Consider the following 72,089-nt stretch of genomic DNA (forward strand, 5'->3'; position numbering starts at 1 on the left):
AGGGTACCACTGTCACGTGTCACGGGTACGTAACACTACCCTCTGGATAAACATCTCTGTCCTCAAGGGCTGTCCTATTCTGAGGCTGTGCCCTTTCATCCTCGACTCCTCTCTGTCGACTCTACCTAGGCATTTCAATATTCGGTAAGTTTCAATGTGATAGATCTCATTCTTCAAAACGCCAGAGAACACAGGCCCAGACTCAACAAATGCTCCTCAAACTTTAACCCTTTCATTCCTGGGATCATTCTTGTAAACCTCCTTTGGAGCCTCTGCAGTTCCAGTACATCCTTTCGAGATAAAAGGGAAAAAAACTGCTCACAATACTTCTGTTGTGATCTGACCAATGTCTTATAAAGCCTCAGCATTACATCCTTATCATTGGTCTATATGAACTGTGTGCAAGACAACTTTATCATTATATCTTAGTAGATGTGATAATAGTAAACCAATTCCAATTCCAATAAATAATGCCCTGGCCATTGAAGGCTGCTGTGCTAAATGATATGTTCTTGTGATGCCACTTTCAATGAACTATACACTTGTACTTCGAAGTCCTTCTGTTCCATTACACTCCCCAGTGTCCCTAGTGCTCTGTGATTCATAGTTTGTGTACCATGTTTGTTTGACTTTCCAAAATGCATTGATGATTGATTGTTTGTCCGTCATATCCGACAATCACACAAGCTACAACCCCATGGTATTACAGGAAAGATTCTGGCATGGAAAGAGCAGAGCAGTAGCTGATTGGCAGAAGGCAAAGAGTGGGAATGAAGGGAGCCTTTTCTGGCTGGCTGCCAGTGACTAGTGGTGTTACAGAGGGGTCTGTGTTGGGACATGGCTAACACAAGAAGGCATAGTTTTAAAGTGCTTGGAAGCAGGTACAGAGGGGTAAGTTTTTTTTTACGCAGAGAGTGGTAAGTGTGTGGAATGGGTTGCTGATGATGGTGGTGGAGGTGGAAACAATAGGATCTTTTAAGAGACTCCTGGATAGGTACATGGAGCTTAGAAAAATAGAGGGCTATGGGTAACCCTTTGTAATTTCTGAAGTAAGTACATGTTCGGCACAGCATTGTGGGCCGAAGGGCCTGTATTGTGCTGTAGGTTTTCTATGTTTCTGCATTTCTATACACCTGACCTGCCGCCTGGTTTATGTTTTTGCCTCAGTTTTCAACTTCTGCAGTACTATGCTTGCCTGGCTTCAGAAAATGAATCACCTCTCACTTTTTGGTATTGAAACCCATTTGCCACTCTTTAACCCATTTCCTAGTGAAAAGTGCAGCACGGTAGGATTGCAGTTAGTGTGATGCTATTGCAGCTTGGGCATTGGATTTCAGAGTTCAATCCTGATGCCATCTGTATGGAGTTTGTACATTAGTCCCTGTGAACCTGTGGGCTTCCTCCAGGTGCCCCAAAGATATACCGATTAGACCATAAGGCCATAAGATATAGGAGCAGGATTAGGCCATGTGGCCCATCGAGCCTTCTCCACCATTTCATCTTGGATTTCATCACTTCCCTCTCAACTCCAATCTTCTGCCTTCTCCACTCACTCTTCATGCCCTGACGAATCAAGAAACTGTCAACTTCTGCCTTAAATATACCAGTGACTTGACCTCCACAGCTGCCTGAGACAATGAATTTCACAGATCCACCATTCTCTGGTTAAAGAATTTCTGCCCAACCTTTGATCTAAATTAATGCCCATTTATTTTGATGCTGTGCCCTCTGGTCTTAGACTTCCCCACCATAGGAAACATTAGTTGGTTAATTGGTCATTCGAGATTAATCTAGGGTTACATATGTGGGTTGCCGGGCAGTGTGGCTGATTGGGCCAGAGGGGCTTTTTCCACACTGTAGCTCTAAATACAATTTTTTTTAAATATTGAAGATCCACTGTAATCTTGGATAACCTTCTTAAACGATCATAAACTACTCCATATTTGTGTTACCAATGCATTTACCAACCAAGTTTTGTACATTTATATCTAAATCATTTATATAAATAGAGAATAAGAATAGCAACCCCTGAAGCATGGTTAGATGAGAAGAGAAAGTCGGAGGAGGGAGAGTAGCACAAAGGGAATATTTTGATTAGGTGAGTCCAAGTGGGTTAATGAGTGCAATTAAAATCAAATTATGCTTCATGGTCTGCGTAATCTGTTGTTAACGCTATGATAGAAGTATGACTGGGACAGAAATGTCAGTTGCCAATAGAAATAAAATAAGGGAAACTGAGTTAAATTTACTGTCCGTGCTTAATATGTTTGGCTCCAGTTTGCACATGTCATCTCCTCGAATACCTCACTAAATTTACAATTAATTTATTGTACTTTGTTGGAGTTTGATTAAGATAAATCTATGTTTTTATGCAGCATCTATGGAGGGGGATAAACTGTTGACTTTTCTGGCTGACACCCTTCATTCATGAATCCTGATGAAGTATCTCAGCCAAAACATCAGCATATCCTTAACTGTAATAGATGCTGCCTGACCTGATGAGTTCTTCCAACGTTTTGTTTGTGTTACTCTGGATTTTCAGCATCTGCAGAATCCCAAAAACCAGGATATCCTGGTGTCTGCCCATTTCAATTCTACTTCCCATTTCCATTCTGACATGCCTGGTTCTGCCACGATGAAGCCACACTCGGGTTGGAGGAGCAACACCTTGTAGTCCGTCGGGGTAGCCTCCAACCTGATGGCATGAGAAACGATTTCTCAAGCGTCCAGTCGTTGCTCACTTCTCTCCTTCATCAAGAAGGAGGATGTGCTGGGACTTCTGAAAAGCATTAAGTTAGATAAGTCGCTGGGTCTGGATGAGATATACCCTAGGCTACTATGGGAAGTGAGGCAGGAGAATGATGAGGCTCTGGCGATGATCTTTGCACCATCAATAGGGACAGGTGAAGTACCAGTGGGTTTGAGGGTTGCAATAGAGGGCTATGTGGCAGGGAAATTGTAGGCAATTTCTAGAGAAGGTTACACAGTCGGCAAAACATTGTGGGCTAAAGGGCCAGAATGTGCTTTAGATTTTCTATTTTCTATGTTCAAATATTGTTGCCTTATTCAAGAAATGGAGTTGAGATAACCCAGGAAATTATAGACCAGTGAGTCTTACTTCAATAGTGGGCAAGTTGTTGGAGAAGTTCCTGAGAGACAGGGTTTATGAACATTTGGAAAGACATGATCTGATTAGGGATAGTCAGCATAGCTTTTTCAAAGACAGGTTGTGCTTTATGAGCCTAATTGAATCCAAAACACATTGATGAAGGTAGAGCAGAGGATGTAGTGTGCTGTATATGGATTTCAGTAAGGCATCTGATAAGGTTCCCAATGAAAGGCTCATTCAGAAAGTAAGAAAGCATGGGATTGAAGGAGACCTTGCTTCATGGATCCAGAATTGGCTTCCCCACAAAAGGCAAAGGATGGTAGCAGCTGGTTCATATCTTACATGGAGGTTGGTGACCCGTGGTGTTCTGCAGGGATCTGTTCTGGCATCCCTCCACTCTCTGATTTTTATAAAATAACCTAGATGAGGAAGTAGAAGGGTGGGTTAGTAAGTTTGCTGATGACATAAAACTTGGGAGTGTTGTGGATAGTCTGGAAGGACGTCAAGTCTACACTGGGACACTGATAGGATGCAGAACTGGGCTGAGAAGTGGCAGATGGAGATCAACCCAGATAAGTGTGAAGTGGTTTATTTTGGTGGGTCAAATTTGAAGACAGAATATAATATTGATGGTAAGATTCTTGGCAGTGCCGAAGATCAGAGAGATATTCAAAGCTGCGGCGTAGGTGACACTGTTGTTAAGATGTGTTGGCCTACATCAACCGTTGGATTGAGTTCAAGAGCCCTGAGGTAATGTTACAGCCATATAAGAGCTTGGTCAGACCCACTTGGTGTACTGTGCTCAGTTCTGGTCACCTCACTACAGGAAGGATGTGGAAGCCATAGAAAGGGTGCAGAGGAGATTTACAAGGATGTTGCCTGGATTGGGGAGCATGCCTTATGAGAATAAGTTGAGTGAACTCAGCCTTTTCTCCTTGGAGCCACGGAGGATGAGAGGTGACCTGGTAGAGGTGTATAAGATGATGAGAGGCATTGATCGTGTGGATAGTCAGAGACTTCTTCCCAGGGTGAAATGGTTGCCACAAGAGGACACAGGTTTAAGGTGCTGGGGAGTAGGTACAGAGGAGATGTCAGGGGTAAGTTTTTTACTCAGAGAATGGTGAGTGCGTGGAATGGGCTGCCGGCAATGGTGGTGGAGGCGGATATGCTGATATTTTCCTGCAGGAAGTGAAGGAATTCTGAGTAAGATTAGCAGCTTCAAGTTCCTGGATGTCAACATTTCTTAAGATCCATTCTGTGCCCAACATATTGATGCAATGATGAGGAAAGAATGCCAGTGGCTATATTTCATCAGGAGTACGTGTAGATTTGGTATGTGTGTCATCAAAGGCCCTGGACAATTTCTACAGATGTACCATAGAAAACATTCTACTTTGTTGCATCGCTGTCTGATATGGAGTCGTCAATACACAAATTCGGGAAAAGCTGCAGGAAGTTGCTATCTCAGTGAGTTTCATCATGGGCAATAGCCTCCCTAGCATTAAGGGCATCTTCAAAAGTTGATCCCTCAAGTAGGTGACACCCATCATTAACGACTCCCACTATCTGGTACATGCCTCTGCTCATTGCTACCATCAGGCAGAAGGTTTAGGAGCCTCAAGAATCACACTCAAGGTTTCAGGAAGAGCTTCTTCCCAATTGCCATCAGATTTCAGAACCCATGAAAACTACCTATCTTCCGGTGAGAAGGCGGAGTGTTTTGTCGCAGCGGCCTCTATAGAGTCAACCAAAGGTGTTATTATCTTTTTTAAACATATTTCTTTACAATCACAAGAGCCTGCCGGACGTTAAGATCTTGAAGCAGTGTAGGTCTACTGCATCAGTGGGTTGTTTGTTGGAGGAGAAACTGAAGGAGCTGGACTTGGTGCAAATTGTGATGCTGCCTGCAACAGAGAGACACAGAGACTGGGTGCAGTCTAACAGTGAGTGATCATCTCAGTCTCTTTTCTTACCATCACAAGACCCTGTTGGACTTTGGTGGTGTGGAATGCTGCAAGTCGAATTCATTGACTTATTTGCAAACAGCAGGAACTGACTGCAGGGGAACTGCGTGAGCTTGGTGTAGTGAGGACAAGGCCTCAGGCTGCTGTGTCTCCTGTTTTCAGCCACCCAGGGAGCAGTGTCTGAGTCGGGCACTCCACTGGAGTTGCAAAGGCAGAGTGCCACAACTTCCATGCAGGAGTCAGTGCTGCCCCCTAGTGTTTGTTGGACAGAAGACAAGCTGTATTGTATTCGACTGTAGACCGCTGCAAGATTCGTGGACTCAGGGACTTGGACTATGCTTTTTTTCATGTGACTGTATTGCTATCTTATATCTCTTTGCTCTCTTATATGTGCTATTGCTGTTTCGTTTGGCTGTACTCATGGACGGTTGTACTTGCTATCATATATGCGCTATATGTGCCTTGCACAGTGTATGATTGCTTTGTTCGACTGTATTCACAGGTATTCATGTATGGTTGAATGATAATCAAGCTTGAACTTAATTACCTCACTAATTTGCTCTTCTTGCACTCGGTTTTTTACATTTTTTATTGTAACATAGTACTTCTTATGCATTACACTTCAGTGCTGTTGCAAAACAACAAATTTCATGACATATGACAGTAATAATAAACCTGATTCTGATTCATAATAAAACACAAGTACAGGGACCGCCTCATGGTTGTACAGATCCTAGAGGACTATGAATCGGTTTTGTAATATTGGAATATGGCTCTGTATTTTAAATTTCCATTTTCTGAAATAAATTATAACTTAATTCCAGTAACAAAAAAATAGCTAGAGTCTACTCCAGGCCTAGACCTCATTAACATCCTCAAGTTACTGTAATTGCAAATCTGAGAGTACTAGGTGGAATGATTTATTGCTTAATTAAAGGAGACTAATTAACAGACTAAATAAAAGAAAGCCGAAGGAATTTATACTTATCTCAGAGCTGCAGAGAGCAAACAAGAAGTGGGCCATGGAATCTAGGCCAAGGTAGAGAGTGATGTGCATTATGTATTTTTCATTAACTGCAAACATTTATCAGTCACCATGCCTCTTAAACATTTAAAAATTGACAGTAAGTGGCATATTTTGGATGAGATCGTAAATCAAACTCCTCAGGTAGTCTCTCGGAAGAACTCCAATGGTTCCATGGCACCAAAATTCTCTCTGGTGTTGCCGCCAATATTGTTAAAACAAGATAACTTGACTATCTTGTGAGTTGAAAAATGGCTGCTGTGTTTCCTGGGTTGGCTATAGCAGTGGAACAGTACTAATTTACCCAGCAGGTAAGGAAGGTAAATGCAATAGTAGCATTCGTTTTGGGAGGATGAGAATATGAAACCCAAGATGTAATACTGAGACTTCATAAGGTACTGGTCAGACCGCACTTGGAGTGTTGTGAGTTGTTTTGGGCAGAATATCTAAGAAAGGATGTGTTGGCATGGGAGAGGGTCCAGAAGAAGTTTACAAGAATGGTCACAGGAATGAAAGGCTAAGCACTTGGGGCATGTTTGATGGCTCTGGGCCTGTAGTCACTGGTGTTTAGAGGAATGAGGGGGATCTCATTTAAACCACACCTAATGTTGAAAGACATAGATACAGTGTAAGTAGAGAAGGTGTTTCCATTAATAGGAGAATCTCGGACTAGAGAGTACAGCATCGGAATAGAATGACGTCCCTTTAGAATGGAGATGAGGAGGAATTTCTTTAGCCATGCTGGGTGGGGGGAAGGGTGGAATTTGTGGAATACTTTGCCACGGACAGCTGTGGAGACCAAGTCCTTGGGTATATCTAAAATAGACGTTGATAGGTTCTTGATTAGTCAGGGCATCAAAGGTTACAGGAGAGAAGGCAGTTAAATGGGGCTGAGGGGGAAAATAAATCAGCCATGATCAAACGCCAGAGAAGACTCAATGAGCTGAATGGTCTAATTCTGCTCCTGTGTCAATGGTCTTATGGTTTTATTGGTAATCCAGAGAGCATTTACCAGATATCTACATTATTGTACTGAGGGTTACTGACCAAATATCAAAGAGCTGAGCATTGACTTCAGACAGCTGAGTGAAATACTTCAAGAGGTGTGAGTGCTTCAAGTTCCTAGGTGAAAATATCATCATCAATTTGTCTTGGTCAAGAAAGCACACCAGCACATTTAATTCCTCAGAAGGCTAAGGAAATTCGACAACTCCCTGTTTTTTACAGATTCCCTATAGAAAGCATTGTATTCACACCTATAACTTGGTATAGCAACTACTCTGCCCAACTCATCAAGAAATTGCAGGGGGTTGTGGACACAGTCTAGTCAATCACTCCACCAGTTTACCCACCCTCCACTCTGACTGCCCTTATAAATACAACAACTTCTGCAGATGCTGGAAATCCAAAGCAATGCACACAAAATGCTGGAGGAACTCAGCAGGTCAGGCAGAATCTAGGGAAATGAATAAACAGCCGATGTTTCGGACTGACTGAGACCCTTCTTCAGGACTGGAAAACACAAGGGGAAGATGCCTGAATAAAGAAGGTGGGAGGAGGAAAAAGAGGATAGCCAGAAGGTGACAGGTGAAGCCATCTGGGTAGGAAACCAGCCCGTACCTCTCTCACCTAAATCATCCTCCGCTCTTTCAATAGGCAGAAGACACAAAAGTTTGAAAAGCTTGAGGAAACACACTATCAGACTCAAGGGAAGCCTGTAAGACTCGAATGAACCTCATGTATTCTAAAGATGAACTCATACCTTTCCACTCTACCCCGTCGTGGCCCATGCTCTTAATTTGTTTGTTTATTTGGGCAGCACGGTAGCGTAGTATTAGTGTGATGCTATTGCAGCACCAGTAATCGGATGATTGGGGTTCAATTCCCGCCACTGCCTATTAGGAGCCTGTGCATACTCCCTGTAACTGCGCGGGTTTCCTCTGAGTGCTCTGGTTTCCTTCCACATTCCAAAAATGTGTACTGTTACAGTTAATAAGTTGTGGGAATGCCATGTTGGCACCGGAAGGATAGCGACCTTTACGGGTCGCCCCAGTGCATCACAAGCAACGGCACGGAGGACACATTCCACTATATTTCTCTAGTCCATCACGGCTGAAGCCCTCCCCGTCATTTAGCATATCTACGTGAAATGCTGTCGCAGGAAAGCAGCATCTATCACCAGGGAACCCACTCACTGCTGCCATCAGGTAGGAGACACAGGAGCCTCAGGACTCGCACCAAAGATTCAAAGTATATTTATTATCAAAGTGTGTGTACAATATACATCCCCGGGATTCATCTTCACACAGACAGCCACAACACAAAGAAACAACATGGAACCCGTTCAAGGAAAACATCAAAGACCCAACACACACGAAAAAGGAAGAAATTGCACAAAAGGCAAAAAAATCAGGGTGAAAAGCACAGAATATAAAACATCAGACCACCATGTCATTGAAACCATCAGGTCCTTGAACAGTTACTACCCCTCAACAATCAGACTCTTGAACTAAAGGGTAAAACTTCATTCAACTTCACTTGCTCCATCATTGAAATGTTCCCTCAGTCAATGGATTCATTTTCAAGGACTCTTCATTTCATGTTCTTGATATTTATTGCTTATTAATTTATTATTATTTTCTCTTTGTATTCACACATTTTGTTTCATTGTTTCTGTTATGGTTATTATTCTATAGATTTATTAAGCATATTAAGTACGCCCACAAGAAAATGAATCTGAGGGTTCATGTATATAGTGACATATTTGTACTTTGATAATAAATTTATTTCAAACTTTAAACTTTGAAGACAGGAACTCTAGGCCTCCATCTCTGTACTTGCTGATGACAGAATGCTGAGCACTAGGCCTCGAACTGCAGTCTCTCTGTTTCATGTACCTAGGGGGTCAATGGCTGTTGTGCCACCTACCCATACAGAACTCCAATCCTGGAGTTTGAACAGGGGAACATCTGCAGATGCTGAAATTCGAAGCAACATACACAAAATGCTGGAGGAACTCAGCAGGTCAGGCAGCATCCGTGCAAAAAAAGTAAACAGTCAATGTTTTGAGCTGAGACGCTTTTTCAGGATTGTAAAGGAAGGGGGAAGATGCCAGAATAAAAAGGTTGGGAGGGGAAGGCTGACTGGAAGGTGATAGACGAAGTCAGGTGAGTGGGAAAGGTTAAGGGCTGAAGAGGAAGGAGTCTGATAGTAGAGGTGAGTGGACCATAGGAGAAAGGGAAGGTGAGGGGGACCCAGGGGAAGTAATTGGCAGGTGAAAATTTGTAAAGGCTGGAGTGGGGAATAGAGGAAAAAGTAAGTGTGAATGAATTTTTTTTAAATAAAGCTAACCTTTATGTTTATCTTGATCTGCTCTGCGTTTTCTTTCCAGTTGCATCATTTAATTCTGCATTCCCTTTATTCTTTTTACTACTTTGATTTACTTATATATGGCATGATCTGTCAAGAAAGCACACAAACTAAAGCCTTTCACAGTATTTTGGTATGTAACATGATAAACCAATACCAATATGAATTACAAACACAAGAAAATCTGCAGATACTGGAAATGCAAAGCAACACACACAAAATACTGGAGGAACTCAGCAGGCCAGGCAGCATCTATGGAAAAAAGTAACAGTCAACATTTTGGCAGAGACCCTTCACCAGGACTGGGAAGAGTCTCGGCCCGAAATATCAACTGTTCACTCTTTTCCATAGATGCTGCCTGGCCTGCTGAGTTTCTTCAGCATTTTGTGTGTGTTACCAGTATGAATTCATCAACTCCTTCTACCTTTTAGGATTGTAATGGAATAGTTTCCACTTATGTGGATAATTGAAATGCCAAAAATTCACAAGGCACATGACACTGTTGAGGACTAAACAACCTCCTTGTTAATGCAAATATCCAATCAGGCAATTATGTGGCAGCAACTCGATGCATAAAACCATGCTGATGTGGTCAAGTGGTTCAGTTGTTGTTCAGACCAAACGTCACGAATGGGAAGGAAATGTGATCTAAAAGACTTTGGTGTCAGACAGGTGGTTTGAGTATCTCAGAAACTGCTGATCTCCTGGGATTTTCACCCACCACAGTGACTAGAGTTTACATAAAATGGTGTGAACAACAAAAAGCATCCAGTGAGCAGCAGTTCTGTGAGTAAAAACATCTTGTTACTGAGAGAGGTCAGAAGAGAATAGTCAGACTGGTTCAAGCTGAGAGGAAGGTGACAGTAACTCAAGTAACTATGCTTTACAACAGTGGTGTGCAGGAGAGCATCTCTGAATGTACAACACAGTGAAACTTGAAGAGGATGGGCTAGAGCAGCAGAAGACCATGAACATGGACTCCCAACCACATTATTAGGTACAGGAGGAAGTTAATAAAATGGCCACTGAGTGTATATTGCTGGTCCTGGTCATCTCACTATAGGAAGGATGTAGAGGCATTAGAGAGTGTGCAGAGGAAATTTACCAGGATGCTGCCTGGATTAGTGAGTACGTATTATCAGGAAAGGTTGAGCAAACTAGGGCTTTTCTCTTTGGAGCAGAGGAGGGTGAGAGGTGACTTGATAAAATGCATTAGATTAAAGGAGACATGGATAGCTTGGGCGTTCAGAGACTTTTTCCTGAGACAAGAATGGCTAATACAGGAGCCATAATTTTAGGGTAATTGGAAGAAATTATAGGGGGGGGGGATGTCAGAGGTTAGAGCTTTGCATACAGATGATTGGTGTGTGGAACTCCCTATCAGTGGTGGTGGTGGAGGCAGATACATTAGGGGCACTTAAGAGTCTCATAGCTAGGCACATGGATGATAGAAAAATGAAGGGCTGTGAAAGAAGAGACTGGTATTGTGCTTTATTTCTAATTAAATTAAACAGTGAGTCTTACGAGGAAAGATTGAGCAAGCTCGGGCTTTTCTCTTTGGAGCAAAGGAAGGTGAGAGGTGACTTGCCAGAGGTGTATAAGATCGTAAGAGACTTCAATGCAGTGGACAGCCAGCATCTCTTTTCCAGGCTTTAAATGGTAGTGTAGCAGTTAGCAAGAGGCTATTACAGCTCATAGCGTTCCTGAGTTCAGAGTTCAATTCTGGCTCTGTCTGTTAGGAGTTTGTAAGTTCTCCCCGTGACCGCGTGGGTTTCCTTCCGCTGCTTCAGGCTTCTCCCACAGTCCAAGGACATATCGGTTAGTAGTTCAATTGGACATTGTAAATTGTCCCGTGATCAGGCTAGGGTTAAATAGGTGAGTTGCTAGAAGAGCCCTCTTCCGCACTGCATCGCTAAATAAAATAAAAAAATAATTTTTTACCTTGCCAGTAATGCGTAGACTTCAAAAAATAACTAGAAGAATCTTTCCATTACTGGGGGGGGGGGGGAATCATTCCGTTAAGCACGACTGCAAAAAGAAAATAAACTGCTTTGTGTTTTGGAATCAGGTTGAGAGCGCACGAGGATATGTTCCAAATGGAGCTGTAGTGAAGACTGACACACAAAGCGAATGGAACAATTCCCTTTCAGCAACACCAACCCAACAAACAGACCAAAATAGATGAGAAGGCGCAGAGGGTAATGAGAGTAAGAGATTGCACAAATTGAGCCATGCATTTTGAAAAGCAAAAAAAAATCAGCCGCCAGGCTGAAGATGTCACTTAGAATCAGCCTCCAGCCTGGAGCTTGCTGAGAGGGGGTCAGCAGCAGCAAATGAGAGGGTCACAAGCTCTGCTGCAGAATGCCACACCAACCTTGAAAGAAATAAACCTCAGGAATGAGCGCAGGGGGGAAAGTGTGTCCAGGGCATGTTTCATTAGCGTAAATGAATAGGGTAAAATTGAATCGCGATAGCTTGGGTTCACAATGATCTTGTGTGGGATTGGAAATGCCAGTAATCACATTGATAGTGCACACCTGACCTGTCTGGGATTTTAAGGAACTTACTTGTTGTCTGTTAGGCTGCTGGTGCTTATGGCAGCAATGAAGATCCTCCATCTCTGGCGGTCCTTGGCCATCTTCTCTATCGTGCCCCAGGTTTGGTTCAGGGTCCTCATTTCTGCCTCTGTGGTATGGTGCCTTTGGTCTTGGCCTCGGTGGTGGTCAGACAGTCCTTTATTTTGCCAATAGCTTCTTCTCTGTATTCATTACTGTCTGCCATGCTAGTCTCAGGTGGAGACTCAAGATTACTGTCGCAGACAGGTATGGAAAGATTCTTCACTGCTGTTTCTATAACAATTTTATTTGGACCAGTCAAGGCTGTGTTGGCTAGAAGAAAGTTCAGTCTGATCAAGGACAGGGGAATCAGACAAGTCAGTTGTCTTTGTCTTTGTCTCCCCCCATTTCGTGGACTCTGAACAGTCTCTTGCTCTTGGATAATCTATTCAGAGCAACTGAATGTGGACACAGGAAGCTTCAGGTAATGATCTGATAAACCTGAGACCATTCTCAGACAAGTAGTCATTAGTTATGTAAAGGGCATGGACTCTGAGATCCTTGCTCTGGGACAATCTCATCAGAGCAATAAACCTGAGACCATTCTCAGAGGAGTACCGTAGATGTCGGATTATAAGCCGCTACTTTTTTCCCACGCTTTGAACAGCTTTGAACACTGCGGCCTTTACTACGATGCGGCTAATGCATGGTTTTTTTTCATGCCGCCAAAAACATTTTGCCTCGTAACAGTAGACCAATAAAATTGATGAGTAGTTCACAGAGGTCCAATGAAATTGTACGATAAATCAAGCGCACTTTCACAATTAAATTATTGTAAATCAGTCATTTGTACTCACCCTCATCAACATGGAAAACACTCGAAGAAAAGCATTGTGCTACCTTTATGGCAGTTATTTAGTTTATAATATTTTCACTTAGTAATTCATTTGTTAGTATTTTCTAGTTGAATAAAGTATCTATCTATCTATTTGTTTTCTGTACATCCCGGGATACTATGACATCACATCCGGTTTCGCTGCGTCTTGTGGGAAATACCGGTTTGCGATAATCGGGAAGGTGGGGGGGAGCACATTACCTGAGCGAAAACGCAGCTTTTAAGTTAAAGGCGATCAATAACCTTTCCTGGTAGGCTGCAGTATATATTTTTTTACGTCATTAGGAGATATTGGAATGTTGTTCGTGCACTGTTCAGTAAAAAAGTATACGCAACGTAATTTGTGTGTTACCGATACGTATTTAAAAGTATATTTAAAAGTAGCCGTGTTAGAGGCACGGTTTGAAAAAAAGCATTTGCAATATGTATTTGTTTATGTTACCATACGGATTTAATTAAAAGTTAAAAAATCCTCACGTGTAATATCTTTCTGTGTAAATATCTCATATTACAACGTGGGACACCTGCGGCCTAAAATCCGGTGCGGCTTGTACAAGTACAAAATTGATTTTCTTTCTAAAATTAGAGCCAGCGGCTTTTAATCAGGTGCGCTCTGTAGTGCGAAATCTACGGTAGCTACTTGCTATGTAAGATGCCCGACCTGTAATCGGTGATCTCGTTAGACTCTGTCTGGGTTGCCTCATTAACTGGTTTGCATCAGTCAGAGTGTAAAGACACAAACACACTCTGTGCATTTGTGGGTGGGCAGAGCCATGAAACGATGTTAGCTGTAGCCCCTGTACAGTGACCAGTAAGAAAGTGACCAGGTAGGTCAGGTGACCTTGAGCCAAAGGGATTAGGATCCAATGGTTCAATTGATGATGAACAACATAAGACTAGGGACAATAGCTCTCCAGTAACCAGAGATCAACCATCGTGGGTAAGGAGGACCCCAGAGAAACGTGGATATCGGAACCACAAGGAACGCCTGGCCAGCGTAGACTCCTTTCCCAGGTCATACCTTTCCTTTTCATTGACTGTTCATGGACTGTCAGGGAATTCTAGTAGGGTGCACACGGAGACATTTTGTGAACCCCTGTGCTTTTAGTTGAAACGATAAGAGTTACTTGTCGGTAAATACAGATTCTCTGTGCCTCACTGACCATTATTACAGGGAATGACTCTTGTAACTGCTGTTAGTCCTGAATTATAAATCAGAAGATGCAAGAGACTACAGAATCTGTGGGTCAGGAGGAACTCACAAAGCGCTTGAAGAACTCAGCGGGTTGTGGAGCATCCGTGGAAGCAAAAGGACCGTCAGTAGTTACACGTTGAGACCCCTACTCCAGACCAGGGGTTCCCAACCTTTTCCATGCCATGGAACCCTACCATTAACCAAGGGGTCTGTAGACCCCAAGCTGGGAGACACTGGTCTAGACCGGAAACATCAATAGGAGTTTAAATGAAGGGTCTCAGTATCTGAATCAGTTTTAATATCATGGCAATGTGTCATGAAATTTGTTAACCTTTGCAGCAGCAGTACAATGCAATACATAATTATAAAAGAGGAAAAAACTGTGAATTACAGTAATTATTTATATTAAATAGCCAAATTAAATAAGTAATGCAAAAAGAGAAATATAAAAAAAGTAATGAGGTAGTATTCATTGGTTCAATGTCCATTCAGAAATCAGACGGTGGAGAAGAAGCTGTTCCTGAATCGTTGGAGTGTGCGCCTTCAGGCTTCTGTACCATCTTCCTGATGGCAGCAATGAGAGGAAGGCATGTTCTGGTTGATGGGAGTCCTTAATGATGGATGCTGCCTTTCTGAGGCATGATGGGAGTCCGTAATGATGGATGCTGCCTTTCTGAGGCATCACTCCTTGAAGACGTTCTGGTTACTACGGAGGCCATGACTAATTTTACAGTTCTCTGCAGCCTACTTCAACCCTGTGCAGTAGCTCTCCCCCCCCACCCCCCCCCCCCCCACCGCACCACCACACCAGATGGTAATGTGGCCAGTTAGAATTCTCTCCATGGTACATCTGTAGACATTTATGAGTGTTTCAGATGACAAACCAAATCTCCTCAAACTTCTAATGAAATATAGCCACCACCATGCCTTCTTTGTAGGTGCGTCAGTATGTTGAGTGCAGGTTAGATCCTTGGAGATAATGACACCCAGGAACTTGAAACTGCTCACTCTTTCCACTTCTGATCTCTCTATTAGGACTGGTGTGTGCTCCCAGAACATTGACTATCCACCTCCCTCCATAGGATCTATCTGTTTCCTAGAGCAACTAGCATAAACATAGAACACAGAACAGTACAGCACAGGAACTGGCCCTTCAGCCCACAATGTTGTGCCAAACCAATTCAATTAGTAATCAGGTGGCTAACTAATATCTTCTGTCTACACAATGTCAATACCGTCCCATCTTCTTCACATTCATGTGCCCACCTAAACACCTCTTAAAAGTTTCTGCTTCTAACACTGCCGTAGGCAGCACATTCCAGAGACCTGCCACTGCCAGGTGGAGGAATTCAGCGGGTCAAGCAGTGTCCATTGGGAGGTCAGACCCCTAATCACTCTCACCCCTGCTGCTGCCCCCCTGCAGGTCACTCCATATGCCCACCATCCTCAATGCGAAGAAGCAACATGCGCAGAATGCTGGAGGAACTCAGCAGTGTGAAGCAGTTGCCTCTCAGGTTCCTTTAGATCTGTCCCTCTCACGTTAAGCCTGTGCCATCTTGTTTTTGGTTCTCTTTTCCTGAGGAAAAGACTTAATTGGGTTCAATTCCAAATGAATCTTGAATTCAGATACGCTTGCTACCACAGTGGGATTTATGGCCACTATACAATGTGAATAAGTTGGGCTAGTATTGATAAGATGAAATGCTTATTTCTGTACTGTGGCTCTATAACATTATAACACTTCAAGAAGGGGCAAAATAGAAAGAGATTAAAGATGGACAAGGAGCCACACCTCCTGTTCTGTCTGGGTAGCTTCCAACCTTATTGCATGCACATTAATTTTTTAACCTCTGATCATTTCCCCCTATCACCCTTCTCTCTCTTTCCATTTCCCGTTCTGGTTTCTCTCTTACTTTTCTCTTCTCCACACCTGGCCATTACTGCCCCCTGGGCCCCCTCCTCCTTCGCTTTCTCCCGTGGTCTACTCTCCTCTCCTATGACATTCCTTCTTCTTCAGCTCCTCACCTCCTCTTCATATATCTTCACAGCTTTGTCAAGCACCTCCGCTTCATCCGCCGAAAGCAGAATTTCCTGGTGACCAAACATTTTAATTCTTATTCCCATTGTTATTCCAACATGTTGGTACATGGCCTCCATTTGTGTCTTGATGAAACCACCCTCAGGATGGAGGAGCAACTCTTTGTATTCCAACTCTGTAGCCTCCAACCTGGTGGCATGAACATCAATTTCTCCTTCTGGGAAAAAATGTTTCCCTCCCCCTTCTCTCCTCTTTTATTCCCTTCTCTGGCCTCTTACCTCTTCTAACCTGGCTATCACCTCCCTCTGGATCTCCTCCTTCCCTTTCCCCTATGGTCCATTCTCCTCTCTTACCAGATTCCTTCTCCAGCACTTTGTCTTTCCCATCCACCTGGCTTCACCTATCACCTTCCAGTTATCCTCCTTTCCCCCCATTATTTTGTTCCGGCACCTTTCTCCTTCCTTTCCAGTTCTGACGAAGCATCTCAGCCCAAAGCACCAGCTGTTTAATCATCTCTATAGATGCTGCCTGACCTGCTGAGTTCCTCCAGCACTTTGTGTGTGTCGCTCTATCTATATGTTTCATAATGTACACCTCTATCAAGTCACCTCTGATTCTCATTCACTCCAAGGGGAAAAGTCCTAGTGCTTCTGGCCAATCATCATCTCGGTGATCTACCCAAAACTTGTTCGTCTGCTAGCACATTGAAATGCCAGTAGAAGAACCTTTCTGACTGGCACGGTCCAGAGTGCAGGAGTCCACGCTGAGGGACGCACTGAAGCTTGGTACGGCCACTGCAAGAGTTCGGTGGAGAAGAACCACAGTATAGGGTTCTTCCATACTGGAGAGGGAAGGGCTGAGTTTGGTGAGGAAGCCACTCAATTATTATAATAGGATACAAACCCAGGGAGCCACAAGTATGGCAACAGTGCTGTATAAAAATGTAATAGATAAGTTCATTTCTTCATTATGTGGCATGTCGTATGATATGGGCGATCATGATCTTTCCATGACCATTATCGTTCTGGGCAAATTTTTCTTCAGGAGTGGTTTTCCATTTTCTTCACAAGATTGGTGACCCCAGCCATTATCAACACACTCCAGAGATTGTCTGCCTGGTATCAGTGATTGCATAACCAGGACTTGTGATAATACTAAAAGCATTGACTATAAGTGTAAGAATGAAAAGGCATTGCACAGTTAAAATATTTTTTATTGTACACCCACATATATACTGTATATATAACACAAAAGTCTTAGGCACATATTATAGCTAGGGTGCTTTAGACTTTTGCACAGTGTTTGTCAGCGTGGAGCGGACAGCAAGTTTGTACATCTGGTGGGAGCAAGGGATGTTGGGAATGGCAAAGGTGGAGCGTTGTGGGGGGGGGGGGAATACATCGGACAGGTAGCAGAGGAGTGGCAGTGGCAGGCACGGGTGCATACATACCCAGCTCTAAGACACCAGGCAAGGTAATTTGATTCCAGATAATTGCCTTATTGATCATTACAGAAAGTCTCTCTGGTACTTCTTTGCTCCCTCTGCTCTCCCTCCCCCTTCTCCTAATCATGATTCCCCTCTCTCTGTTCCATTCCCACTCTCAGTCCACAGTAGAGACCCATATCAGAATCAGGTCCATATGTCATGAATTTTTTTTTTTGCTACAGCAGTATAGTGCAATACATAAAATTACTGCAGTACTGTCCAAAGGTCTTGGACACACTAGCGATATACACACATGTCAAAGACATTTGCACAATACCATGCAGTATATGGATATGAAAAGTCCTCAATCACTCATCCTTTCCTCATAAAATTCTTCCCATTTTCTCATCAACCCTACCCCGAATATCCTGCTTACATACCCACTAATAAAACCTAACCCACCAATCTTCAAGTCTTTGGGACGTGGGAGGAAAATGGAGCATCCAGAGGAGGCCCAGATGGTCACAAGGAGAACATGTCACAGACAGCGTCTGAAATCAGGATTGACCACGGGTTCAAGAACAGCTACTACCCCTCAATGATCAGACTCTTGAACAAAGAGGATAACTACACTCATTCTATTTCTGGTGCTTCCACAACCAATGATCTCACTTTAAGGGCTGTTTATCTTGTTATTTCACACTCTCGTTATTTACTTATACTTGCATTTGCTCAGTTTTTCTATGCTCTTGCTCTTTCATTGATTCTGTTTACAGTTACTATTCTATAGATTTGCTGAATATGCCCACAGGAAAAAGAATATCAGGGTTGTTTGTGGTGACTATGCACTCTGATAATAAATTTTACTTTGAGCTTTGAACTTTCAACTTTGAGTTTCCGACACTGTGAGTCACTGGCTCTTGTAACTGTTCCATAGTGTTGCAGTAACCATGTCCTGTTGTTCCTCAGATGTTTAAATAGTGGATCTTCAAAGAAAGTTACAACATGTTTGCTTTTAGTCACATATTAGACCAGAACTTAATTATAACATTTGATAGACATTTCAAAACAGGGAAAAATTAATTATATTTAACCCTAATTCAAAGGAAATGCCAAATCGAAACTGTTCTTCTTGTGACATCATTCATAACGTCTCTTCTACTTTACTTAAATTGTGGTCATTACAAGACCAATACATAATTATATTCAGAAATCCTTCATCGTTTAATGATGTTGTAAATAATTGATGTAATAACTGGTCTATGCAGTAGGTGAGGGAAGCCAGGTTAATGAGAAGTGCTCAGAACATTATTGCCTTTATTAGAGATTCTGCAGATACTTTTTAGTATTTTCATCTTTGTTTATGCTCTTGAAGGTCCAACTGAGACTAATTAAACCTTAATTTGATGAACGTCAGGTAATTAATCCTTCATTTGTGCTTTGCTACTTGTTAGAGAAGACTTTTTTAAATTTCTCGCTTTTGTACTGTGAATGTGCGATTGAAACACTAATAAGGTGTATGAGAGGAAAACTTTTGTAGTTTGATTACAGAAGAGGATTAACAAAGTTGGAAGTAAGTTTATTATCAAAGCACCATATACTTGCCTGAGATTCATTTTCTTGTGGGCATTCACAGTAGGTACAAAGCGATGCAATGAATTCAATGAAAAACGACGCACAAAGATGGATGACCAAAGTGCAAAAGAAGCCGAACTGTGCTAATACAAAAAGAAAACAAGAATAAAATAAATCAGTAATAAATAATATTGAGAATATTAGTTGTAGAGTCCTTGACAGGGATTGAACAACAGGTGGGAGAGCCTCAAGTAGGCAGAGTCCATCATTTAGGACCCCCATCACCCAGGAGATGCCCTCTTCTCATTGCTGCCATCAGGGAGGAGGCACAGGAGCCTAAATTCAATGTTTTAGGATTAACTTATTCCCTTCTGCCATCAGGTTTCTGAATGGATAATGAACCCAAGTTCACTACCTCACTGTTCTTTTCTTTTTTTGACTACTTATTTAATTTAATTTGTATACATATTTCTTAATGTAATCTATAGATTTTTATTTTTATTAGGTATTGCAATATACTACTTCTGTAAAGCAACACATTTCACTACACATGCCAGTGAAATTAAACCTGATTCTGATTCTGTGGTCAGGTATCTGAACCCTCTGTGGAGTCTGGAAAGAGTGTCAGGAGCATGAGGAGGTCCACCGTAAGAGGCAGAAGTTGTGGACCACCCTCACGATCTGTCCATCCGCCACGGATGAGAGTGCAGGACACAAAAGAGACTGCAGATGCTGCAGTGTGGGATAAGGAATAATTTGTTAGTGGGAGTCAGTGGGTTGAGCAGCACCTGTGGGAGGAAAGGGACAGTCGATGCTTTGGGTCGAAACCCTATGTCAGGACTCTAAAGTGCAGGAGGACCTGGAAAAGCTATACAAAATTATGAGAGGCAAGGAATAGTCTAAAAAGGAAAGCATTTCCCCGATAGTAATCTAAAACTGGAGAGCAGAGCATAGCTTCAGATTAAAGGATAAGAAGTTTATTTTATATTTAGCGATATAGTGCAGAGCAGATCCTTCCGGCCCCTTGAGGTATACTGCTCAGCAGCCCCCAACAACCCCGATTTAACCCTAACCTAATCACGGGGCAGTTTACAATGACCAGTTAACTACCCAGTATGTCTTCGAACTGTGGGACAAGACCAGTGGACTCAGGGGAAAACCCACCCTTTCCACAAGAGGATGTGTAGAGACTCCTTACAGGATACTATGAAATCTGATGCTGTGTGCTGTAAGAGTGCCGTGCTAACTGCTGCTACTGCAGAATCTCTGTTTAACAGATGAGATTCTGCAGGTATCTCAGATCTAGAGTAACTCACACAAAATGCTGGAGGAACTCAGCAGGCTAGGCAGGAGCTGTGGGAAGTCAATATTTCAGACAAAGACTCTTCATCAGGACTGGAAAGGAGGGAGGACGGAGCCAGAATAAGAAGGTGGAAGGAGGAGAAGGAGTACAAAATAGAAGGTGATAGGGGAAGGGACTTAGATGGAATCTGAGAAAGAATTGCTTTACATACAGATCTAGAACGCACTGCCAGAGATTGTGTTATTAGTTAGATCAGTAACGGTAATGAGATGGAGGGCAGGAAGGGTATCCTGACAACTCTGCCCTCATCTACGGAGCTGCCGTAGGGATGGTCGGCAGCTTTTAACAAAGAGTTTGAGGGAGGTGTCTGAAATGGGCTGCTGGGGGGTGATATTGGAGATGGGTACGAAGAGGTGTTTCGGCACTTGAATATGCAGAGAATGGAGGGATATGGTCCACGTGCAGGCAGAAGGGTCTAGTTTAATTAGGTGGTGTTTGGCACCTCATCACAGACCAAATGGCCTGTTACTTGCTGAACTGTTCTTTGTTCTTCTCCATTATTGGCCAGCATGGTAAAAAAATGGGCCGAATGGCATACCATTCTGCCACAAAGCTCTAATATTCTATAATTCCAAAGCCTTGGTATATCTGAGGTAATTAAGAAATACTAAACACAGTTTTTGACAATTCCAGACCATACTTTGTCAGTTCCAGGATTCCTGCTAATGATTTAATTACCTTTCAGTCTCAACGTATTCCCCCAGCATAAACATGATACATCTTCATTAGAGCGGATACGCAATTTCAATGGCAGAGTTGACAGAATCCTTGGGGAGAGAAACAAACTCAAAGGAACATGGCACAGAAAAGAGTATTGTTCGAACTAATCACTTGGAAAATAGCACAATTAACTTTTCCAGGAAGATTTGCGAAAAGCGCTTCTTAAGACACAGTTCTTTGACAAAATCCTGGTTATCATTGTCCCTCCACCCAATCCCTTGCCCCCCACTTTTTAAAAAAAAAATCTTGCTTAAACCATGGTACTGTAAAGGTTAGCATAATGCTTTGCAATGCCAGCAACCCGGGTTCAATTCCCACTTTAGTCTGTAAGGAGTTTTTACGTTCTCGATGAAATTGCATTGACTTCCTCCAGGTTCTTTGGTTTCCTCGCACATGTATAGGTGCATAGATTAGGGTTAGTAAACCTCACTGGATGTTTCAATGTTGCTTAAAGGAGAAAAGATGAGCTTTATCTGTCACATGTACATCAGAAAATAATGTGAAATGTGTTGCCTGCATTAGGGGTGTGCTGGGGGCAGCCTGTGAGTCTTGCCACTCTTGAAACACCAATATAGGATGCCCACAACTTACTAGCCATAACCATACTGCTTTGGAAAGTGAGAGGAAACAGAAGCACCTGGAGGAAACCTACGCACTCACGGGGAAAACGTACAAACTCCTTACAAACAGCACTGGTAATTGAACCACAATCTTACAGCAGTTGTGCCACAAACCGCTACTCTACCGTACTGTCTTGCATATTACAAAACAGATGACAAATCAAGCTAATCTCAATCTTTTGTGCCAAAGGTGATAAACTAATTTAAACAGATTATGTCCCCTTGTTAAATGCATATCATTTGTCTATAAAACAGTTCTCACTCCGAGCCTATCAGTTAAGCATTCTCAGGCTTCATTGGTTTTTCAAAGATTCAAGATTATTTAATGTCTTTTCCAGTGCACAAATGTAAAGGAACACAAAATAGTTGATACTCTGGATCCGATGCAGCATAAAAAACAATAAGATAATGAACACAATAATTTAAAAAATGCAATAAATATAAATACATAAACACAAGAGATGCTGCAGATGCTGGAAATCCCTGCACTCAACGTCAGTGTGACCAAAGATGTGTTTAAGGACTTAAGAAAGAGTAAGACGAGGGAGCACACATCAGTCGTCATAGAGAGATCAGAAGTGGAGACGAGAGCAATGTCATGACATATGCCGGTGATATTAAACCTGAGTCTGAAATCCAGAACAACACACACACACACACACACACACACACACACACACACACACACACACACACACACACACACACACACACACACACACACACACACACACACACACACACACACACACACACACACAAACATGCGAAGGCCGAGACCCTTCATCAGGACTGGAAAAGAAGGGGGAAGACACCAGAATTTAAAAGATGGAGAGAGGGGAAGGAGGACAATCTAGGAAGTGATAGATGAAGCCAAGTGGGTGGGGGTGTGGGATGAAGTAAGAAGCTTCAAGGTGATAGTTGGAAAAGGCAAAGGGCTGGGAAGAACGAATCTGATACGAGAGGAGCATGGACCATGAGAGAAAAGGAAGAAGAGTAAATACATAAGATAGCTTATAAGACTAAGACAAATATGCTGCTCCAAAGAGTGCTATATGAGGTCATTCTTACCCTCGGCCATTAGGTTCTATAATGAGTCATCTATAACTGGGGAAGTGATCTTGAAATCTTTGACATCTTATTTTTAGGGTAAATTATTTTTTATTCTTTCCTACTTCTCTTCTAGTATTTGTATATCTATGCACTTGTAATGCTTCTGTGACACTGTAATTTCCTTTGGGATCAATAAAGTATCTATATCTATCCATGTACGGTATATACCGTAGATTCCGTACTACAGAGTGCACCTGATTAAAAGCCGCAGGCTCTAATTTTAGAAAGAAAATCAATTTTGTACTTGTACAAGCCGCACCGGATTTTAAGCCGCAGGTGTCCCACGTTGTAATATGAGATATTTACACAGAAAGATAATACACGTGAGGATTTTTTAACTTTTAAATAAATCCGTATGGTAACATAAACAAATACATATTGCAAATGCTTTTTTTCGAACCGTGCCTGTAACACGGCTACTTTTAAATATACATACGTATCGGTAACACACAAATTACGTTGCGTATACTTTTTTACTGAACAGTGCATGAACAACATTCCAATATCTCCTAACGACTGGTAAAAAAATATATACTGCAGCCTACCAGGAAAAGTTATTGATCGCCTTTAACTTAAAAGCTGCATCATCGCGCGGGTCTAATGCGCTCGCCCCCTCCTTTCCGTTTATCGCAAACCGGTATTTTCCCACAAGACGCGGCGAAACCGGATGTGACGTCATAGCATCCCGGGATGTAGTACAGAAAACAAATATACTTAAAACACTTCTAACTTTAACTAGAAAATACTAACAAATGAATTACTAAGCAAAAATATTATAAACTAAATAACTGCCATAAAGGTAGCACAATGCTTTTCTTCGAGTGTTTTCCATGTTGATGAGGGTGAGTACAAATGACTGATTTACAATAATTTAATTGTGAAAGTGCGCTTGATTTATCGTACAATTTCATTGGACCTCTGTGAACTACTCATCAATTTTATTGGTCTACTGTTACGAGGCAAAATGTTTTTGGCGGCATGAAAAAAAACCATGCATTAGCCGCACCGTAGTAAAGGCCATAGTGTTCAAAGCTGTTCAAAGCGTGGGAAAAAAGTAGCGGCTTATAATCCGGAATCTATGGTACATAGATTCAAAAAATTGATGATAGTTTTATCATGGTTGCTGTTTGCAGAAAGTGCCAAGGGGTTGAGAGGGATAATAAACCAGCCATAATGGAATGATGGAGCAACTCGATGGGCCAAGTGGCCCGATTCTGCTCTTATTCCTTATGTTCTTTAGTCTTATGGGTTGCTGGAGCTTTGTGTATGCTTCACTCTTCCTTCCCAACAGTCTGATCCAGTATAAGTGATTAACAAACAATATATACGGAAACTGATCCTTGCCTCAAGTCCTTTTGGAACTTGTCCTGTGTTAAAATTAAAGCTTTACTTCACTGGCTATCAATTCCTAATGAACTCAAGTAAGGAAAAGAAGCAGGAGTTAGCTAATTGGCCTCTCAGTGTTAGAAACAGGCCCTTAGGCACAGCCAGTCTATGCCAGCCAGGATACTCATCCCAGTTGCTTGCTTTTGGCTGACAACTTTCCAAACCTTTCCTGACCAACTGTCTTCTAAGCATTGTTATTGTAGCTGCTAAGCAACACATCCGAAACGCTAGAGGAACTCAGCAGGCCAGGCAGCATTTACAGGATGGTTACCGATGAACTGTTGATGCATCACTTTCTGTGTAAAAAACACACCCCTGACATTTCCTCTGTACCTACTTCCAAGCACCTTGAAACTGTGCCCTCTCATGCTAGCCATTTCAGCCCTGGGGAAAAGCCTCTGACTATCCACATGATCAATGCCTCTCATCATCTTGTACACCTCTATCATGTCACCTCTCATCCTCCATCACTCCAAAGAGAAAAGTCTAAATTCACTCAACCTATCCTCATAAGGCATGCTCTCCAATCTAGGCAACATCCCTGAAAGTCTCCTCTGCACTCTCTCTATCGTATCCACATCCTTCCTGTAGTGAGGTGATCAGTATTGAACACAGTACTATACTCCAAGTGGGGCCTAACTAAGCCAATGTATTTGGTGACTTGTTCTCTTTTGCACATCAGATGTTTGTCGGTCTTTGCTGTGCATGGTTTTTCATGGTTTCTATTGTGTTTTGTGGGCGCCTGCAAGAAGATGAATCTCAAGGTTGTAAATGATATACATACTTTGATAAGAAATTTGAACTTTGATCCTCCCATTTTATTAACATCGCTGTCTGTTTTAGAAAAGTATGGCACAGAATCAGACCCTTCAGCCTATCTAGGCTTATAGATAATATATGCAATATATTTGCTATAAGTCAAACATTTTAATGCAGATAATCTTCCATTTATCCTTGGTTTTGAAGGTACATCTCTTTGTCAGAAAGAGTCACTTGTTAGTTGAAATAGTCCACCCTCCTCTCCTGTAAGATTTCCTTCTTCTTTAGTCCTTTACCTTTTCACTGATCATCTCCCAGCTTCTTGCTTCATTCACCTCTCCCCACTCACCCACCTTCCCCCTCACCTGGTCTCACCTATCACCTGCCAGCTTGTACTCCTTTCCCTCCCCCACACCTTTTTGTTCTGGTTTCGTTACCCCCTTCCTTTCCAGCCCTGATGTTCAAAAAAGCTTCAGTTCAAACAGTGACAGTTTATTCATTTCCATAGATGCTGCATGATGGATGGCGAGGTTGAGATGCTACTCTGCCAAAGGAGGTGTAAGGCACTCCCCCCCCCCTCTGCTGGCCTGCAGATCACACTTGAGCAAGGTGTAGCACCTGCTTAGCCCCTGATCAGGGTCACGTGAAGCCATGGGAGCAGGTGGTGGATGGTCGTATGAGCAGCTGGTTCATATCACATCCTGGTCATGTGACCTCTGACACCAAGCAGACAATCTCTGAAGAGTATTGATAATGACTGCGGTCACCCTTATCATAAAGACGCTGCCCAGAAGAAGGCAACGGCAAACCACTTCTGTAGAAAAATCTTCGAAGAACAACCATGTTCATGAAAAGACCATGACCGACTATGTCATACAACTAAATAAATGCTGCCTGAGCTGCTGAGTTCCTTCAGTATTTTGTGTGTGTTGAAATATTGACAAGACCTTCCCACAATGTAAGCATTCAGGTGAATCAGAAAGTACAGATGGTATCAGAGAAACACCAGGGACCGCAGATGTTGGGAATCCAGAGCAACGCACAACTTGATGGAAGAACTCATTGAGGCAGGCAGTATCAGTGGAGGGAAATGGACAATCAATGACTTTTACCACTGTACCATTGAGGACATACTCACCAACTGCATCTCAGTGAGGGATGGCAATTGTCCCGTATCAGACCGCAAAGCACTCCAGCGTGTGGTGAAAACTACCCAGTGGATTATCATGAGGAAATCTGCAGATGACGGAAATTCAAGCAACACACACAAAATGCTGGTGGAACACAGCAGGCCAGGCAGCATCTATAAGGAGAAGCATTGTCGATGTTTCGGGCCAAGACCCTTCGTCAGGACTACCTGAAAGGAAAGATAGTAAGAGATTTGAGAGTAGGAAGGGGAGAGGAAAATACAAAATGATAGGAGAAGACCGGAGGGGGTGGGGTGAAGCTGAGAGCCAGAAGGGTGATTGGCAAAAGGGATACAGAGCTGGTGTAGGGAAAGGATCATGGGACAGGAGGCCTAGGGAGAAAGAAAGGGACCCAATTGCCCACATTGAGAACATCTACCATAAACGCTGCCTGGGCAGGGCGAAAAGCATTATCAAGGATGCATCTCACCCTAACCATGGACTTTTTACTCTCCTCCCATCCAGTAGGCGCTACAGGAGCCTCCGCTCCCGCACCAGCAGGCACAGGAAGAGCTTCCTCCCTGAGGCTGTGACCCTGTTGAACCTCACATCACAGCGCTAAGCAGTATTGCACCCATATTGTACTGTCTCAGTACTTTTATATTTGTGTGCTGTAGCACTTACTTTTTATTCACAGTTATTTTGTAAATAACACTATTCTTTGCATTTCTAGTTAGGTGCTAACTGCATTTCATTTGGCTTTGTATCTGTACTCGGCAACATGACAATAAAGTTGAATCTAATCTAATCTAATCGAAAAGCAATGCGAAATTCAAGTGGGATCTGTTACACAATATCAGCCATTGTGTGCAATAAAGCAGCCATCATCATCAAAGGGAGCAAGTGTGTAAATCTGGTGGGAGCAAAGGACATTGGGAATGGCAAGGGTGGAGCACCATGGCAGGGGTGTGGGACAAGTGGTAAAGAAGGGTTGCCAGGTGTGTGAAGTGGCGTGAGTACAGACATAAGAATATAAGAACATAAGAAATAGGAGCAGGAGTAGGAGAAATAGGACTAACTTTGAAGGGACGAGGCAGGAACTAGCGAGAGTAAATTGGAAACAGATGGTCAAAGGGGAAAGCACAGAAGTAATGTGGGAGAAGTTTAGGGACCACTTGAGCTGGGTGCAGGATAGGTTTGTCTCACTGAGGCAAGGAAAAAATGGTAGGAAAAGGGAACCGTGGCTGACGAAACATGTGAGGCAACTCATCAAGAGGAAAAAGGAAGCATATGTTATATATAAGAAGCAGGAAGTAGGAGGGGCTTATGAGAAATATTGGGTAGCCAGGAAGGAGCTAAAGAAAGGACTTAGGAGAGCTCGAAGGGGGCATGAGAAGGCTTTGGTATGTAGAATTAAGGAGAACCCCAAGGCGTTCTATGCGTATGTGAAGAATAGAAGGATGACGAGAACGAAGGTGGGACTGCTAAAGGATAAAGAGGGCAACATGTGCCTGAAAGCGGAGGAGGTTGGGGAGGTCCTAAATTAATACTTTGCTTCAGTATTCACACATGAAAAGGATCTGGATCAGGATGAGGTCGAAGTAGAGCGGGCCTGTGTGCTGGACAATGTGGAGATTAAGGAAGAAGAAGTGCTGGATCTTCTTAAAAACATTAAGATTGATAAATCCCTAGGGCCGGATATGATACACCCCAGGTTGTTGTGGAAATTGAAAGAAGAGATCGCTGGAGCATTAGCTATGATTTTTGAATCCTCTTTGGCTACAGGGGAAGTGCCAGAGGACTGGAGAATGGCAAATGTAGTTCCGTTGTTTAAAAAAGGTAATAGGGAGAAACCTGGGAACTATAGACTGGTGAGTCTTACGTCGGTGGTATACAAACTACTGGAAAGGATTCTTAAGGATAGGATCTACGAGCATTTGGAGAAGTACAGTCTACTCATGGATAGTCAACATGGCTTTGTGAAGGGAAGATCATGCCTCACGAGCCTGATTGAGTTTTTTGAAGAGGTTACAAAAGAAGTTGTTGATGGTAGGGCAGTGGAGGTGGTCTACATGGACTTTAGCAAGGCATTTAACAAGGTCCCACATGAGAGACTCATCCAGAAAGTCATGAGGCATGGGATAAGTGGAACCTTGGCTGTTTGGATAAGAAATTGGCTTACAGGAAGAAAGCAGAGGGTAGTTGTGGAAGGAAAGTATTCTGCCTGGAGGTTGGTGACTAGTGGAGTGTCGCAGGGATCTGTCCTGGGACCCCTGCTATTTGTGATTTTTATAAATGACCTGGATGTAGAGGTGGAAGGATGGGTGAGTAAGTTTGTGGATGACACGAAGATTGGAGGAGTTGTGGATGGAGCTGTAGGTGGTCGAAGGTTACAAGAGGATATAGACAGGCTGCAGAGCTGGGCAGAAAAATGGCAGATGGAGTTCAATCCGGACAAGTGTGAGGTGATGCATTTTGGAAGGACTAACCAGAAGACTGAGTACAGGATTAATGGTCAGTTACTTAAGAGTGTAGATGAACAAAGGGACCTTGGGGTTCAAATCCATACATCCCTCAAGGTCGCTGCACAGGTTGATAGGGTAGTTAAGAAGGCCTATGGGATGCTAGGCTTCATTAACAGGGGGATTGAGTTCAAGAGTAGAGAGGTCATGTTGCAACTCTACAAATCTCTGCTGAGACCGCATTTAGAGTATTGTGTTCAATTCTGGTCACCTCATTATAGGAAGCTATGGAGAGGGTGCAGAGGAGATTTAGCAGGATGTTGCCTGGATTGGAGAACAAGTCATATGAAGCAAGGTTAGCAGAGCTGGGACTTGTCTCTTTGGAGCATAGGAGAATGAGAGGGGACTTGATAGAGGTCTACAAGATTATGAGAGGCATAGATAAGGTGGAGAGTCAGTACCTGTTTCACAGGACACCAATAGCAAACACCAGAGGGCATAGGTACAAAATTAAGGGAGGGAAGTTTAGGGGAGACATCAGAGGTAAATTTTTTACACAGAGGGTTGTGAGTGCCTGGAATGACTTACCAGGGATGGTGGTGGAGGCTAAAACATTAGGGGTATTTAAGAGTCTCTTGAACAGGCACATGGATGAAAGAAAAATAGAGGGTTATAGGGTAGTGTTGGTTAAGTAGATTTTTTAAGGATTACATGGGTCGGCACAACATGGAGGGCTGAAGGGCCTGTACTGTGCCGTAGTGTTCAATGGTTCTATGGTTCTACGAGTAGGCCAGCTGACCCATCGAGCTTGCCCCACCATTCAATAAGATCTTGGCTGATCTGCCCGTAAATTCAGCTCCATCTACCTGCCTTTTCTCCATGACCCTTTATTCCCTTATTATGTAAAAACCTATCTGTTTCTTAAAAATATTTAGTGAAGAAGCCTCAACTGCTCCCCTGCGCAGAGAATTCCACAGATTCACCACTCTCTGTGAAAAACAGTTTCTCCTCATCTCTGTCCTGTATCTTCTCCCCTGAATCTTGAGGCAATATCCCCTAGTTCTGCTCTCACCTACTAATGGAAACAACTTTCCTACTTCTATCTTATCTTTCCCTTTCAGAATTTTGTATCTTTCTATAAGATCCCAGCCCGAGACACCAGGCATTGACACTACACTTACACGGACATTTACACCACATGCTGCATCCGCAAAGCAAACAGCATTATGAAGGACCCCACGCACCCCTCTTACAAACTCTTCTCCCACCTGCCATCTGGGAAAAGGCACCGAAGCATTCGGGCTCTCATGACCAGACTGTGTAACAATTTCTTCCCCCAAACTATCAGACTCCTCAATACCCAGAGCCTGGACTGACACCTTACTGCCCTATTGTCCTGTTTATTATTTATTGTAATGCCTGCACTGTTTTGTGCACTTTATGCAGTCCTGGGTATGCCTGTAGTCTAGTGTAGTTGTTCTTTTTCTCTCTGTGTTGTTTTTTACATAGTTCAGTCTAGTTTTTGTACCGTGTCGTGTAACACCATGGTCCTGAAAAAGTCTCATTTTTACTATGTACTGTACATAGCAGTTATAGTTGAAATGGCAATAAAAGTGACTTCACTTGATTTGAAACAATTGGTTTATTAATCATTACAGATTGTCTCTCTCCACCCTCCCCAACCATGATCCCCTCTCCCTGTCCCCTTCCCACTCTCAGTCTACAATAAAGACCCATATCAGAACTAGATTTATCATCACTCACATATGTCATGTGCATCAGCTAACCTGATAGAAGACATGATAGTGGAATTCTGCATGAGCTGATTGCAAGATCAAGATACAATGAATCATGTCCCTACCCCTTCTTCATAACCACGTAGTTCTATTATTTATCAAGTATATTTTTACGTCTCTGATGCACCATCAATAACTCACTCTGAGACGTAAAAATGAGGTATCGGCTTTTATTGACTGGAAGAAGGAACGAGCAGTGAGTGATCACCATACTACATCCTGGAGACTGAGAGGCCGGGCTCAGACCTCCATCACCTTTATACAGGGGTCTGTGGGAGGAGCCACAGGAGCAGTCCAGACAGGTATATGTAGTTCACCACATTCACCCTCCCTTTGTTTTAAAAAGAGTCCCCAGGTGGTGAAGTTTCTTACAAGTATATTTACAGGTTAAGTCTATCAGATGGTCGAATCTGTCGCTGCGATCTACGTAGCACCGGCTGTGATTGCACAGATGCCGGTGGTGGTGATTGCACAGATGCCGGTGGTGGTGATTGCACAGGTGCCGGTGGTGGTGATTGCACAGGTGCCGGTGGTGGTGATTGCACAGGTGCTGGAGGTGGTGATTGCACAGGTGCCAGTGGTGATGATTGCACAGGTGCCGGAGGTGGTGATTGCACAGGTGCTGGAGGTGGTGATTGCACAGGTGCCGGTGGTGGTGATTGCACAGGTGCTGGTGGTGGTGATTGCACAGATGCCGGTGGTGGTGATTGCACAGGTGCCGGTGGTGGTGATTGCACAGGTGCCGGTGGTGGTGATTGCACAGGTGGTGCTGGTGGTGGTGATTGCACAGGTGCCGGTGGTGGTGATTGCACAGGTGCCGATGGTGGTGATTGCACAGGTGCCGGTGGTGGTGATTGCACAGGTGCCGATGGTGGTGATTGCACAGATGCCGGTGGTGGTGATTGCACAGATGCCGGTGGTGGTGATTGCACAGATGCTGGTGGTGGTGATTGCACAGGTGCCGGTGGTGGTGATTGCACAGGTGCCGGTGGTGATTCCACAGGTGCCGGAGGTGGTGATTGTACAGATGCCGGTGGTGGTGATTGCACAGGTGCCGGTGGTGGGGATTGCACAGGTGCCGATGGTGGTGATTGCACAGATGCCGGTGGTGGTGATTGCAGAGGTGCCGGTGGTGGTGATTGCACAGGTGCCGGTGGTGATGATTGCACAGGTGCCGGTGGTGATTGCACCGGAGACGGAGGTTGTGCTGGTTCTGGCCTAACTGGAGGTGTCAGCCCACTAGGCGTCAGTGATCCCTCACGCATGTGCGAGGCGCCTGGAATATACGCGTACGAGACTCCCGGTATATGAGTGTCGTGAGGGGTCAGTTTAGGGCTTGGTGTGCGTGGTGTCACCTTGGGTACAGGGTTCTTAGTTACTGTGGAGTGTTCGGGGTAGTGGTCTGCTGCTCCTGCGGGCGCCAGGTCGCGGACGGAGACCGTGTCCTCTCGCCCATCAGGTAAGACCACGTAGGCATACTGGGGGTTTGCATGTAGAAGGTGAACCCTCTTGACCAGCGGGGAGTATTTATTACTCCTCACATGTTTCCGGAGCAGCACTGGCCCTGGGGACGTCAGCCAAACTGGTAGGGTGGTCCCAGTGACAGACTTCCTGGGAAAAGAGAATAGGCGTTCGTGAGGGGTGGCATTGGTGGACGTACATAACAGGGAGCGGATAGAGTGGAGTGCCTCAGGGAGGACCTCCTGCCATCGAGAGACCGGCAACCCTTTTGACTTAAGGGCTAAAAGTGTGGCCTTCCACACTGTGGCATTCTCCCTCTCCACCTGTCCATTTCCCCGGGGATTATAACTCGTGGTCCGACTAGTAGCAATGCCCCTAGCCAGCAGGTACTGGCGCAGCTCGTCACTCATAAAGGAGGACCCTCAATCACTGTGGATATAGCAGGGATATCCGAACAGAGTGAAGAGCTGGCGCAGGGCTTTTATGACGGACGTGGTAGTGGTGTTGGGGCAGGGAATGGCAAAGGGGAACCGCGACTACTCATAAATAATATTGAGAAAATAGACATTGCGGTCGGTGGAGGGAAGGGGGCCCTTAAAGTCAACACTCAGTCACTCAAAAGACCGGGTGGCCTTGACAAGTTGCGCCGTTTCAGGACGGTAGAAGTGTGGTTTGCACTCAGCGCAGATTTGGCAGTCCCTGGTCATCGTCCTGATGTCCTCCAGGGAGTACGGCAAGTTCCGGGTTTTCACGAAATGGTAAAATCGTGTGACCCCTGGATGACAAAGATGTGCATGAAGGGCGTATAGCTGGTCGAGCTGTGCACTAGCACACGTTCCCCGGGATAGGGCATCAGGGGGCTCATTGAGTCTGCCAGGCCAATACAGGATATCATAGTTGTAGGTGGAGAGTTCTATTCTCCACTGCAAAATTTTATCATTTTTGATTTTGCCCCGCTGTTGGTTGCTGAACATGAACGCAACCAAGCGCTGGTCTGTCAGCAAGGTGAACCTTTTACCGGTGAGATAGTGCCTCCAGTGCTTAATAGCTTCCACTATGGCCTGGGCTTCTTTCTCCACCGCGGAGTGCCGAATTTCAGAGCCTTGAAGGGTACGAGAAAAGAATGCTACTGGTCTGCCTTCCTGATTGAGGGTAGCAGCAAGCGTGAAATCGGAGGCGTCACCCTCTACTTGAAAGGGAATGGTCTCGTCCACCGCATGCATCGTTGCTTTAGCAATGTCCCCTTTAATGCGGCTGAAGGCCGCACAGGCCTCAGCAGAGAGGGGAAAAGTGGTAGACTTGACCAGAGGGCGGGCCTTGTCTGCGTAATGGGGGACCCATTGGGTGTAATAGGAAAAAAAACCCAGGCACCGTCTGAGGGCTTTGAGAGTGGTGGGAAGAGGGAGTTCTAACAGGGGGCGCATACGGTCGGGATCAGGGCCAATGACCCCGTTTTCCACGACATACCCAAGGATAGCGAGTCTGGTGGTTCCAAATACACACTTGTCCCTGTTATAAATAAGGTTCAGAGCTTTGGCCACTTGGAAAATTCATTGGAGGTTGGCGTCGTGATCCGACCAGTCGCGACCACAGATGGTGATGTTATCCAGATAGGGAAATGTGGCCTTCAGTTGGTACTGGTCCACCATCCGGTCCATTTCCCTCTGGAAGACCGAGACACCATTTGTGACACCAAATGGGACGCGCAGGAAGTGATAGAGCCTGCTGCCCGCCTCGAAGGCAGTGTAGGGGCGGTCCACTGGGCGGATGGGGAGCTGGTGATAAGCGGATTTCAGATCTATTGTCCAGTACACCCTGTACTGAGCGACCTGGTTGACCATATCCGCGATGCGGGGTAGAGGGTACGCGTCAAGCTGCGTGAACCTATTGATGGTTTGACTATAGTCCACAACCATCCTACTTTTCTGCCCAGTCCGAACAACAACCACCTGGGACCGCCAAGGGCTTGTGCTTGGCTCGATGATCCCCTCCCCGAGCAGCCGCTGCACCTCTGACTGAATGAAGGCCCTGTCCCCCGCGCTGTACCTCCTGCTTTTAGTTGCCACCAGTTTACAGTCGGGGGTCAGGTTGGCAAACAGCGATGGGGGAGGGATCTTGAGGGTGGAGAGGCTGTAAGTGGTGTCGGTAGCACAGCTGTCGGCATGGTGCTGGGTGGGATGTGTGGTTCGGTGTGTGTGTGTGGTCAGTAGCGGGGTATATGGCGAAGTCCCACCAAACTGAGGATTCCTGACAGTGAGTGGTGGGAGGGGCCCGTCATATGCCATAGTCACACTTTCGAGGTGGCTCTGGAAGTCCAGCCCCAATAGCACAGGTGCGCACAGTCGAGGCATGACCAGTAGCGCAAAGTTCTGATATTCTGTGCCCTGCACCACCAGTGTCGCTACACAACCCACCCGGATGTCTGTGGAATACGACCCAGAAGCCATGGTGACCCTCTGGCTTACCGGCCGTGTCACGAGTCCACAGCGTTGCACTGTGTCCAGGTCAATAAAACTCTCAGTGCTGCCCATGTCAAACAGGCAGCTAGTCCTGTGCCCCTCCACCAGGATGTCCATCATTAACCTTGCAAGCTGGTGTGGAGCGCTTTGGTCGAGGGTTACGGTGGCCAGAGTTGAGCCGGCTTGGTGCCCGGTAAACACCGGTGGGTCAGGGGCGGGGCGAGGTGGCACCGACAAAGATGGCCGCCCACATCCGGGCATCCAAGATGGCAGCCCCCATGACTCACATGGGTCGGGACGGGGCATGCTGACGCCGACAAAGATGGCCGTCCACATCCGGGCATGCAAGATGGCGGCCCCCACGTCTCACACGCACTGCTGCTCGACCCCGCTCGTAGTTTAGATTTACAGACCTTGGTGAAATGGCCCTTCTTCCTGCAGCTGGAGCAGGTCGCTTCTCGAGCCGGGCAACGTTTTCGGGGGTGCTTTTCGAGCCCGCAGAAATAACACAGCTCAGGCTGTCGCCTGGCCACAGCCATGGTCGGGTTCGGGAAGTTCGTGGAATCGCGACTGGCAGCGGCGTTGGCGAATTTGCTCGCGGGAACCGGCAGCGGCGGGGTCTGAGGTGTCCACGGAACCGGTGGGGGATCGCGCGGCTGGACAGCATCAGCGTTGTGCAGAGCAGCCTCCAGCATGTCGGCCGTCTCGATCGCTGAGCGTAAGGTAAGATCAGCATTTTCCAGCAGCCGTTGCCGTACGTACACTGACCTCATTCCTGTCACAAAGGCGTCTCGTACTAGCAGCTCCGCATGCTGTTCCGCCGTGAGTGTTTTGCAATCACAAGTTCGGACGAGTGTCTGTAGGGCTCGGAGAAATTGGGCGCTCGATTCTCCAGGCCGCTGTCGTCGGGTAGCTAAGCGATGTCTTGCGTAGACGGTGTTCACCGGCCACAAGTACTGTCTTTTGAGGGCGTCCAGTTCCCCTTCGTAGGTCGACAGGTCCCTGATAAGTGAATAAACTTTCGGGGTGACCCTCGAGAGGAGAATTCGGTGCTTAACAGCGGGTTCAGTTGCACTAACCTCCTCCAAGTATGATTGGAAGCATGCAAGCCAGAGTTCAAAGGCAAGAGCTGCTTTAGGGTCTTGGGGGTCCAAATCCAATCTTTCCGGATGTAAAACGCTTTCCATGTTTTAAAACTTCCAGTCAATAAAATTGATGCACCATCAATAACTCACTCTGAGGCGTAAAAGCGAGGTATCGGCTTTTATTGACTGGAAGAAGGAACAAGCAGTGAGTGACCACCATACTACATCCTGGAGACTGAGAGGCCGGGCTCAGACCTCCATCACCTTTATACAGGGGTCTGTGGGAGGAGCCACAGGAGCAGTCATCAGGGGGCGTGTCCAGACAGGTATATGTAGTTCACCACAGTCTCAAGCATGTTTTAAATCTGTAGAACTGCATTCAATTCCACCACCCTGTCCAGCAGTGCATTCCAGATCAGATCATCATTCTGTTTAAGACTTCTCCACTTTCAACTTACCCTAAAGCTGCGACTTCCTGCCTAACATTTTCACGTTGATCTCAGTAGAAACCTTCGATCATTTAAAGCACCTCTTTTATAGCAAGCTGAAGTACGATGCTTCTGAGAGTCTCCAGAGTGTCACCACCTTACAGGGGAATTAAATTTGCAATTTGAATTCTCTCCCAGCTCCACTAAGTATCTTTACTCAGCAGCCATTGATGAGGAATTCCCTTTCATTGGCCAATTATATTCAAGTGTGTCCAAAACATGCTATGTGTGAAGAGCTGCAGATTTATGTGAGGAAGAGCTCCGTGACTAATCTCCTGTGCTCTTGTTTTGTCATGAATTTGCAAGAAGTGTAAATGAGAAGGACTTTGGGCTTCCAATCTAGTTGATTGTGTATCAGGCTGTGATGACCCAAGTCTGTCCTGAAGTGAATCATGAATCTCATTTCCCTGGCTTATTCACACGTTAAACCCAGGGAATTAAAATGAAAAGGTTCAGTAGCTTGAAAGAAGCTAACCGAAGAATCACACTGCAGGTTTCCTTCGCTCTCCTTTTTCTATTCCTATCCCCTTATCTTCAGAATCAGGTTTATTATCATTGGCTTGTGTCGTGAAATTTGTTAACTTAGCAGCAGCAGTTCAATGAAATACATGATAATATAGAAAGAAAAAAGTAAGTAAGTCAATTACAGTAGATATATACCATACATGTATATTAAATAGATTAAAACAGTGCAAAACAGAAATAATATTTTTAAAAAGTAAGGTAGTGTTCATGGGTTCAATGCCCATTTAGGAATCGGGTGACAGCGGGGAAGAAGCTGTTCCTGAATTGTTGAGTGTGTGCCTTCAGGCTTCTGTACCTCCTTCCTGATAGAAACACTGAGAAGCGGGTGACCGGGGTCCTTAAGGATGGATGCTGCCTTTCTGAATAAAATGTCTTGGATACCATGGAAGTGTAACGGTGTGCTACACGCAGCGCTAAAATAACGACACGGAGTCGGTAAACTGCAGTCAAAGTTAATTTTATTCGAACTACACAGCTTTGCTTTAAAGCCTCCCTCATCCCGCCCCCCCCCTCCCCCGGGCGCGGATGCTCCAAGAGACACGTACTCACAAACCCCCGCGGGCTTTTCTCCCTTTGTTGCGGACCTGGCCTTTGTGCCTGCGCGCTGGCTAATTGTGAGCCGGTTCGAGTGCGCTAGGAAGTGGGTCGCCACAGAAGCTTGTACCGAAGATGGAGCTGACTAACTTTACAACTTTCTGTGGCTTCTTACGGTCCTATGCAGCAGCCCCCATCCCATACCAGCCAACGTCGCAGCCTGTCAGAATGCTCTCCATGGTACATCTGTAGAAGTATTTGAGTGTTTTAGGTGACAAAAACTCTCTGTCCTCCTTCTCATCTCCATCTGAGATTCTGCCAACAATGGTTTATCATCAGCAAATTTATAGATGGCGCTTGACCACACCGCACAGTCATGGGTACAGAGGGAGCAGAGCAGTGTGCTAGGCACACACCCCTGAGGCGTACCGGTGTTGATTTTCAGTGAAGAGGAGATATTATTACCAATCCACACAGATTGTGGTCTTCCGGTTAGAAAGTCAAGGATCCAATTCCAGAGGGAGGTACAGAGACGCAGGTCTGTAACTTATTGATCAGGACTGTGAGAATGATGGTGTTAAACACTGAGCTATAGTCAACGAACAGCATCCTGACATAAGTGTTTGTATTGTCTAGGTGATCTAGAGCTTTGTGCAGAGACATTGAGATTGTGTTTCCTCCAGACCTGTTATGTGAAAGGCAAATTGCAGTGGGTCCAGGTCCTGCTGAAGCAGAAGTTGATTATAGCCATGACCAACATCTCGAAGCATTTCATCACCGCCGATTGAGTGCTACAGGACAATAGTCATTAAGGCAGTTCTCATTATTCTTCTTAGGCACTGGTTTAATTCTTGCCTTTTTGAAGCAGGTGGGAACTTCCAACTGTAGTACTGTTGTGAGAAGTTGAAAATGTCCTTGAATATTCCTGTAAGTTGGTTGGCATAAGTTTTCAGAGCATTACCGGATACATCATCGAGGCCTGCCTCCTTGCGAGGGTTTACCCTTCTTAAAGACAGCTTGACATCAGCCTCCAAGACAGTGATCACAGGGTCACAGGGTACAGCAGGGTGTTGTTATATTCTTCCTTTCCAAGTGAGCATAAAAGGCATTGAGATCATCTGGTAGTGAAGCATCACTGCCATTCATGTTATTGGGTTTTGCTTTGTAGGAAGTAATGTCCTGCAAACCCTGCCAGAGTTAATGTGCATCTGATGTCGCCTCCAACCTTGCTCGGAATTGTTTCTTTACTCTTGAAATAGCCCTCCTCAAGCCATGCCTGGTTTTCTAGTACAGACCTGGGTCACCAGACTTAAATGTCACAGATCTAGTCCTCAGCAGACAATGAAGCTGCCGGTACATCCAATAATTTTGGTTTGGAAATGTGCATCAAGTTTTCATAGGCATTGACTTATCCACAGGTTTTAATGAAGTCAGTAACAGCTGTGGCATAGTCATCCAGATTCAAAGATGAATTCCTGAATACAATCCATTTCCTTTCTCCATGGACTCTTACATAAAACGTAGAATATATCACATAGAATATTGAACTTTGAAGACAAAACATACACCATAAGACGAAGAAGCAGAGTTAGACCATTGGAGACATCAGGTCTGTTCCACTGTTCTGTCTTGGCTAATTATTTTTCTCTATCAACCCCATTCTCCTGCCTTCTCCCCATTACCTTGGACACCCTTATTAATCAAGAACCTATCAATCTCTGCCTTAAATATATTCAATGACTTGGCCTCCACAGCTGTCTGTGGCAATGAATTCCACAGATTTAACAAATACCTGGCTAAAGAAATTCCCCCACATTTCTACTCTAAAGGCAAGTCCTTCTATTCTGAGGCTGTGGCCTCTGGTACTAGATTCTGCCACTATTAAAAACATCCTCTGCACATCCACTCTATCTCAGCCCTTCAATAGTCGATAGGTTTCAATAAGATCCCCCCCTCATTCTTCTAACCTCCAGCACTTGGTGGCCCAGAGCCTTCAAATGTTCCTCAAAAATTAACTCTTTCATTTCTGGGATTATTCTTCTAAACCTCCTCTGGATCCTCTCCAATGTCAGCACATCCTTTCTTAGATATGGAGCCCAAAACTGCTCACAATACTCCAAGTGCGGTCTGACCAAAGACTTATGAAAAAATAATGGAAAAGGAAATGTTTTCACAGAATCGTGAGCAGCTACATAACATCTAAAAATTGCCTGTTTGTACTGCGTGATTCTGTATTTCTGAATTTATACCACATTTCATTCCACCCGATGACAAATGGTATGTGAAAACATTTTTCCTGCAGGACCATTCATGCATCGTCATCACATTTGTCAATTATTTCATTCCCTCTGTGAAAGGGATTATTTATGGCCCATAAGACCATAAGACATAGGAGGAAAATTAGGCCATTCAACCCACTGAGCCTGCACCACCACTCCACCATGGGCTGATTAATTATCCCTCTCAATCCCATTCTCTTGCCTTCTCTCTGCAACCTTTGATGCCCCAACTAATCAATAATTAAATCTATTAACCTCTGCTTTAAATATACTCAAAGACTTGGCCTCCTCAGCCATATATTCCACAGATTAGTTACAGCTGTTTTCCTGTTTGAAGACAGTTCCTTATCTATTGGCCAGCTAAAATTAACCTTTCCTTCTATCTACGCATCAAATCTGTCAATATTTTAAGAATCAAAGATGAGTTTCGTTCGCCGTATATATCTGCATGTATTCAGAATTTGTGGTGTGCTAGTCATTGCACAATATGCAACAAAAATAACATTCTGTAATTATAAAGAATGGCATAAAAATAAAGAACTATATTTTATAAGAGGCTGGTCTCCATGCTGAAGGAGCTTCAGATATGTAGCCCTCTGTGGCTAAGTCAATTACATTTTTGAGCTGGGGCCTTTGGGGAAAACAACACCGCAGTAATGGAAAATTTTGAAATAAAAACCAAATGTAGTGGCAACACTCAGCAAGTCAGTCAGCATCTGTGGGAGAGTAAGAAAAGACGCTTCAGTTCAAATGGCTACTCAGAAATGGAAAGCCATTTTTTGCTTCAGAGAAACAGGTGAGAGAATCTGAGAGAGGAGTTAGCATTTACTGTTCACGTTACCACTGTACTCTGGAACACCCAACTTGAAGTTAAAATTGTCTCTCTGAATTTTTGTCTGTTGTTCACCTTGTCCCTCAATATGTTCTCTTTAATCTTTTTCTTTCTCTAGGTTAAGACACATACAAAATGCAGGAAGAACTCAGCAGGTCAGGCAGCATTCATGGAAGTGAATAAACTGGCTTCTTCCACCTTCCTTTCCAGTCCTGGTGAAGGGCCTTGACCCAAAAACATCGACTGCTTGTTCCCTTATGTAGGTGTTGCCTGACCTGCTGAGTTCCTCCGGGATTTTGTGTGTGTTACTCCGGATTTCAAACATCTGCGTAATCTCTCGTGTGTAGATAAAGTCTGTAGATTTCTTTCATCACTTCTCCTGGTGAAAACATTATCATTGCAATAGTTTCATAGAAAACTACAGCACAGTACAGGACCTTCAGCCCACAATGTTGTGCCAACCTATTAACCTACTCTCAGATCAATCAAACCCTTCCCTTCTACAATAACACTCCATTTTTCTACCATCCAGGTGCCTATGTAAGAGTCTCTTAAATGTCTTCATCACCACCTCTCCACACACCCATCACTCTCTGAGTAAAGAACATCCTCCCCTATACTTTCCTCCAATTGTGCTCATTCATCTCTCTGGCAGTCAGCTTTATCTATGCCTCTTATTTTGTACATTCTATAAGTCACCTCTCATCCTCCTTTGCTACAAAGAGAAAAGTCTTAGCTTGCTCAAAACATCTTCATAAGATATGCTTTCCAATCCAATCAGCATCCCGGTAAACCTCTATAATGCTTCCACACCCTACCTATGACAACAACTATAATAATTATCTATCTCACCTCATTCTTCTCCAAATTTACCACTTACTTCATTAACCTCAACAACTTCCTATAATGAGGCAAACTGAACTGAACATGATATTTCCTAAGTGCAGTCTAGCCCATGTTTTATAGAGCTACAACTTTATCTCATGGCTCTGGAACTCATTCTACAGATTAGCGAAGGCCAACAAACCATACCAAACCAAATGTGAGGTGATGCATTTTGGAAGGACAAACCAGAAGACTGAGTACAGGATTAATGGTCAGTTACTTAAGAGTGTGGATGAACAAAGGGACCTTGGGGTTCAAATCTGTACATCCTTCAAGGTCGCTGCGCAGGTTGATAGGGTAGTGAAGAAGGCCTATGGGATGCTAGGCTTCATTAACAGGGGGACTGAGTTCAAGAGTAGAGAGGTCATGTTGCAAATCTACAAATCTCTGGTGAGACCGCACTTGGAGTATTGTGTTCAATTCTGGTCACCTCATTATAGGAAGGATGTGGAAGCTATGGAGAGGAGATTTACCAGGATGTTGCCTGGTTTGGAGAACAAGTCATATGAAGCAAGGTTAGCAGAGCTGGGACTTTTCTCTTTGGAGCGTAGAAGAATGAGAGGGGACTTGATAGAGGTCTACAAGATTATGAGAGGCATAGATAGGGTGGATAGTCAGTACCTGTTTCCCAGGGCACCAATAGCAAACACCAGAGGGCATATGTACAAAATTAAGGGAGGGAAGTTTAGGGGAGACATCAGGGGTAAGTTTTTTACACAGAAGGTTGTGAGTGCCTGGAATGACTTGCCAGGGATGGTGGTGGAGGCTAAAACATTAGGGGCATTTAAGAGCCTCTTGGACTGGCACATGGATGAAAGAAAAATAGAGGGTTATAGGGTAGTGTGGGTTTAGTACTTTTTTTAAGGATTATATGGGTCAGCACAACATGGAGGGCTGAAGGGCCTGTACTGTGCTGTAGTGGTCTATAGTTCTATGGTTCATACATCTTCTTAACCATCCTATCAACTTGCACACCAGCTTTGAGGGATCTATGCACATGGACCCCAAGATTCTGTGTTCTTTTACACTGCCTAGAATCTTGCCAGAAACCTTGTAAACAGATACAGTACAGAGAAGGTGCTGTGTAGTTAGACAATAAAGTGCAAGGCTATACCGAGGTAGCTTGTGAGGTCAAGAGTCCATCTTCTTGTACAGTACTAAGGGACTATGCAATAGTCTAACAACAGAGAGATAGAAGCTGTCCTTGAACATGGTTGTACATGCTTTTAGACCTTTTTACCTCCACCCGATGGGAGGCAGAAAAAAGAGAATGTCCAGGCTGGGTGGGTCTTTGATTATATAGACTGTATAAAAATTGTATCAGCTTGTTTCCTTTTAAACAGGGGTTCCAAACCTAGGGTCCATGGGCCCCTTAATGGAAGGTGTCCATGGCATAAAAAAGGTTGGGAACCTGTGTTTTAAAACAAAACAGAATAAAGTTAACTGATTAACTTACCCCAGAAGTGCCATGTGAATCAGTAGGTTTTTTTTAAATGAGAACTTGGTGATTGCATGCTCACCATTATTGAAAATATTATTTAATTTATTTAATTAAATAAATTGCCCCATATGGTGTGGGATTTGAACTCATAGCTCCAGATCAATAGTACATGACCTTACATTTCTGCCAATTATCGGTTATTAAACCCCTTCGACTATACCTTCTATTCTGGGAATCAGGTTATTGATGTAAATGTCAGAACTTTGCAGAGAGCGCTAGGGGTCTCAATAGAATCCTACTGTTTAATTAGAATGGGCCCTTTTCTTTTTGATATTCTTTACTAACACTTGATTTAAGATTCATAAATATAATTCCTTTAATCATATGCAGTGTATTGTCTGTTATTTTGTGGCACTAATTTGTAACAAGGTAACAATTTACACAGCAGCCACACAAAGCGGGGTTTGGGGTGGGAGCACACCTCAATCTCACAAGTTTGGTGGGGCCGGAGGTTGTCCTCCCTAGACTTACACAGCCAAGGAAACTGGGGTGTTTCACACATATAAGATAACAAGTACATAAGATCATAAGATAGAGGAGCAGAATTAGGCTACTTGGCCCATCAAGTCTGCTCTGCCGTTTCATCATGGCTGATCTATTTCCTTCTCAGCCCCAATCTCCTGCCTTCTCCCCATATACCTTCATGCCCTGACTAATCAAGAATCTATCAGCCGCTACCTTAAATATACACAATGATTAGTCCTCCACAAAAGCCTGTAACAACGAATTTCACGGATTCACCACTCTCTGGCTAAGGAAATTCCTCCTCATCAACATTCAAAATGGATGTCCCTCTATTCTGAGTCTGGGTCTTAGATTCCCCCACCACAGCAAACATCCTCTCCACATTCACTCCATCGAGGCCTTTCAACATTCTATAGGTTTTCATTGAGATCCCCCTTCATTCACATATACGATATCAGTAAGTCAAGTCAAGTCAAGTTTATTGGAATTTAACTATATATATATATATAAGATATATAACCATATAATGTATATAGAAATGAGACAATGCTTCACCGAACCAGGATGTAAAGCACAGTAGTATACCTAACACACGATAACCTATGAAGGCAAGGATAAAATCTACAGATGAGCCACACTTAAATAACACACTAAAGTGTATAAATTAAATATTGTAAGGTATGGAACAGATTAACAGATTAACCAGTGACACTACAAATATGATGCGGCAGGGAGTTCAGAAGCCTGATGATCTGGGGGAAGAAGCTATTTCCCATCCTGAACATTCTTATTTTTATGCATTGTAGTCTCCTGCTTGATGGCAGAAAGTCAAAGAGGATGCGGGATGGATGGGTAGGATCCTTGATAATACTAAGGGCCCTGCACATGCAGCATAAATATCCCTGATGGATACAATCACACCAAAAAATATAGGCATCTGCCGGTTACTCCCAGCAGACCCTTGGGTGTGTTGGTTGTTGATGCAAGTGACACATTTCACTCTACATTTTGATGTACATGTGATAAAAAAATCTTGAATTTTGAATCTTGAAGAGTGATTTATTGATGTGCAGCATAAATTGCTTAGTGTTGTGTTCTGTGTCTCTGTTTATGGAGCCCAAGATTCCATGTGTGCTTTCAACAGCCTGACATCATTACATATTCATTACCTTCAAATAGGTCTCACAGCCTGACATACAAATCTCTTTGGGCCCTTGCCACTGAAGCTCTTGTGCGCCAGCTGTTCTCAGGAACTGGGATGGCCACCAAAACTCTCAGCAGAGCAACACAGCTACCAGATCTGGAGATTCACAACTCCAATGACCTGGGTTCAAACCCGACCTCTAGTGCTGCCTGTGTGGTGTTAGGGAATTAGGGAATTCTGGAGTTAGGGAATGTAACAGATATTAACTTGAGCAACCAATTTCACACCTGAATATGGTTCGTGGATTGCATTCAAAATGCAGCTTAGAACAGTAAATTGAAGACCAGGAAACACCCACTTAACTGATACATGTCTGCATATGCATGAATGCAATTAACATCCCTTTGCATTGTTACGTACCCGTGGGTATCTTATACTTGTCATGTGACAGCGGTGTTGAAGAGATGCTGGACCTAAGGTAGTGGTCTTGTGATGGTGGAGTGATGTCATTTTCCCACCAGTAGAGGTCATGTGACAGGTTTTTTCACAGGGTATAAAAGGAGGACCCCTCCCTGTGAGGAGGGGCAGTTCGTGGCTGGATTTGGCATTTTGACTCCATGCCACTGCGTGGTCCAATATTATGACGCAGTTTGGTTGAAAGATGGAGTTTTATTTAATGCCTAAAGTTTAAAAGATCATTGCCGGCAGTTTCTTTATAATACTGCCAGTTAAAAATTGGTGGAGAGTGAAGATCAGAGTTCGGGAGTTAAAAGATCGAGGAAATTCGATTTCAACGGTAAAACAGGTTTGACCTTGTTTGATCCTCATTCGGAAGGAATTTGTTGGCTGTCCCCATGGTAACCCCTGCAAATAATAGCAGAAAGGGTTGGGTACAGTTTTGTCAAGGAAGGGTCAGTGCCTTTAAGCTGTTTCATTTTCATCTTCGTAAATTCTCTGGGAAAAGTATAGTTCGACTGGGAACCACAACAACACGACGTGAAAGAGAATTTAAATCGTCTAAAAAGGCTCTCCTTTAATGGACTGTAAGCATTTTGAACTTTTGCAGTACTACTTTGAAGAACTGGTTTTGCAACATCACTTTAAGAACTGTTTAAGCTGCTGCACAGCAGCTGATTTCCGGTTACGTTAGTGGTTTGTTTACTTTTGGGGGGTTTGTTTTTCAGTGTTTAATAAATGTTTTATTTGTTATAAAAAAAAACCCCTGCCTCACTTATATATTTATTGTTGCTGAATCCGTAACATAAATATGGGGGCTCATCCGGGATCAACCAATTTTGAGTTTAAATGCTTGTTAAATTTTGAATCGGTGTTTTGGAAAAGGGGAATACTCGATTCTTTTGTTTGATTGGCTTGTGAGTGGTATTCGGCAACAATGAATACTGATGAGTTTCTGGCTTCGCCAGATGCGGAGTTGTTAGCGAAGGCGAAAAAAAATGAGGTGTCCGAGATAGCTAGCAGATTGGAATTTAAAGGTATTTCGAGGTCTACATCAATGGCTCTAATACAGAGAAATATCGTGTCACATTATGTAGATTCGGGTGATTTCGATGAATCGATTTTAGAGTCGTTTCCAATAAGTAATCTAGAGATCCAGTTGCAAATCGAACAAATGAAGTTGGAACAATTTAAAGCAGAATTGGAGTGTTGTAGGCTAGAAGCTGATAATAAAAAGAGGGAATTTGAATATGCGATGGTGGAATTAAGGTCCGAGAATCAGTCTTCTGGTTCTAGAAAACTGTTTGTTGTTAGTCAAGAAATTAAATTGGTCCCTCCATTTAGTGAAACAGAAGTGGAAAGATATTTCCAACATTTTGAAACGATTGCTCAGATTTCAGAGTGGCCGAAAGATAAATGGTCAGTGTTGTTACAAAGTGTAATTAAAGACAAAGCACAACAAGTTTATACAGCTTTAACTGCTGCGCAAGCACTAGATTATGATATTGTGAAACAGCAGATTTTGAAAGCGTACAAATTGGTCCCAGAAGCATATAGAGAAAGATTCAGAAGTTTGAAGAAGTCTGTGGAAAAAACTTAAGTGGAATTTGCCTATGATAAAGCTGTGTGTTTTGAGAGATGGGTTTCCTCTAAAAATGTAAATGGGGACTATAATACATTGAAAGAGCTGATTTTAATGGAGGAATTTAAGAGAAGCATCCCTGTTGAAGTAAGGACCTACTTAAATGTGAGGGATACTGATACATTGCAGGACTCTGCTAGATTAGCTGATGAGTATGTTTTAATCCATAAGAATAAATTTCCTCAGGGCAGAATTTTTAAGAGGAAAAATAACACAGAGACTCAAGGTAAATCAGAAATTAAATCAGAAGTTAATGAGAAAGGTAAGGAGGAAGGAAAACCTGTGAAGGAAAGACAGTTTGGTCCTATTTGTGACTATTGTAAGAAACCTGGCCATGTAATAGCTAACTGTTTCCGATTGAAAAAGAAAGAGAAGGAAGCAGTCCCAGATGCTTGTGTGCAACATACTGAAGCACCTGTAAAATTACAGGGTTCAATAAACACAAATGAGGTTTTGTTAGAGTCTGACCAAGTTAAAAAGGAATATGATCATTTTATAACTGAAGGGTTTGTATCCTTGAAAGAAGGATTTACTCCGGTGCCAATAAAAATCCTTAGGGATACTGGAGCTTCTCAATCACTGATATTAGACAGTGTATTGAAGTTTAATGAAGAGTCTGATACTGGTGAGGTAAATTATATACAAGGTGTTGGGAGTGCTTTATGCCTGTACATTTGCATAAAGTAAATTTAAAGTCAGGGTTAGTTACAGGATTTGTTAAAGTAGGATTACAGCCTAGCTTACCTGTGAAGGATATTTCTTTATTGTTAGGTAATGACTTGGCAGGTGGACAAGTTTTTCCTGAAGTGCATTTGACAATGGAGTCAGAGGAACCACAGATGAATTCTAACACAGATTCTTTCTGTGTTGTGACTAAAGCTATGGCTAAAAAGATTGATGTGCAGAATGAGGTTGTTACTCATGACTGTTCAACTCAGGATTCGAGTTTTGAGGATGTGTCAGAGACTTTCTTACCTTCATTGTTTGAACAAGATTCTTGGAGTAAGCCTGACTATGAATATTTATCTCTGTCCCAGAAGGAGATGATAGCAGTGCAGAATAGAGACCCTGAGATTATAAAATTAAGAGAACAAGCTCTACCAGATAGTGAAATTAAGAAAGTGCCAGTAGGATATTACTTGGAAAAAGGAGTGTTGATGAGGAAGTGGAGATCACCTACAATTCCTGCAAGTGATGTATGGAATATTGTTTACCAGGTAGTTGTCCCTAAAATTTATCGAAATGAGATTTTGACTTCAGCTCATAGTGTGCCCTTAGGTGGACATCAAGGGGTAAGGAAAACTGTGGACAAGATTTTAAAACATTTTTACTGGCCTGGTCTAAGAAAAGATGTGGCGATGTTTTGCAGAACATGCCATACTTGTCAAGTTGTCAGTAAACCAAATCAAGTTACACCAGTGGCTCCATTACAACCTATTCCAGCATTTGGTGAACCATTTTCTGAAGTTATTATAGATTGTGTTGGTCCATTACCAAAGACAAAAACTGGTTATCAGTACTTGTTGACTATCATGTGTACTTCGTCTAGGTTTCCAGAGGCAGTACCACTTAGGAATATAACAGCTAAAACTGTGACAAAGGCTCTTATAAAACTCTTTACTTATTTTGGATTGCCTAAGGAAATACAAACTGATCAAGGCAGTAATTTTATGTCTGGATTGTTTCAACAGATAGTTTATAAATTGGGAGCTAAGCAAATCACTTCGTCCGCATACCATCCGGAATCGCAAGGTGCCTTGGAGAGGTTTCATTCTACCCTCAAGAATATGATTAGGACGTATTGTGTGGAAAATGAAAGTGATTGGGATGACGGTATAAACTTACTTTTATTTGCAGTAAGGGAATCGGTACAAGAATCCTTAGGATTCAGTCCATTTGAACTTGTATTTGGGCATAGAGTTAGAGGACCTTTAGCTTTATTAAAAGAACAGTGGATTAGTAAGGAAGTACACACTAATTTGTTGGACTATGTTTTGAAATTTAAGGACAGGTTACATAAAGGTTGTAGCTTAGCCAAGGAAAATTTAAAATTGGCTCAGGAGAAAATGAAAACTTGGTATGATAAAGAAGTTAGGATGAGGATGTTTAAGCCTGGAGATAAGGTGCTGGTTCTTTTCCCAGTGCAAACGAATCCTTTACAAGCTAGATTTCATGGTCCTTATGAAATTGTGTCTAAAATCAATGATGTGGATTATGTGATAAAAACTCCAGATCGTAGAAGGCCAACACAACTTTGCCATATAAATATGATAAAACCATATTATGAGAAACCATCTGATACTGTGACTGTTGTGGTTAATGATAATGAGTTTGATTTAACTAGGAACATGATAGATGATTCATCTGAATTTCATTCTAATTCCAACATTGTTTCTGTCAGATTACCAAATTCAACCATTCTGGAAAATATTGATGAGAAACTAGCACATTTACAGCCAGAGCAGAAACAGCAGATGAAGAAATTAATTTTTAAATATAAGGATTTGTTTCCAGACGTTCCGAGAAGGACTACTATAGCTTCACATGATGTAGATGTTGGAGATGCCAAACCCACTAAACAACACCCATATAGGATGAACATAGAAAAATGTGAACTTGCTGAGAAAGAAATTAAATATATGTTAGAGAATACTATTATTAGACCTTATAACTTGAATTGGAGTTCACCCTGTGTTATGGTGCCAAAACCAGATGGTAGTATTAGGTTTTGTACGGACTATAGGAAGGTGAATGCTGTAACAAAAACAGATGCATATCCAATTCCTAGAGTAGATGATTGTGTAGATAAAGTTGGAAAAGCAAAATTCCTTACAAAAATTGATTTATTGAAAGGGTATTGGTGTGTTCCATTAATGGACAGAGGTAGAGAGATTTCTGCATTTGTAACTCCATCTGGGTTATATGAATATAATGTTCTTCCATTTGGGATGAAGAATGCCCCAGGTACTTTCCAGAGGATGATTAACTCTGTGATTCAGGGATTGAAAGATACAGATGCTTATATTGATGATTTAGTGACAGGAAGTGATACTTGGGAAGCACACATTATTGCGGTGGAGAAATTGTTTGAAAGGCTTTCAAAAGCTAACTTAACTATTAATTTAGCTAAGAGTGAATTTGGACATGCCACTGTAACTTACCTTGGTTATGTTGTGGGTCAAGGTAAGGTAGCTCCTATTCAGGCAAATGTTCGGGCAATTTTAGAGATTCCCACTCCAACGGGAAAAAAAAACTCTCAGAAGATTCTTGGGAACAGTAGGATATTATCGAAAATTTTGTAAGAATTTTGCTAATGTTGCCCTTCCATTAACTAACCTTTTGAAGAAAAATGAGAAGTTTGTGTGGACAGTGCCTTGTCAAGAAGCATTTGAGAAATTGAAAACTATGATATGTCAACAACCTGTGCTTAAGGCACCTAACTTTGAAAAACCTTTTCCATTAGCTGTAGATGCTAGTGATGAGGCTGCAGGAGCAGTTTTAATGCAAAGGAATGAGGGTGATGAGGTTGATCATCCAGTAGCTTACTTTTCTAAGAAATTTAATAAGCATCAAAGAAACTATTCGACAATAGAGAAGGAATTGTTATCTCTTGTTTTAGCTTTAGAACCTTCTGACGTATATGTTGGTACAACTCAAAAACTACTTATTGTTTACACTGATCATAATCCGTTAGTGTTTCTGAGTAAGATGAAGAACAAAAACAGAAGGTTATTAAATTGGAATTTGATGTTACAAGAGTACAATATTGTGATAACTCATATTAAAGGTAAAGATAATGTGGTTGTTGATCGTCTATCTTGATGTTGAATGTACAATGTAATTTTTTTTATGGAGTGGTTTTTTTTACAATTGTAACACTCCTACTGTATTGTAAGTTGTAAGATGCTATATGATAACACTATGTATACTGTGTATGTTATAAAATTTATACATTTGTTTTTTTTCTTGTAAATAATTGTTAAAATTTTGTTCTTGACAGACCAATTTTTTTTTTGGAGGGAGGTGTTACGTACCCATGGGTATCTTGTCCTTGTCACGTGATAGTGGTGTTGAAGCTATACTGGACTTAAGGTAGTGGTCTTGTGATGGTGGAGTGACGTCATTTTCCCACCAGTAGAGGTCATGTGACAGGTTTTATTTACAGGGTATAAAAGGAGGACCCCTCCCTGTGAGAAGGGGCAGTTTGAGGCTGGATTTGCCATTTTGACTCCATGTCACTGCGTGGTCCAATATTATGACGCAGTTTGGTTGAAAGATGGAGTTTTATTTAATGCCTAAAGTTTAAAAGGTCATTGCCGGCAGTTTCTTTATAATACTGCCAGTTAAAAATGGTGGAGAGTGAAGATCGGAGTTCGGGAGTTAAAAGATCGAGGAAATTTGATTTCGACGGTGAAACAGGTTTGACCTTGTTTGATCCTCATTCGGAAGGAATTTGTTGGCTGTCCCCATGGTAACCCCTGCAAATAATAGCAGAAAGGGTTGGGTACAGTTTTGCCAAGGAACGGTCAGTGCCTTTAAGCCGTTCCATTTTCATCTCCGTAAATTGTCTGGGAAAAGTATAGTTTGACTGGGAACCGCAGCAACACGACGTGAAAGAGAATTTAAATCGTCTAAAAAGTCTCTCCTTTAATGGACTGTAAGCATTTTGAACTTTTGCAGTACTACTTTGAAGAACTGTTTTTGCAACATCGCTTTAAGAACTGTTTTCGCTTTATTCCTTTAAGAACTGTTTACGCTGCCGCACAGCAGCTGATTTCCGGTTACGTTAGTGGTTTGTTTACTTTTGGGGGTTTGTTTTTCAGTGTTTAATAAATGTTTTATTTGTTATAAAAACCCCTGCCTCACTTATATATTTATTGTTGCTGAATCCGTAACAATCAGCATGAATAGGATTCAGAGACCACATTAATTAACACTCATTTTGGGTGTGTTGATGGGAATATCCAAGCATTTGAAAAGTCCATGTAACTCAAAAGAAGCATTATGAGGGCATTGAAATACAGAAATTATCCTGTTACCATTGTTCTTTAGCATATCAAAATGTGCTGTAAGGTTGGGTTGGACATTCTCTGTCTCTGTCTGACTCCAAAGGAAACCAGCTTGTGTCTGTTCCAAATAAAGACTTTTATGACTTTTATGTCCACCAGCTGCATATTTGCGTTACAACCATGGAGTTTGCATGCCCTTTATCTGAAGTCTATGTATCTTATATAGTCCATGCTCAAATGTATCTTAAATGTTGTTATAATTATTGTACATCAATTAACATCCTCCTCTTGCTGCTCATTGAATAAACAGACTGCCCTCTGGGTGGAAAAAGTTATCCCTCAGGTTGCTATTAAATCTTACCCCTTGTCTGTGGAGAACATTCTAACTGGTTGCATCACTGTCTAGTATGGGGGGGGGGGGGGGGGTTGCACTGCTCAGGATCGACATAAGCTGCAGAAAGTTGTAAACTCAGTCGGCTCCAGCATGGTCACTAGACTCCCCAGCATTCAGATCATCTTCAAGGAGCGGTGCCTCAAAAAGGTGGCATCGATCATTAAAGAACCCCACCATTCAGGACATGCCCTTTCTCATTGTTACCATCAGGGAGGAGGTACAAGAGCCTGAAGGCACACAGTCAACAATTCAAGAACAGCTTCTTCCCCTCGGCCATCAGATTTCCGAATGGACATTGAACCCATGAACAATGCCTCACTGTTTCACTGAGATCACCATTTAGTCTCCTGTGCATTAGATCCTCCATGTCAGGCTTTGATGCAACCAGTCAGAATGGTCTTCATTGTGCATCTGGGACATGCCCTCTTGTTACTATCGTCAGGGTCAAGGTACAGGAGCCTGAAAGTCATACTCAAGGATTTAGAACCAGTTTCTTCTTCTCCACTACCAGACATTATCATCATCCCTTTTATTTTTGCACTAATTTTTATTTCACATCATTTACCCAGTGGCCATCTTGTTAGGTACCTCCTCTACCTAATAAAATGACTTCTGAGTGTATGTTCGTGGTCTTCTGCTGCCGTAGCCCATCTCCATCAGGTTTTGAAGTGTTGTGTGTTCAGGGATGCTGTTCTGCACACCACTGTTGTAACGCGTGGCTATCTGAGTTACTGTTGCCTTCCTGTCAGCTTGAACCAATCTGGCCATTCTCTCCTGATTTCTCGCATTAACAAAGAATTTTTGCCCACAGAGCTGCCATTCACTGTCACTCACAAACTCTAGAGACTGTTATGCATAACATCCCAGGAGATCAGCAGTTTATGAGATATTCCAATCTCCCTGTCTGGCACCAACAATCATTCTGTGGTCAAAGTCACAAAGTCATTTCTCCCCCATTCTAATGTTTTGTCTGAACAACAACTGAACCTCTTCACCATGTCTGCAAGCTTTTATGCATTGAGTTGCTGCCACATGATTGACTGTTTAGATATTTGCATTAACAAGTAAATGCATAGGTGTACCTAATGAAGTGGCCATTGAGTGTACAATATAATGATAATAAGCCTGATTCTTCTCATTCTCATCTTATTGATTAGTGGATCATGACTATGTGAATTCTTGTTCCTAATGATCATATTTGTATGCTCATGAGACATATACAATGCACTCCATAACTCCACAATCTCCACAGATGCTGCCTGACCTGCAGAGTTCCTCCAGCACTTTATGTATGTTGATCAAAATTTCCAGCATTTGCGGAATCTCTTGCATTCACCAATGAACTAACTATGTGAATGTATTCCAGTGTTTCTGTTAGAATAATAAACTCTTGTTTCTATGCGCTGTGTCACATCACATGATCTTTCCCTGTACATTTGCCCTTGACAAATTGTTCTAGGGGAGTGGTTTGCCATCGCCTTCTCCTGGGTGGTGACTTTGCAAGACGGGTGAACCCAGTCATTATCAACAGTCTTCAGAAATTGTCTGCTTGGTCGCATAACCAGGGCTTGTGATATGCACCAGCTGCTCCCAAGGGTTCAATTGACACTGATTGGGGGTGGAGGGAGAGGTCTGAGCAGGTGCTACATCTTGCTCAAGGGTGACCTGCAGGCTCGCAGAGGGAGGGAGAGCCTCATACCTCCTTTGGTAGTGACGTAGTTCCATCCTGCTGCCCTAATGACGGTGGCTGAATTATTTCCTTGTTGGTAAACTATTGAAATAATTTCAAGCCAGGAAAGGTGCTACATAAAGTAAGTCTTTCTTTAAAGTCTGAATGTTTCTTCCACTCCATAGATGCTGTCTGACTTGTTGAGTTCCTCCAATGTTTTGTGTGTTCTGCTCAACTTTCTCTTTAATACTTCTGTCTAATGATAGTTCCCTCACAATGATGATTAAATAATTCCCATGTCAATCAAATTAGACTACACTATGATAAAAATTTGAAATTGCCCTTGAGTGGATAATTTGTATGTACTATCCTCCATTCACTTTTTTGTTGGAGAAATTAACTTACTTTTACCGGTAGAAGATGCTGTGGATTCTGTTTCTTGAAAATTTTAAGTAGCCACTTTTGAATATATTGAAGCAACACACACAAAATTTTCCAGCCTCTGCAGATTTTCTCTTGTTTATAATTGAAGAAATTGACCTTTTTTGCAATACAAATCTGTACCATGGTCGGTCCCATGCCCAGCTGCGAAAGGAGCAGGGTTGAGCATGGCAATGACAATCCCATGAAAACCCAGAGCTATACAAATGCTTAGATAGGCTCTATAGATCTCATCCCTAGGAGAGGAAGGATCTTCGAAGATTGTCTTCACCTGGGGCAGCTTGAAAGTGGGATAGGACAGAGGATTCTGCTGAACTGCTTCAGGTAACCTATGCTCCAGCAGGGGTGATGGGCTTAAGAAGTAGACTTTGCAATATAATGAAATGCTATACCCCACTCAAAGTTCTCTCAATTTAGAGAGAGCCTATGCTTGTTACAGCAATGAAGTTCCCCAAGTACACACAAAATACTCGAGGAGGGGTGCCATGGTAGTATAGACGTAATTAAAGTGTCAGTAACCTAGGTTCAATTCTCGTCACTGTCTCCTAAGCCTGTATAGGTTTCTTCTGGGTGTTCCAGTTTCCTCCCACCCTCCAAAGACGTACAGGTTGATATATTCATTGGTCACATGGATGTAATTGGACGGTGTGAGCTTGTTGAACCAGAAGAGCTGCATTTCTAAACAAAATAAATAAGTAAAATTCCAACAGGTCAGGCATGGAGGAAATTGACTGGCTGCATCACAGCCTAGCATGGAAACACCAGGGACCCCTATCACCCAGGACAAGCTCTCTTCACAGTGCTGTCATCGGGAAGAAGGTACAGGAACCTCAGGACTCACACCACTGGGTTCAGGAACAGTTGTTACCTCTCAACCATCAGGCTCTTGAACCACACTCAACTTCACTCGCCCCATCATTGAAATGTTCCTGTAACCTATGGGCTCAGCTTCAAGGACTCTTCATCTCATGTTGTGGACATTTATTACTTAATTATTATTATTATTTCTTTCTTCTTGTATTAGGACAATTTGTACACTGGTTGTATGACCATCTCGGTGTGGTCTATCATCAATTCCGTTATGGCTATTATTTTATAGATTTATTGAGTATACCTGAATCTCAGGGATGTATATGGTGACATACAAGTCATGTCAATGATAAATTTACTTTGAACTTTACTTTAAACTTTGACTTTTAAGCTGATGTTTCAGGCCAAGACCGTCATCAGGACCATTCATCTTTAGTGTTCAATTACATACATATGCAAATATCTAATCACAAAATCTGCCAAGTTTCATTTTTTGTTTCCTAGCATGAGGCAATAATTTTTGAAGAGAAAATTTAGGGAAGGTTGATGGGGAGCAGATTAGGAAATGCATTGAATTTGTGACAGTTGGATCATGATAGTCTTTTTTATACAGTATGTGGATGGCAGAGGTGTTTAATAATCGTTTAGTTGTGATAATGTGCTGCTTGCTTACAGCTATCATACTGTTTAACAGTGTATTCACACACAACAGACTGTAATGCTTGCTTCATCTGGAGAAGCCAGTCAGGTGGCAAGATATCCATCTGCTGAGACAAACTGTGCAGTGGGATTAATTCCTTCTTGACCAAGAGCTCAAGATGGGCACAGATGGTGAAGCATAAGGCTGCCAGGCAAATTCTGGCAAAATTCACAGCTGTATGCCAGGAAAGGTTCCGCGTCAAGCTCCACCACCATCCACGCTGCCAAACTGCCCATTCCCATCTCTTCCTAACTGGAATGGAGGGATCACAGCACAGGGTTGGAAAAAGCTGTAGTGGGTTGTAAACTCAGCCAGACCCATCATGACACCAGTCTCTTCAGCATCCAGGACATTTTCAAAAGTGGGTGACTCAAAATTTGCATGTGTCATCAGGGCTCTTTGGACCGGAAGAGTCTATTACTGTGCTGTATCTTTAAATAAAACAATAAATGAAACTCAGCAGGTCAGGCAGTGACTATGGAAAGGAATGGAATTGACATTTCAGGCTGAGAACCTTCACCATTGGAACAGAATTCTGTTCTGCCATTCAATCATGGCTGATTTATTATCCAACCTGTATCTCTTGCTTCCTACCTGTATCGTTTTATTCCCTTACTAATCAATAACTTATCAATCTCCACTTTAAGTATACCCAATGACTTGGCCTCCACAGCTGTCTGTGACAATGAAGTAGAGAACTTGTTGATTGCAACGTGCAGTGGTATGGAAGTTAAGAGTCTGAACTACCATTGAGGTTATTGAGAAATGAGCTTTAATCGCACTGAGAATTTATGTATAAAGTAAATGAATAAATTTGGCTTTAAAATTGCAAGGAACTGGTAACTGTAGAACTATTGATCTCTTCTAAAACTCCATCTGGTTCACTAATACCTTTGCTGGCCTGGTATGACATCGCAGTAAGCCTCAAGCATGGACAATGATTATCTTGACGATATTCATTCCATGGGAAGAGGCAACCCCATATTAAATTATGGGGGAAGACACAAGGAATCAGGATCACATTTACTACCTCAGACAGATGCTGTGAAAGTTGTTGTTTTTCTGGCATCACGACAGCGGAAGACATAAAAAGTTATGACAAATTACAATAATATAAATGAATAGTGCAACAGTGAGCTCCACCATGATGGTCCAAAGCCGGACTGTGAAAGGAAGGCAATTGGGTATGGAGCTACCAACCCCATCCTGAAAAACCCCAGAATTACCGAAACGCCAAAGACCTCATTCCTGAGGGAAGAAGGATCTTCACCTAGAAGGAGTATGAAGTCATGGGCTGAAAGCAGAATCCAAAGGGTCAATCAACTATCAGCCCAGGACAGAGGTGTCTAGAAAGTTGCTGTCTGTGGCGATGCCCCAGTATGTGTGAGAAGAAGAGGCAAGAGAGAAATAGTGAGGTAGTTTTTGTGGCTTCGTGGACTGTTCAGACACCTGATGGCAGAGGGGAAGATGCTCTTTCTAAAACATCAAGACCATATGACCATAAAACCTTGGAGCAGAATTAGGCCATTCAGCCCATCGAGTCTGCTCTGCCATTTCATCATGGCTGATCCCAGATCCCATTCAACCATATACAGCTGCCCTCTCACCGTATCCCTGATGCCCTGACCAATCAGAAATCTATCAACTTCCGCTTTAAATACACCCACGGACTTGGCCTCCACCACAGTCAGTGGCAGAGTATTCCACAGATTCACCATTCTCTGGCTAAAAAAAATCCTCTTTACTTCTGTTCTAAAAGGTCGCCCCTCAATTAGGAGGCTGTGCCCTCTAGTTCTCAATACCCCCACCAGAAGAAACATCCTCTCCCCATCCACCTTATCAAGTCCTTTCAACATTCAGTAGGTTTCAATGAGATCCCCCCACATTCTTCTAAATTCCAGTGAGTACAGGCTCAAGGTTGCCAAACGCTCCTCATACATTAACCCCTTCATTCCCAGGATCATCGTCGTCAACCTACTCTGGACTCTCTCCAATGACAATACATCCTTTCTGAGATAAGGGGCCCAAAACTGTTGACAATAATCCTAGTGGGCCTGACTAGTGTCTTATAAAGCCTCAGCATTATCTCCTTGCTTTTATATTTTATTCCCCTTGAAATAAATGCCAACGTTGCATGTGCCGCCTTTACCACAGACTCAACCTGTAAATTAACCTTCTGGGAGGTCTTGCACGAGGACTCCTAAGTCCCTCTGCATCTCAGTGCTTTTTTCACCACACAGCCAGTATGTACAGACCAGATGAGATCCTCAGTGATGTTTATGCCAAGGAACTTAAAGCTGCTCACCTTCTCAGCCCCAGATCCATTGATGTCAATAGGGGTTATTCTGTCTCCATTCCTCCTGTAGTCCACAACCAGCTCCTTTGTTTTTATGACATTGAGGGAGTGGTTGTTTTCTTGACACCACTGTGTCAGGGTGATGATTTCTTCTCTGTAGGCTGCCTCATTATTATTTGAGATTAGGCCAATCAGTGTAGTGTCATCAGCAAATTTAATTAGCAGATTGGAGCTGTGGGTGGTGACACAGTCATGGGTATACAGAGAATAAAGGAGGGGGTTTAGGACACAGCCCTGAGGGGGGCACCTGTGTTGAGGCCAATCTTACCACCCGTCTGCAATCTGACACGAAGTCCAGGGTCCAGTTACACAAGGCAGGGTGAAGGCCAAAGTCTCTGAGCTTCTTGTCGAGCCTGGAGGGAATTATGGTGTTGAATGCTAAACTGTAGTCCAAGAACAGTATTCTCACATAAGCATCCATCTTCTCCAGATGTGTAAGGACGGTGTGTAGAGCTGCGGCTATTGTGTCGCCTATCGATCAGTTGTGTCAATCATGCCATCATCCAAATCATTCACATATAACGTAAAAAGAATCGGTCCTGTCACAAACCCCTGCGGAACACCAGTGGTCAACGGCAGCCAACCAGAAAAGGCTCCCTTAATTTCTACTCCTTGCCTCCTGCCAATCAGCCACTGCTTTATCCATGCTAGAATCTTTCCTGTAATACCATGGGCTCGTAGCTTGTTAAGCAGCCTCATGTGTGGCACCTTGTCAAAGGCCTTCTGAAAATCCAAATACTCTACATAAACATCAACTGATTCTCCTTTGTCTATGCTATGAAGAATTTGAAGGTATCAACAATAACCTTGAATACTACCATGGAAATAAAGATTTGGAGGACTCAATCTTTGACAGCATTGTGCAAATGTAGTCCATTCATACTAAGGTAACTGCGCTGCTTAAAAAAGAGCATCATATGAGGACATTCTTGCTCTCAGCCATCATAAACTATAATGAGTCAACCTATCGCCGGGGAAATGATCTTGTAAATCTTGTACTTCTTATTTTTAAGCTAACTTACTTTTATTCTTTCCTACTTCCCTTCTAATATTTGTATATCTATGCACTTGTAATGCTACTGTGACACAATAATTTCTATCAATAAAATATCTATCTATCTATTTACTATCTGCACTAGGTGTCTGCACTGACTTTATTCATTTACAATTAATCAAAAGAACACGGCCCACTCAGTTAAATGGTTGTTTGCTTTTTTTTATAACTTTCTAACTATTGCCATGAAACCGGCTAATTGGGGTAGCTGCTTAACTGGGCTGAAATGCACTGGACCCAACGAGTCCCAATTAACCAGAATCCGCTGTATATAAATGGTTTATTATTGTCACATATATCAAGATGGAGAATCAGAATCAAAATCAGAATCAGGTTTAATATCACCAACATGGGTCGCGAAATGTGTTAATTTTGTGGCAGTAATACAGTGTTAATATAGAGAAATGATAATATGGAGAAAAGAAACTGTAAGCATATATATGTATTTAAATTGTTAAATTAAATAGGTAGTGCAAAAGCAATGAGGTAGTGCTCATGAGTTCAACATTCATTCCAAAATCAGATGGCAGAGGGGAAGAAGCTGCTTTTGAATTGCTGAGTGTGTGCCTTCAGGCTTCTGTACCTCCTTCCTGATGGTAACAGTGAGAAAAGGGCATGAACTGAGTGGTGGGGCTACTTAATGATTCATGTCGCCTTTATGAGGCATTGCTCCTTGAAGATGTCATGGATACTATGGAGGCTAGTACCCATGATGGAGCTGATTAATTTAACAACTCTCTGCAGCTTACTTTGATCCTGTGCAGTAGCTCCCACCCCCACCATACTAGACGATGATGCAGTCAGTCGGAATGCTCTCCATGTTACATCCGTAGAAATTTTTGAGTGTCTTGGATGACAAAGCAAATCTCCTTAAATTCCTAATAAAATGTAGCCTTCTTTATAGCTGCCTCGCTATGTAGGAAACATGTCAGGTCCTCAGAGATATTAACACCCGGGAATTGAAATTGTTCACTCTCTGCACTTCTGATCCCTCTATGAGGATTGATTTGTATTCCCTCGTCTTACCCTTCCTAAAGTCCACAATCAGCTCTTTCATCTTACTGGCATTGAATGCAAGGTTGTTGCTGTGACACCACTCAACCTGCTGCTCTATCTCGCTCCTGAATGCAGTTCATACAGATCAATCCATTACACAGTGCATTGAGCCAGAATAAAGTAAAATAATAAGAGTACAGAGTTAACGAAAAGGCTGTTGTGCAAGTAAACAATAAAGTGCAGGATCATAACAAGATAGATTGTGAGACAAAGTGGCCATCTTTTTGTTCAAGAGTCTGGGAACGCTGGGGTAGAAGCTTATTGAGCCTAATGGTATGTACTGCATTTTTTAGGCTTCTGTATCTTCTGTCCAACGGAAGGGGGAAGGAGAGAGTAATTCTTTGAATTTTAATTCTTTGGCAATATTCTGAAGTTGAATAGGTTGAGTGTGAGTTGCAAAAGTTTTCCAATCACAAACAAGAGAAAATCTACAGATGCTGGAAATCCAAGCAACACACACAGAATGCTCGAGGAACTCAGCAGGCCAGGCAGCATCTATGGAAAAGAATAAACAGTCGACGTTTTGGGCTGAGACCCTCCAACAAGACTGGAGAAAAAATGATGGAGGGATAGAGTTAAAAGGTGGGGGGAGGGGGGAAGAAGCACAAGGTGATGGGTGAAACTAGGAGGGGGAGGGGTGAAATAAAGAGCTGAGAAGTTCTTTTCTTTCTTCCATGGCCTTCTGAACTCTCCCATCAGACTCCTCCTTCTCCAGCCCTGTATCTCTTTAACCAGCTCAATTTCCTAGCTCTTTACTTCATCCCTTCCCCTCCCAGTTTCAGCTATCACCTTGTGTTTCTCTCTCCCCTCCCCCTCCCCACCTTTTAACTCTTCCCCTCATCTTTTTTCCTCCAGTCCTGCTAAAGGGTCTCGGCCTGAAACATCGACTATACTCTTTTCCATAGATGTTGCCTGGCCTGCTGAGTTCCTCCAGTATTTTGTGTTTGAGGCAAAAGTTTTACAAGTCATAGGTAATCCCGCATTGCCTTTTAACTGGTCGATTATGAAATGGAATTTTGTTTGAAAACTATTCAGCTCCCCTCTGTGTCAGAGCAGTTCGGGTAGGTGGAAGGCACCTCGAGAGAGAGTTCCCCTGACAGGATGTGACCCAGCATAATCCTTGGAAAGCCCATGGTTTTCATCATGGCTACATGCTATCAAGGCTAGGTCTGGAACTATAATCAGATTGACTCCTTTTCCTTCTTCAAACTGAGAATATTCTTATCTCTCTCACATTGCTACAGACAGCATACTAGCACAATGCTTTGCAGTGCCAGTGATCACTGATCAGGGTTCAATTCCTGCCACTGTCTATTAGGATTGTACATGTTCTTCCCAGGACCATGTGTGTCTGAAGGCACACACGCAACAGCTTCTTCCCCTCAGAGATCTGATTTCTCGAATGCACAGTAAACCCATGAACACGACCTCACTACTTTTTTAATTTCCATCTTTGCACTACTTATTTAATTTAACTATTTAATAAATGTATATTTACTGTAATTAATTTTTTTTCTGATATTATCATGAACTCTCTATTGTACCGCCACAAAGTTAACAAACTTCACAACACATGCTGATTCTGAAATGGAATTACCTTAGGTGAACATTTTGGTCATCATGGGTGAATAGGGAGGAAAGGCTTGCTTCCTTCCTGCACAACTCTGTGAAGTGGAGACTAAGATCTCTTCCACTTCTTGTCCAGTGTCAGGACTTCAAATCCTATCACTGCAGTGGGACAATTTATATTTAACCGATTAAATCAATCTGGCATGGAAGGCTATTTTTTTTTTTTTTTTTTTTAACTTTTTTTATTGTTTTCAAATTGTTACAGAATAAATGTGCATGAAAAAAAAGTGTTACCCAGCCCCCTCCCCTTAACCCCTCCCCCCTAACATCCCTATTAAGAAAATAAGAAAGAGAAAAAAAAAAGGAAATGCCTGGATGTTGGAAGATCCCCACATGCTCCACGGAGTTCTCATTTTTTTTTTAAATATATGTTAAAGTTCTTTTTCTTTTCAATCTATAATAATACCTAATCTTTCCACTTTCGTGGTATCCTGGGAAATCTTTATAAAAGTCTCCATGTTGCTATGTGTGTCCCCACCATTCATCCAGGCAAAAAGATAGAAAAAAATTAAAATATAAAGGGAAAAAAAAAAAATACCCCCCTACTAATGTTGTGGAAAAAAGACACAACATTACCCCCCTCTGCTGTACGGGTCATGGCAACCGCCATGATTACACACGTGAATCCCGCAGTAACCGATCCACAGCCTCCCAGCTCCCCCGCAACATAAAAAAGTAGGAAGGCTATTGTTAATGAAGTTGATCATAAAACCACCAGATAATCAATAAAAATAAACTTCTACTACCTTTTATGGAAGGATATCTGCTGGCCTGTCTTGGCTTGGCTTCAACCACTAGTGTAATTGTCTCTTAACTACATTTGGATGCAATTAGCCATGGAAAATAAATGGTGCATTTGCTGCTGATGTCCCTATTCCATGCATGAGCAGACTAACATGCAACATCTTTCCTTCACATAACGGCAATTACGTAATTGGCTTCAGTGCTAATAGTTTCGTGAAGTTTTGCAAATCATCACCAGGTGTGTACAACAGTACATAGTGGTTAGCGTGATGCTATTACAGCTGGGGGCATTAGAATTTGGAGTTCAATTCTGATGTTATCCATAAGGAGTCTCTGTATTTCCTGTCCATGGAATATGTGCGTTTTCTCCAGGTGCTCCGGTTTCCTCAAAAAGGGCAAAGACATATTGATTAGTAGGTCATGGTAATTGTCCCGTGATTAGGCTAGGGTTAAGTTGGGGGATTCAAAGTTCAATGTAAATTTATTATCAAAATGCAAATAAGTCACTATACACAACCATAAGATTCAATAAATCCATAGATCAATGAAAGACCGCACTAATTTAGACATTCAACCAGTGTGCAAAAGACAACAAACTGTGCAAGAACAAGAAGAAAGAAATAATAACAAAGAAATAAATAAGCAACATGAGATGAAGAGTCCTTGAAAGGGAGATTTTGGGGACATTTCAATGATGGGGCAAATAAAGTTGAGTGAAGTTTTCCCCTTTGTTTCAGGAGCCTGATGGTTGAGGGGTAATAACTGTTCCTGAACCTGATGGTGAGTCCCGAGGCTTCTGTACCTTCTTCCTAATGGCAATAGTGAGAAGAAAGCATGACCTGGGTGGTGGGGGTCCCTGATGATGGATGCTGCTTTCCTGCAACAACACTCTATGTAGGTGTGCTCAATGGTGGAGAGGGCTTTACCTGTGATGGAGTGGGCCATGTCTATACTTTTTGTAGAATTTTCCATTCAAGGGCATTGGTGTCTCCACACCAGGCTGTGATGCAACCAGCTAATATACTGTACTCTCCACTACACATCTATAGAAGTTTGTCATAGTTTTAGATGTCATGCCAAAACTTTGCAATCTCCCAAGGAAGTAGATTGAAGTTATTATTTCGGAGCACTTATCCTGGTCCCAGCTTTCAAGTGCAATTACAAAGAAAGCACGGCAATACCTCTATTTCTTGATTAGTCAGGGCATCAAGAATTATGGGGAGATGGTATGAGAATTGGGTTAAGGAGGACAATGGAGCAGCCATTGATAGCAGACTTGATAGGCTGAATGTCCTATGTCCTATGGATTTCAATTTAGACTAACACCAGGACAACTCTTTTTGAGAGTTTAACTATACAGAATAGACCTTGATGACATCCGATATTAGCCAATGGTTGTAATAGATTATCGGTTTGGGGGTCATATCAGAATTGGTGTAAGAGGAACACAATCAAAAGAGGGGAAAGAAGAGGAGCACCAGAGTGAGGTGATGGGGATGTGAGGAGAAGAGAAGAGGCAAGAAGGGAACCAGAAAGGGGAATGGAAGGAGAAGGGGAAGGGGACAGACATTACTGGGAGCAAGAGAAATCTATGTTCATGTTGTCTGGTTGGAGGCAAACCAGATGGAATACGAAGCATTGCTCCTTCAGATGAGAGCAACCTCATCTTGGGGGTAGAGGAGTCCACAGAGTGAAATGTCAAAATAGACATGAGGAATTGGAATTAAAATGATTGGCCACTGAGAAATCCTGCATGTTTTGGGCAGAATGAAGGTGCTCAACGAAGTGTTCCCCCCACGCTATGTCAAGTCTCCCTGACAGATAGGAGGCCATACTGGGAGCACCAGAAGATGACCCTAACAGACTCCTTTAATTCATTTCCAACTTCTATAAGCACAGTCATTTTTAGAATTCATATGTGCTATCCTGCTGATTATCTCTCAGCACACGGCCCCTTGTTTGCAGAAAGCATCAATCCTAAACTCTAACAGGATAAGAAATATCCTCTCTATGTCGTCTTGATGCACCATCAATAACTCTCGGAGATGGGAGGCAAACGATAGGCTTTTATTAGCTGCAAGAGACCATGATTAGCAGCAAGAGACCACCACACAACATCCTGGAGACTGAGGGAGGAGCAGTGCCTCCAATTGCCTTTATACAGGGGTCTGTGGGAGGAGCCACAGGAGCAGTCAGCAGAGGGACGTGTCCAGAGAGCAGTCAGCAAAGGAGCGTGTCCAGACAGGTATATGTAGTTCACCACACCATTATACCCAGATCTTTCAATATTTGATAGATTTCAATGAGATCTCCTCCTTCATTCTTCTAAACTCCAGTGAGTATAGGCCCAGAACCATCAAACGCTCATCATATGTTAACCACAGAGTCAACACTCTCTCGCTAAAGAAATTTCTCCTCATTTCTGTTCTAAATCAATGCTCCTCTATTCTGAGGCCGTGCCCTCAGTTCCTAGACTCCACCACTAGGAAACACCCTCTCAACATTCACTCAGCTTAGCTCAAATTAGCTTCTGATGAATGAGAGTTAGACTCCTCCAACTGGTTGTAATGATGGTAGCTAAAGTTGGGAGCTGACTCCACCCAACTAGCCTTGAACGAGATCTCAGGCTTGCTCCACACCACATCTCAGTGCTTAACCTTTAACTTACACTCTCTACTCTCTTTATGGAAATCTCTGTAATGCCACACCGGATTTTTCAATAGAGAGTGTGCATGTTCCTGGCAGAAATGTCATCACCTGATATATGACTTGCTAGTTGCAATGACGGATGATGTGAATGCTGCGGTCGCCTCAAATTGCCTCGTTATTTTGGGCGGAGCAATGTGTGATTTATTCGGCCGCATTCCCAGTATTGAGCACATGTCACATCCAGCTCTGGCGCCTGTTCATTATGCATTTAAATCTCGGTCGATGTATTAGCTCCTGAGTGGGCTCTCCTTTGTCTTCATTGCGTGGTTAAAATTGAATGAGGTGCCCCATTGCAAAGCAGCCAGGTTTGTTGAAATGTGAATGAAATCTTGGATCCGTGCCTCTTGTCTATACTTGGAAACTGATTTATGAGCCTTGTCCACCTTCCACTGGAACTAGAAACTTTACTGTGGATTTCCAGCTGGGAAAAAGCTTTCTATTCAAAGCAATGAACAAATCAATAAAAATAGCATTAATTTAAAGAGGACTAGAATATAAAAGCAAGGATGTAATGCTGAAGCTTTATAAGGCATTGGTCAGACCTCATTTGGAGCATCGTGAGGAGTTTTGGAACCCTTATCTAAGAAAAGATGTGCTGGCATTGGAAAGGATCCAGAGGAGGGTCACAAGAATGATTCTGGGAATGAAAGAGTTAATGTATGAGGAGCTTTTGATGGTTCTAGGCATGGTCTCACTGGAATTTAGAAGAATGAGGGAGGGTCTCATCGAAACCTATCAAATATTGAAAGGACTAGATAGAACGGAGGAGGAGAGGATGTTTTCTATAGTTGGGGAATCTAGGACGTGAAGGCACAGCTGAGAAGAAAAGGACGCCCCTTTAGAACAGAGATGAGCAGGGATTTCTTTAGCTAGAGGACAGTGAAACTGTGGAATTCATTGCTCTGAGGAAACCAAGTCTTTGGGTATATTTAAAGCAGAGGTTGATAGGTTCTTGATTATTCAGGACGTCAAAGATTATGGGGAGAAGGCATGAGATTGGCATTGAGAGAAATAATGAATCAGGCATGATGGAATAGCAGACAGACTCGATGGGCTGAACGGCCTAGTTCTGCTGTGGCAGGTTCTCCAAGAATTTTGGAACAACCTACCAGCAATATTCTTATAAGACTGCACAACAGTGTGCCTAAAAGAATTGATGCAGTTTTAAAGGCAAAGTGTAGTCACAGCAAATATTGATTTGATTTAGTTTTTTTGCTGTTTACTGCACTTTAGAGTGAATTTCTTTAATATTTTGAAACTTTTCATTTCATTGTTTTTGAAAGCATCTTTGCTTTGCAGAAGCTTTTAAAGGTGCCTGAGTCTCTTGCATAGTACTGTCTATGTGTATATATAAGATGTCACATTTCCAGAAATGTGCAGGGTTGAGTTGTCCTAGGGGTCTTGACCAACATTTCCCTGTCAATCAATATTTATAAAACTCATTATCCTGTTGCACTTTATGGGAGTACTTTTGTGCACAAAATGACTGTTTCAATTCCTACATTGCAACAATGACTATATTTCCTTGACTCATAAGCACAAGAGATTCTGCAGATGCTGGAAATCCAGAGCAACACACACAAAATACTGGAGGAACTCAGCAAGCTAGGCAGCATACATGGAGGGGAACAAACAGTCGCCATTTTGGGACAAGACCTTTCTTTCATCAGGACTCTCAACATTTATCAGGACTTCATTCGCCAACTTCATTGGCTGACACTTTCCAAAAGGGATGAGACCAATTGCTATAGAAATACTGTTCTTACATTTCTTCATCAGTCTAGACTTTCCTTCAATTAACGGTATTATTCTCTTCAACAACCATTGGAATCATAGAGTTACACAACACAGATATAGACCTATTTGCTCATCTAAACTATCCCTTCAATTAATCGGGTTTATATCCCTGTCATTTGGAGAGTTTGGAATTCGAGGCCTAAAGTTTGGGGTCCTCATTTATTATCACTGCAAGATAACGAAGATTGAAGCCTGAAGGTTGATCGGCTGAGGCCCGATTGCCAAAGCCTGGATCTGTGAGTCAGCTGGAAAATCGAAGTCCCAATGTCAATGATTTCCATGAGTCTGCAGGAGACTTAAATCCAGAGATCAATTGTCTTGGGGTTGTATTTTTCTTGATCGTTTTTTGTTTTGTTGGGTTCTGTGTTGCACTGCCGAGCATTGTGGATATGATATGCTGGTGCCAGAAGGTGTGGAAACACGTGTGGGCTACCCCAGCACATCCTTACATTGTGTTAGTCAATGCAAGCAATACATTTATCTGTCTGCTTTGATGAAAAAATGGATCTGAATTTCAGTCCACTTAACATGCATTCAGACAGTTAACTGTCTGTCTAAATGCCTCTTAATTATATCTGACGTGATAACATTTTTCTGTTTTGTTTTTTGTCTTGATTATATGCTTCCTTGAAAAAATGAACATGATTTGCACTTAATTTGTTTTCTTGTGAATGCTACTTACGATGCTTTGTGATGCTGCTACAAGTAAGTTTTATTTCACAGCACCTGTGCATATACGTACAGTACATCGCAGGTACAGCCCTACCAACCATTGAGTACATCTACATGAAATGTTGTTGTAGGAAAGCAGCATTGATCATCAAAGATCCCCACCACCCAGGCCATGCTCTTTTCTCACTGGTGGTGCAAGCCCTGAGGCTCTTGTACCTTCTAAGGTTCAAGAGCCTCAGGGCTCACACTACCAGGTTCAAGAGTAGTTACTACCCCTCAACTATCAGGCTCATGAACTATACTCACTTGTCCATCCATTGAGGTGTTTGCACAACCACTGGACTCACTGTAATGATTCTTTATCTCATGTTCTTATTATGCATTGCTATTTACTCATATTTGCATTTGCACAGTTTGTGATCTTGTGCATTCTGGTTGATCTTACATTGATCCTGTTATAGTTACTATTCAAAAGATTTGCTGAGTATACACACAGGGAAATGAATCTCAGGGTTTTATATATAAATATGTACTTTGATAATAAATTTACTTTGAAATTTGAATTTTTAATGTACTTGTGCATGTATCAATGAACTTGAACTTTAAGCTTTGAGAGGATAACTACAAAATGGAAGGTGAAGAGAATTTTTCAGTGCACATGTCTATGCATGTGTCAGTGTATTTGACAAAAAAGTTCATGGAACATAGAACACTGGGTGATGATGAGTCCGCACATAGGAGAGAGTTTGAAAACCTGGCTGATTGGTGCCACAATAATATCAGCAAGACCAAGGAGATGATTATTGACATCAGGACGAGGACACTGGAGGTCCATGTGCCAGTCCTCTTCCCAGAGGTCCTAGAGGTGGAACGGGCCAGCAACTTTAAATTGCTCAGTATTTTCATTTCAGAGGATGTTTTATAGGTCCAGCTCTTAAGAGCCATTTTGAAGAAAGCACAGTGGTGCTTCTGCATTCTTCGAATTTTGCAAAGATTCAGCAAGTCATCTAAAACCTTAGCAAATATTTATAGGCGTGTGGTGGACTGATTGGTTGCATTATGGTCTGGAATGGAAACACCAGTATCCTTCGATGGAAGTGCCTACAAAAATAGCAGATATGGCCCAGACCATCACAGATAAAGACCTCCCCATATTGAGCACATCTATATGGAACGTTGTAACAGGAAAGCAAGATCCATCATCAAGGACCCTCATCATCGAGACATGCTCTCTTCTCAAAGCTGCAGACAGGAAGGAGGTAAAGGAACCTCAGGTACCACACCATCAGTTTCAGGAACAGTTACTGTATTTCCCCTCTACCATTGAACCAGAGGGGATAACTTCACTCAACTTTCACAACATCAAATCCACAGAACTTATGGACAATATGAAGATAGATGGAGGGGCAAGTAGCGTTGAGAAAGCAGAGAGGCTGCAGAAGGACTGAGACAGATTAGGGGAATAGATAAAGATGGAATATAGTGTCAGCAAGTGTATGATCATGCACCTTAGTAGAAGAAACAAAAGTGAAGACTATTTCCGAAATGGGGAGTCCTTGTGTGGGACTCCCTAAAGGTTTATTTGCAGGCCGAGTTGGTGATGAGGAAGGCAAATACAATTTTAGTTTTCATTTTGAGAGGACTAGAATATAAATGCAAAGATGCAATGGATTTATAAGGATTTATATTGCACTGGTGAGGACTCGTGTGGAGTATTGTGAGTAGTTTTGGGTCCTTTATCTAAGAAAAGATTGGATTGGGTTCAGAGGAGGTTCACAAGAAGGACTTCGGGAAAGAAAGGATTATCGTATGAAGAGCATTTGATGGCTCTGGGCCTGTACTCACTGGAATTTAGAAGAATGAGGAGGGATCTCATTGAAACCTATTGAATGTTAAAAGGCCCAGATAGAACAGATGTGGAGAGGATGATTCCTAAAGTGGGGTGTCTGGAACCAAAGGGCACAGAATCAGAATAGAGTGACATCCATTTAGAAAGATGATGAAGAAGATTTTTTTTGGCTAGAGGCTGGCGAATCTGTGGAATTCAATGGAGACCAGGCCTTTGGGTGTATTTAAGGTGGAGGTTGATAGGTTCTTGATTAGTCCAGGCATGAAGGGTTACAGAGAAAAGGCAAGAGAATATGATTGAGAAGGAAAATGGATCGGCAATGATGAAATGGTGGAGCAAACTCAATGGGCTGAAAGGCCTAATTCTACTCCTATCTCTTATGATCTTATGGTCTAACTGATTCCAGAACCTATGGAGTCACTTTCAAGGACTCTACAACTCATGTTATCGATATTTATTGCTTGCTTATTTATTTTTATTTTGTTATTTTTTCTCTTTTTGTCCTTGCACAGTTTCAAAGTACATATATTATCAAAGAATATATAAATTATACAACCTTGATTTCTTTGCTTGGAGGCAGCCACAAAGCAAGAAAACTAAAACAACCTAATTTAAAAAAAAATAAAGGCCAACACCTGATACGCAGAGAAGGGGGGGAGAAAACACAATTCATGCAGACTATAGAAGTAAACAACAACATTTTGAACCAAAATGAGGCCTTGGATCTGAACCCCAGAGTAACCTGGTGTAGGCCTGAAGTCGGCCCAAACCCTCGGTATCGGTTTACCATCACTTCATTTTATTGTGTTTTACACGTTGCTTGTTTGTCCGTCTTTGTTGTGTGTGTTTTTTCATTGATTCTATTGTGTTTATTTGTATTTATTGACAATGCGCACATAAAAAATGGATCTTGGCAAAATGTGGTGATATATCCATACTTTGGTAATAAATTTACTTTGAACAGTACAGCACAGTACAAACCTTTCGGCCCATGATGTTGTGCTAACCCTCTAACCTACTCTACAATCAATTAATCCATCCCTCCTACATAGGCCTCCATTTTTCTATCACCTATGTACACTTTTAAGAGTTTCTTAAATGCCCCTGATGTATCTGCCCCTACCAAAGGTGTTCCATGCACTCAAAACTCTTTGTATGAAGAACATAGAGTAGTGTAGTACAGTACAGTCCCTTCAGCCCACAATGTTGTGCCAACCTTCTAGGCTCGTTCAAGATCAATTTTAAATTAATAACTTCCTCTGATCACTTTTAAAATGATGCCTGCTGGTATTAGCCTTTTCTGCCCTGGGGAAAAAAGAGTCTGGCTATCCAATCAATCCATTACTCATGTTCTGTAACAGTGGTTATTGAGTTGGCCTGCAATCATTAGTATTTGTAATTGAAATGCCAAAGGAGCATATCGGAAGTTGGTAATTGGTAAACTAATTAGCCGTGTAATCAGAAAGGGGGTAGTTATCAGTACTGGTCCTTCACATTGAGCCTCTGTGATCAGACTCCTCTTCCTGACTCACACAGGTGAATCTTGCCCTTTGCCATATCTACTGATCTCAAAGGCTGCAAATTGAAAAGTGAATTTCCAGATTAATAAGCAGCAGTTAAACTTCACAGAATAGGGAGGCTAGTCAGCCCATTACCTGTCGGTCACCAGAGCTGATCTAGATATTTTTAATATGATGAGGGTTTCTGCATTCCCTGCCTGATGTGTTTGATATTGAGAGATAGTGCAGAGCACACCAGGATGGCAGTCTTGCAGGATGTTTAACTGAACTTTATAGAAAACTCAGTTGTACAGAATGTGAACTCCTCCCCTGTGGGAGTGGCTAACCGAGAGGAATAACACTATTAGTAACTTCAACATCTCCCCTTCTTGAAAAAAAGGAAAAACTAGGTACTTTCTTCTTATCCAGCTGAGTCACTGATACAGCACAGAAATGGGCCCTTTGACCCAACCCATCCGCGCTGAACAAGATCCCATCTAACCTCGTCTCATTCGTCCAGATCCCCCTGAATCCGGCTCATTGTTTGTTTATTTATTTAGAGCTTCAGTGTTGAAGAGGAACAACCCCTTCCCGCCCTTTGAGCTGCACCAACCAGCAGCCCCTGTTTTAGCTCTAGTCCAATCATGGGACAATTTACAATGACCGATTAACCTACTAATTCTTGTGCATTTGGACTCAATGTTCCCTCTAATTTGTAATGACCAGCGTGCGCAAAAATCTTGTGCTGTGCAATTTTTTTGCCCGCTGACAATTGCATGTGTGCACTGAATTTTCTATTCTGCTCTAAATGAACCAGCAGTTCTTTTGTGCTTCACGCTCCTTGCTTCCTTGGAATTCGATATTGTGAATCAATAATTTCTTCAAAAATAACAGTATAAGTAAGCCAGTTCTTAAATCTGCAGACAAATCATTGCAAACTCAACATTGTCAACACCGTCTGCCTCAGAAACCGGAAGAGGAAATGTGATTCTGTACGATCGTGAAATATACTTTACGTGCCAATGAGGTAGAGGGTGACAACCTTTTGTGCGCAGTTTAAATTCCTTTGTGCGTTGACAACAAAAGATGTGTGCACGTGCAGACATTTTAGAGGGAGCATTGTTTGGACTGTGGGAAGAAACGGGAGCTTCTTGCTTTGTGACTGTAAGCAAAGAAATCTCAAGGTTGTATAATTTATACAATCTTTGATGATAAATGTACCGTGCAAGCACAAAAACAGAAAAGAAAACAAAATAATAAAAGTAAGTAAGTAAGCAATAAGCATCGAGAACATGTGTTGTAGAGTCATAGAAATGAGCCCATATGTTCTGGAATCTGTTAGACCGTAAGACCATAGGAGATAGGAGCACATAAAAAAACATGCATTCCATGGGGAGGATGAACAGACTCCTTACAGGGGATGCCAGGCTTGAACTCTGAACTCTGATG

This window comes from Hemitrygon akajei, chromosome 4 (assembly GCF_048418815.1).
Source record: "Hemitrygon akajei chromosome 4, sHemAka1.3, whole genome shotgun sequence".
Lineage (NCBI taxonomy): Eukaryota > Metazoa > Chordata > Chondrichthyes > Myliobatiformes > Dasyatidae > Hemitrygon > Hemitrygon akajei.